At 35.1% G+C, this 72,089-nt stretch overlaps 6 protein-coding genes and 1 long non-coding RNA gene across 11 annotated transcripts in view; 5 read left to right on the forward strand and 2 right to left on the reverse strand.

The window, feature by feature from the left end:
* Nucleotides 1-4,608: 4,608 nt before the first annotated feature.
* ndr2 (nodal-related 2) lies at nucleotides 4,609-9,760 on the forward strand. Its single transcript, XM_059531581.1, has 3 exons — nucleotides 4,609-4,837; nucleotides 7,476-8,176; nucleotides 9,504-9,760. The coding sequence occupies exons 1-3, from the start codon at nucleotides 4,609-4,611 to the stop codon at nucleotides 9,654-9,656; spliced, it is 1,083 nt and encodes a 360-aa protein (XP_059387564.1). The 3' UTR covers nucleotides 9,657-9,760.
* Nucleotides 9,761-11,552: 1,792 nt separating this feature from the next.
* Nucleotides 11,553-21,048, forward strand: lrrc20 (leucine rich repeat containing 20). 5 transcript variants are annotated; one of them, XM_059532889.1, is made up of 5 exons: nucleotides 11,553-11,688; nucleotides 14,241-14,400; nucleotides 15,652-15,801; nucleotides 16,018-16,185; nucleotides 20,821-21,048. In XM_059532889.1, the coding sequence occupies exons 2-5, from the start codon at nucleotides 14,331-14,333 to the stop codon at nucleotides 20,934-20,936; spliced, it is 504 nt and encodes a 167-aa protein (XP_059388872.1). In that variant the 5' UTR covers nucleotides 11,553-11,688; nucleotides 14,241-14,330; the 3' UTR covers nucleotides 20,937-21,048. The 5 variants fall into 5 exon arrangements, with proteins under 5 accessions (XP_059388872.1, XP_059388871.1, XP_059388869.1 ...); XM_059532888.1 differs by lacking the exon at nucleotides 11,553-11,688 and adding an exon at nucleotides 12,859-12,998; XM_059532886.1 differs by lacking the exon at nucleotides 11,553-11,688 and adding an exon at nucleotides 12,859-12,998 and having other exon boundaries at nucleotides 14,310-14,400.
* Nucleotides 21,049-29,784: 8,736 nt separating this feature from the next.
* LOC132122525 (neuropeptide FF receptor 1-like) lies at nucleotides 29,785-39,907 on the forward strand. Its single transcript, XM_059532899.1, has 3 exons — nucleotides 29,785-30,243; nucleotides 37,177-37,276; nucleotides 39,105-39,907. Exons 1-3 carry the CDS (start codon nucleotides 29,940-29,942, stop codon nucleotides 39,844-39,846), a joined length of 1,146 nt encoding a protein of 381 aa, XP_059388882.1. The 5' UTR covers nucleotides 29,785-29,939; the 3' UTR covers nucleotides 39,847-39,907.
* On the reverse strand, nucleotides 30,011-41,964 carry LOC132122526 (uncharacterized). Its single transcript, XR_009426392.1, has 3 exons — nucleotides 41,888-41,964; nucleotides 41,167-41,277; nucleotides 30,011-30,125 (listed from the first exon to the last, which is right to left on the reverse strand). It is a non-coding gene; the product is annotated as an uncharacterized LOC132122526 (long non-coding RNA).
* A 3,539-nt stretch (nucleotides 41,965-45,503) lies between these two features.
* On the forward strand, nucleotides 45,504-58,054 carry ppa1a (inorganic pyrophosphatase 1a). The gene is made up of 11 exons (XM_059532892.1): nucleotides 45,504-45,630; nucleotides 46,378-46,442; nucleotides 47,058-47,111; nucleotides 48,029-48,148; nucleotides 48,332-48,418; nucleotides 52,243-52,369; nucleotides 52,441-52,568; nucleotides 54,015-54,100; nucleotides 55,521-55,590; nucleotides 56,718-56,757; nucleotides 57,313-58,054. Exons 1-11 carry the CDS (start codon nucleotides 45,570-45,572, stop codon nucleotides 57,342-57,344), a joined length of 870 nt encoding a protein of 289 aa, XP_059388875.1. The 5' UTR covers nucleotides 45,504-45,569; the 3' UTR covers nucleotides 57,345-58,054.
* A 1,898-nt stretch (nucleotides 58,055-59,952) lies between these two features.
* On the forward strand, nucleotides 59,953-63,556 carry sar1aa (secretion associated, Ras related GTPase 1Aa). Its single transcript, XM_059532893.1, has 7 exons — nucleotides 59,953-60,084; nucleotides 61,227-61,296; nucleotides 61,806-61,925; nucleotides 62,002-62,067; nucleotides 62,201-62,304; nucleotides 62,376-62,507; nucleotides 63,287-63,556. Exons 2-7 carry the CDS (start codon nucleotides 61,239-61,241, stop codon nucleotides 63,401-63,403), a joined length of 597 nt encoding a protein of 198 aa, XP_059388876.1. The 5' UTR covers nucleotides 59,953-60,084; nucleotides 61,227-61,238; the 3' UTR covers nucleotides 63,404-63,556.
* Nucleotides 63,557-67,889: 4,333 nt separating this feature from the next.
* Nucleotides 67,890-72,089, reverse strand: part of LOC132122517 (testican-2-like) — a 23,421-nt gene continuing 19,221 nt past the window's right edge. The window contains exons 7-10 of the mRNA XM_059532891.1: nucleotides 70,943-71,161; nucleotides 70,580-70,642; nucleotides 68,703-68,840; nucleotides 67,890-68,487 (exon numbers count right to left, since the gene is read on the reverse strand). Of these exons, the coding sequence (XP_059388874.1) occupies nucleotides 68,345-68,487; nucleotides 68,703-68,840; nucleotides 70,580-70,642; nucleotides 70,943-71,161 (563 nt within the window). The 3' untranslated portion in view covers nucleotides 67,890-68,344. The remainder of the gene's footprint in view (nucleotides 68,488-68,702; nucleotides 68,841-70,579; nucleotides 70,643-70,942; nucleotides 71,162-72,089) is intronic.

The raw sequence follows: 72,089 nt of genomic DNA on the forward strand, positions 1-72,089 counted from the left end.
CATTTTGCCCTTGTGGTACTTTACAGTTTAACATGCATGAAGAGAAATTAGTTTGAAGCTTCTGGATTTAATTAGAGAAACGAGGCAAAGCAGACGAGGAAGCAGCAGAAGATCGAGTGACGTGATGCTCTGAAGCAGTGAACAACATTTCAGCTTCCTGTGAAACTTCCTCCCAGGGCTGTGAGAAACCCAAACCGTTTCCTGCTGCCTCGCTCATCAATGCACTTTTGTGTTTTAAACATCCGTTTCCGAGCGGACTGACCACTTGACACCTGAGTGTGTCCATGGGAAAAACACTTTCCTGTCTGGATTTGCCCCCGATGATCAACCTCACTTATTTAGAAATTTTATTCACTGCAAAAGAAGAGTATGCAGAATAGAAAAAGATTCGTTCAAACGAATCGACTCACTGAATCAGATGCAGAGTTTAAACATTTTCATGCGTTTCTTGTACACTTATCTTCTACATATCACACACTTGTTATAGTGTGCTAGTATCAAATATATATATACACACACACACACACACACACACACACACACATTTCTGACTTTATTCTTGCAATTCTAAAAAAATCTGAATTTTGAGAAATTAAAACTCAGTATTGCAAGATATACAGTAGTTGCAATAGTTTATAAAGTTTAACTTCAGGTACAAAAATACCTAATTACTGAAACTGAAATAAGAATGAATAAAAACTGATCAAATAAATATTTTTAAAAAATTCTAAAAATGTAAAAAACTCAAAATATGAATAAAATCCATAATACTATCTCAATGCTAAATAACCCTGGATTATGATGCATGCTGGATGTCATCTCTGATGTGAATATTTAATGACTATAATGCTGATTTCTATTCTGGTAGACATGAAATCATGGTTTTAAACAGGACATTCAGCCAGACACACAGTGGGAACAACACATCATAGAATCATCTTCAATTAATGACGGCCTGGGCGTTTTTAGGATTCAGACACAGCCGTACGATTACTGGACTGACTTCAAACAGATAAAAGCTGGACAATGTGACATCTAGTGGCTGAAATCATCTGTGCACATCAGGCATTCAGTGAACAAACCACAAACACAAAATCAGCATAAAACAAAACACACCACAAACCCGAACACAGCACACTTCACTGCATTGAATCACAGCGGCTGTATCTGTGCTATTTCTGTGGATTCATCTCAAATGATCTGCTTTTAAAGAAAGATGCACAAATAAATGATTTAATTTTGTGTAATCGTTGTGAATTCATCTTCTTTGTGCAACTGCTTAATAACAACCCATCCAAAAATAATCCCTAAACTCATTTATTCATGAAGTGATTTTTGCTTTAAATAATCCATGAATTATAAAATAATGGTTTGACATGGCTCTGTTTTACAATCCATGTCCATACTGCCATAATCAGATGTAAATTCAAGGGGGAAATTTGGTTTTTGTGCATAATTCCCAGCTATTTACAATTAATATTTCTCCGGGTTTTTTTAAGTACATTTCTGTATAGACAAACTTAAAATCTCGGTTACAAAAACAGATTTAAAACACCACACTATGAACCCAGTAGCGGGGCATGTTGTCACATTACAGTATATGGGGTAAGTTGTCACAATAGGAACTTGCTGTTTATTGACATTGACTAAAGATTTTTAATCTTATGTTTTTAAACTGTTTAATGGCTTAGTCAGCTAAACTTAAAACAGCAAGACAATTATTATACATAAAATAAATCAAAAAGCGGCTAAAGTAGAAATGGCATCCCATTGTGGGATTTATAGTTTGTCGAATGAAAACGATGAACTCGGTTTGGAGGACAGGATTCACAACCCAAAAATATATATTTAAGACAGTTTTTACCTTGAAGTTTAAAACTAAACATCATATAGCTAGATCTTGTGACAACTTGCCCCAGCTTCTACTTTGAGCTCCAACTTCTTAAAAAATGAAAGACTTGTGAACTTCAAATGCAGATAAAATGCCATCTTTCACTTTAAATGTACTATATTGATAGCTATATCAAAGTTTCTTGCAAGACTCTTTCAGAGGCAAAATGACACGGCTTTTAATTGGCCTCATTTCTATAATGATCTCTACAAATGACCTCTTCTGTCGCCCTAAAAAGACCCCTTATCTGACTTTATCTCAATCCCTAACGCAAACTCCTCTAATCTAGCACTGACAGGGTCAAAAAGACGGATTATTCACAGTTCTGATGGAGAACCGAGACGAACTTCATCACCATTCATCTTCAGAAGCGACTCTCGAGCCGAACATTAGCATCTCAATCCATTAATATCAAATCGCTTTCATGTGGATTGATAAGATTTTGGCATGTGGGTTTCATCCATATTCAATAATGAGAAATAGCATAGATTACATCGTAGCCTATTTAATGAGGAGTTTCTGATCTGAGATGTTAGGATGAAGCTCACGAAGTTTGTCAAGAACTTCTCAAAACTTTTTTAAAAATGCAAAAATTCAATGCATCTCCTGACAATTAAGGAAACGTTTCCTGTTTTATTGTTGGAGTGAAATATGACGTTTGTCGTGAGATTTATCCTATTTAATTGATTAGTTGACATGCCTTCCTTCATGAGAGATACCGGTTTAAGATCCAGAAGCTCAGTTCAGGGTGTGAAAAACTTCAGAAGTTATTCAAATATCACAGTGATGGCCGTAAATGTCTACGTAATCGTTAGTTTAATCGAGTTCTCGTTTACTAAACTACAACAAAGTAACTCAAAGCGACACATACGCAAATGATTCTCTTTTGATTGTTGCGAGGTCTAATTCGAAAACGAATCGTTCTTTTGAATCGGTTCTTTTAAATGACTCGGTCGAGTTCAAATAGTGGTTTTTGAAACCCTGATCAGTTATAGGCCTACATTACTAGATCAGTTGTTTGGAAGTGTAAACTTACAGAACTGGAACCGTTTACAACATTTTGATTCGTAAAACACCAAAAGATTCATTCGAGCGAATCGACTCGCTGCTTCAGACCCATTTGAAACATTTCCCAAGCATTTCTTGTAACGTATCTCCTCTGCATGATACATGTGTGCGCTCTAAACTCATTTACACATCTCACACTCGATATAGTGTGTTCTAATCTGACCAGAGTGAATCATAGTCGTGCAATCTATCGCAGAATCAGTAACATACCGACACACTGACGTTCAGATTATATCCGCTCTGTTTCTAGTACACACTGCTCTTTTTATGCTTTTCTCTTTTCACAACTGCAGCAATGCAGCTTCACCCAACATGTAGTCTACATCCATGCATGCATGTGAGGAGAAGCTCGATCACATAAGCACTGTAGAAACTGAATCACTCACCATCTCCGTGAAACCCTCCGCCTTCACAACAGAGCAAACACACACTCCAGCAAATCTCAGAGCACGGAATCAAGAGAGAGAGAGAGAAAGAAGGAAGGCACTCGTGGTTTGGAAGACTGGCTCTTTGAGCATGCGTGTGCTCTCTCTCTGTGTGTGTGTGTGTGTGTGTGTGTGTGTGTGTGTTTGTGGTGCCAGGCGCTGAAAAGATCAGCAGTTCAACCAGACATATAGAAATTGTGTGGTGCAGAGTGTATTTTAGCTAGTCACTCTAATCATCAATTCCCATTAAAAAGTTTATTTTTTCAGTGAAGGATAATTGCTTATATTTTTTAATATAAAAAGTCCAACCCTGTTTTTTCATAGTTGCCTAATATACACTCTGCCTCACACACACACACACACACACACACACACATATAAAGTTGCAACATATATTTTATATATAACTTTATTTGTGTGTGTGTGTGTGTGTGTGTGTGTGTGTGTGTGTGTGTGTGTGTGTGTGTGTGCTTTCTACAGTATTCTACTTAAATTAAGTCTCAAGTAACATTGAATATCAAGACCCATATTCAAAATAGCAAATAATTAAAATGTATATCGTCTAAAAACATATAGCCTACATTATTTAACTCAATACAAAATAATATTGTATTATAAGCAGCCTTTATAGATCAATAAATACTTAAAACTATTACTTAAAATTCATTAAAATGTTTAACTCATCCTATACCCATTACAAATGTTATAAAAAGAACTACAAAACAATATTTCTTAAATCTCAAAATTAAGCATATGCAAACTTGCTAAATAAATAAACAAATCACACACACGCATCAGACAATAATACATTATGACTTAAAATTCATTAAAACATTTACTGTTCATTAACGTGAGCCAGCACTGAACCCAGACACATCCTTCACCTCGCAACGGGATGAGCAAATAATATTTGTCGATATATAAATGTTATGTTTAATGCATTTGATGCAGGTCAAGTAAAGACACGTATATCTGACGCTGCAGACGTGTTATCACAGTCTTCAAAGGACTAGAGCGACTCCGGTGACGTCACGGGGCGCAAGGTGCTTTAAATGTTCATTGTAAAATATGCGCCTCATTTCCACACGAATAGATGATGAGCTGTCAAGGCATGTCAATTTCCTTTAATGTCCCCTGCTACTTGTTAAATATGCAGAGGGACAGAGGGAGGGGGTATATAAGCTCTCCTGGATCCTCGACCTGTCATTCTGACCTCAGTGCATCATGAACGCGCACGGAGCTTTGCGTCTGCTCTGCTACCAGCTTCTGCTTCTTGGAGTTTTCGGAAAGTATGATAATCACGCCACGAGGAGTACGTCACCCAGAAGCCACCGGCATCATTTACCGACATACATGATGCAGCTCTACCGACACTTCAAGCTCAACCAAACGCGTCCCGTGGAGAAAACAGAGCACGAGCAAGCGGACACCATCAAGAGCATCCTCTCCAAGAGTAAGATTTGCTTTTCTTTCGTTTCTAGCTGCATGCTTTTTATTCGCATGAAAGTTTTCGCGCCGTGGTAAAATCTCCGAAGCTGTCTTTGGCTCCTGGCTGTCAGATCTCAGCGCCAGACTCCTTCAATCCACATTGTCCAGGACTAAAGCTGATGTGGATTAGAGTCTCGCCAGACATCCTCACACAAACCCAAATCAACATCAGCCCCTCGGCGGTTTTTCACACGTCCCTGATTAGATTAGGAGCGCGGGCACGCGGCGTTTAACGGGGGTCTGGAGGGTGTTAAACGATGGGTTTCGATCCGGTGCTCGTTCTGAAGGGATTAGGCTCGCGCTGCCTTGCCCCTCCGTTAAAATACATCTAATATCTGACCGATACTACACGACTTTTCATCAGACTGATGATCTCTAATTCAAGAAATGAGACTAGTTTAATTGATGTGGGCTACACCTTCGACTAATTGAGGGTGGTTCTTTTTATCTGATATAGGTTACTAAATTTAAACCCATTTGCATAAAGATTTATTGTACTGTCTTAACATCAAGAGATTGACCATAGATCAAATTATTAGCTTTATCCTAATTAATGTATGTAATATCGGGTTTGCCAGTGAATTATTATTATTTCTATTCGAATTTCAGTTTAACATACTTTGTTGAAAATAATAATAATAATAATGTCGTGGTTGCAGTTATTATTTGCGACAATTTAGATTATTAGACTGCTACAATAAAAATATTAGATTTTTTAAAATCATGATTATTATTTAAAATATGTATTATTTATATTATTACTATCGTTGCAGTCTAGGGATTATTTACAATAAATCTGAATAAATAAATAAATAATTAGACTGCAACAAAAAAGATATAAGGAATATTTTATATTTATTATTTATGATATTTTTTATTGTTGCAATGATTATGTAGAATGCAATAAAATATAATAAATATGTTGAATTATAATTACTTGCTATATTTTATTTTTAGTTTTATTTTTTGTTGCAGTCTAATGATTATTTACAACAAATTAAAATACAATAAAATTGTAAATATGTTCAGTAATTATTATTTTAATTATTATTGTTATTTTTAGCATACCAAGGCCATTTGTTAAAGTGCAGTGCTTCCCGAAATGTTTTAAATATTAAAGAAAGACTAATCTAATGATTATTTAGTCATGATTGAGTTGAACTACAGGCTGATGTTGAATGGCAGAGCTCTTAAGCACAGTCAGGGCAGCCCCTTATTAGATAAACCAAAGCAATTAGCAATTTGAATGTAAATGTACAGCCAATACACTCCAGTGGACCAGAGCCTCATCCACGAGGATCAAAGAGTGTGTGTTCAGGTGCACAAATCACCTCATTACTGTTGGGTTTGTGTACATGACAGTCAGTCCTTCATCCCTGGAGAAAGATAACTATCAAAAGAGCCAAGAGCCATAGTGATGGGTTACGACTTTAGATGAGTGCATCTCACGAAATCTGTCAAGAACAGGCCTGAAATCAAAGGGAAAAAAGCTTTTCTTTTCACTTAAATATTTAATAATTCATTTAGTCATATCTAATTTGTTATAATCACATCTTTTAATAATGATATCAAATGAGGCATATGAAATATTGCAAGACTAATTCATTATATATATTTCGATTAAAAAAAATGATCAGTGGCTGATGCATGATATAGTATGCAACATTTCCTTTAATTTATTTATTCTTTTACATTTACATTTAATCATTTAGCAGACGCTTTTATCCAAAGCGACTTACAAATAAAACAATAGAAGCAGTCAGGTCAACAAGAGAACAACAACAGAATACAAGCGCCATGGCAAGTCTCAGTTTAAAAATTTGTAAAATTTGTATTTTTAAATAAATTAAAAGTTTTGCCAGTCTAAACAGTATTTTTAGTAATAAATGTTATCAAATGAGGCATATGCAAAATTGCTAAATAAAAAAATATCAAGTATTTTAATTCTTGTTTTTCCATTTCTTTTCTTTTTTTTCTATGATTTCCATTTTGTCAGTGGTTGATGGATGATATAATTGACCATCAGTGTATAATATGCAACGTTTCAACCAAAATTGAAAACTTATTTAATTTTAAAAAATGTTATAAATTCAAAGTTTTCCCAAAGTCAGTTTTTTATTATTACTATTATTAATATTATTATTTTGTAATATATGGAGCCTTAAAAATAATGGTATGAAATAAGCAACATTGCAAATTAAGTCGAAAAAATTAATTAAATTTTCCAAAACCATGTTTTTTTTTAAGGTGTCAAATTGTGTTAGTTAGCTGTATTTTTAGTTATTTTTAACCTAATCAAAATAACCACACTGCAGTTTGATTGAGATTAACTGGAAAGCACAATGGTTTTTGAAAAAGTATCTGTTTTTGCAAATTAACTTTATTCATACTGTGTGTGTGTATATATATATATATATATATATATATATATATATATATATATATATATATATATATGAAGAGTTACTTTGCAAAGCGATTACCATTCAACATTTATTATTTAGCAAGTCAGTAAGGATATTGACAATAATAATATGACTGACCTATAATCATGTATGACATAAATGTGACATCAACTCATGTATTTCCTTTGCTTCTTCCAGGTTTGACCAATCAGGACACACACTACGTCACACACTTCGACCTTTCCTCGGTTCTGTCCGAGCGTCAGATCCATGCGGCGGAGCTGAGGATCCGTATTCCCAAAGACACCCAGCGAACGAACATCACGGTGGAGATCCGACACCAGCAGGACGAGTCCCTGGGTCAGCTGTCCGATTCCTCTCTGATGAGCGTCTCCCATCACTGGAGGGTCTACAACGCCACAGACCTGCTCCTAAACTGGATCGGGCCCAAACTCTCTGAGGGGAGAGCAGCGAGACACGCTCTTCACCCTCTTCACTCCGGGAGGAAAGCTGTGGACGGGATCCGTCACAGAGCCATGCTGCTGGTCTTCTCACACACCGTCTCTGGACAGAGCGAGCAGGACCGAGCCAGTCTCCTGCACACCGCCGAGACGTCTAAGTTTTTGTTTAACAGCGAAGGAAAGGAGGTGCGCAGAGACAAGCCACACAGGAGCAAGCGGGGCCGCAGGGGTCAGCCGATGAGGAACCCAGAGCCACTCCGGGCCCCGGCGGAGAAGAGCTCCATGTGCAGGAGGGTCGACATGCATGTGGACTTCAATCAGATCGGATGGAGCTCCTGGATCGTCTTCCCAAAGAAGTACAACGCGTACCGCTGCGAGGGGAGCTGCCCCAACCCTGTGAGCGAAGACCTTCATCCCACCAACCACGCTTACATGCAGGTGAGGCGCTCGTTATATTTATCTAGCTTTGCAATTGTTTTTAATATTAAATAATGCATGCAGAATTTTTTGCATTACATACTGCATTCTTGGGGTTGTTATCATTTACTAAAAATAGCTTAAAATTGATTGCAAATGCATTTAAAAAAACTAAATAAAAAAATGTAAAAACTAAAAATGCTATATTAAATTATTAATACAAATAAAATGTTAATATAGAAACTTAAAATTTATATAAAAACATTTACACCTTAAAAACGAAACTAAACATTTTTATTAATTGAAATAAAATGAATTTAAAACAAAGTTACATTTTTAAAAGTTATTTCAGATAACATTTCTCATTATCATTTAGTTTTGTTTGAAATATTAAAATAACTTAATCTGAAATAAAATTACATAAAATTCAGTTAAAACTGAAAAATGAAACTAAACTTAAAAATTGTTACTTGAAATGTTAACTGAAGTAAAATATTTAAAAAAACACAAACCTATTTTATTTCAGCTAAATTAACTTACACTTTGTTTAACTTGAAGTACTAAAATAACTCAGTCTTAAACTGAAATAAAGCTACATTAAAATAAGTTATTTAAAAAACGATATCAGGAATAAAAAAATTAAATAAAATCAAAATAATTTAACTCACTTTATTTCAGATAGCTGCCAAGGAAACATTTTCATTTAGAAGTACTAAAACAACTGAAATAAAACTACATAGAAATTCTGTTAAATAAAATTAAAATTAAATTAAAATATTTAAAAAATAAAAAAATATATATTTTCATTAAGTTGAACTTGAATTAACTAAAATAACTGAAAACTATAAATAAATAAAAATAAACAGACATATTAAAAAATTTTTACTTACATTTTGTTTAACTTGAAATACTAAAATAACTCTTAAACTGAAATAAAGCTACTGTACATAAAAATAAGTTACTTAAAAAAAAACAATAATAGAAAATTTTTTTTTTTATAAAATATATAAAATTGTACTCACTTTATTTCAGATAGTTGCCAAGGAAACATTTTCATTTAGATGCACTAAAACAACTGAAATAAAATTACATAGAAATTCACTTAAAATGTTAAAATTAAGTTAAAATTAAAATATTTAGATCATTAAATAGAATATTACATTGAACTTGAAGTAACTAAAATAACAAAACAAAAACATAAAAAAATAAAAATAAACTAAGACTTCTAAAACTTTCCTGGAATCTAAATGAAAACAAAGTAGTTCAAGTTCAAGTTTATGTATATAGCACATTTATAAGAGTGTGTGAATAACGGTGAGGTAATGCTGTGGTTGTGTTTGTGCTGCAGAGTTTGCTGAAGTACTATGATCCCAGCAGAGTTCCTGCGGCCTGCTGCGCTCCGACCAGGACGAGTCCCCTCAGCATGCTTTACTACGAGAACGGAGAGCTGCTCCTCAGACACCACGAGGACATGCAGGTGGAGGAGTGCGGCTGTCTGTGACCAGCTTCATATCAAACACCTCCACCCCAGCTCCAGATGCAGCACGAGTTTCCCATCGTCCCGGGAAGAGATGATGGAAATAAGAACAGAAGATGCTCTTCAATCGTCTTCTGGAAGATCAGGAATATTTCGATCAGTCCTAGAAACTGATTAAAAAGATCTCAAGCACTGTATTTACTATGTAACTATGTAAATATTTATTGTAAATAATACATAAATAAAGCCTTGATATTTATGGGAATATAATATATTAATCTTTGTATAAAGAATGGACATTAACAATATTATTTTTGCTAATAGAAATAAAAGTATTTGCCTGAAAGTTTTTAAACAGCTCTTCATTGAATCATTTATAAACATCTATCTATCTATCTATCTATCTATCTATCTATCTATCTATCTATCTATCTATCTATCTATCTATCTATCTATCTATCTATCTATCTATCTATCTATCAATTACTAAATTGCCACAGATTTAAGTAAATATATTTATTTGTTATTTTTGTAAATACTATTAAATTGTGGTTCCATCCTTTAAAAAAAATTACAGTAATTTATAAACAAATAGAGAGATAGATACATAAATAAATACAGGATCTACATACTGTATATCAGCTTTATTTATTTATTTATTTATGTAAGCACTGGCTAATAATACATTATCACCATTTGCAAAACAAATATGGAATGCATTTGTTCAAAGAAAGTATTTTACATTTTTGTAATTTTAATGTTTTTTAATGGACAGATCCCAAGGAAAAAGAAATGCATTCATATAAATAATGATATTAATGATAAATAATCTCTTTCTCTCTCTGTTATACATAAAAAAACACTTAATATTTGTGTAAATTCACAATGTTATTTTTTATAAAAAGAAAAAGTATTTTAGAATTTTTTTATTGATTCCTTTATGAAAAGTGTGTGATCGTATTATACTGATTCTTACATTTGCTAAAAATCCTATATTTCTGTCTCATTCAAAGCCCCAAATTTAGTCAAATACGATTATTACAGAGAAAATGGCACTGAGAGTATAAACCCGATTCCAAAAAAGTTGGGACACTACAAATTGTGAGTAAAAAAGGAAAGGAACAATTTACAAATCTCATAAACTTACATTTTATTCGCAATAGAATATAGATAACATACCAAATGTTGAAAGTGAGAGATTTTGAACTGTCATGCCAAATATTGGCTCATTTTGGATTTCATGAGAGCTACACACTGCAAAAAAGTTGGGACAGGTAGCAATAAGAGGCCGGAAAAATTAAATGTACATATAAGGAACAGCCGGAGGACCAATTTGCAACTTATTAGGTCAATTGGGAACATGATTGGGTATAAACTAGCCTCTCAGAGTCACTTCACAAGCATTTTACCTTTCATTGTCAGTTTCAAGGTATTCACGTCAAAATAAAAGTTCATTTTTACATAAAGGCATTGTGCTAGAAATATTACCATTATTTAGTAGAATGTATGTGATACTGCTACTACTGTTGAAAAAATTAATAAAACTTTATTTTTTAAATAAATAAATCACACAATATTGCTTCCATGTTTTAATTTTAATAGCAAATCCCCTTTATTTACCAAAAAATAAAATGTGTTTAAATTTCATTAATTAAAAGACAAATTAAATTTGGGTGAAACTTGTTTACTGTTTTTCATAAATAAATTTTTGTAAATAAGTATAAAGAATGGCATTGGTTTTATTTTTAGTGATAAAAAGTTGGATGGGAATAGGAACAGCATTTCTGAAGATAATGCCAGGAGTGAGAGCCAGTGAAACTCCACGGACTTGAACATCCAGAGAGAACCATTCCACAAACTCATCATGATTTCTAGAATTCCCGTCTGGTCTGTACAGTGTATGAGGTCAGCAGGGGTCAGCAGGGGTCATCAAACACAATCACCTCCCATTGTGTCCCAGTAAAGCTCTCTTCCAGTGGTGATCCAGCAGGAACGCTCCAGAATCCCAGCGTTAGAGAGGAAAACCACTGCGGCACACAGCAAACACAGGACACAGGTACGTACACCATCTGTTTAACCTTCTATAAAAAGACATCAAAGTCTATATATATCTACATACTAATATTTTTTAAAATCTATGCCATTTCTATTGCAACTGAAAATTATTATATTAATGTTAAAACTCTTAACTACTTTTCAACTGCTTTAAAAAGAGATTATTGGTGTATATACATCCCATATTAAATTACTATGCATTCACTTTAACTTACTTTATTATTTATTTATTCTGACAAGTTAAATTGGCAGGTACAACTACAATTAAATAGTGTGTGTCTGTGTGTGTGTATATATATACATAAATGCACAAGTGCTATATATATATATATATATATATATATATATATATATATATATATATATATATATATATATATATATATATATATATATATGTGTGTGTGTGTGTGTGTGTGTGTGTGTGTGTGTGTGTGTGTGTGTGTGTGTGTGTGTGTGTGTGTGTGTGTATGTGTGTGTGTGTAAAACTTTATTTATTTATTTTCATTTTGTAAGAGTATACCACAATAGCAAAAGGCTAAAAAGATCATTAAATATATATATATATATATATATATATATATATATATATAAACAGTAAAAATACAACATATATATCCAAATCTAAAATGATTAAGATTTTGTTAATGTAGAAATGGTTTTCCTTTAAAATACTGAAACTGTTGAGTTTTAAGTCGAGTTTATTTACAAAAATGTGTAAAAAAAAGATGAAAAAAAGAAGTTTAAAAAACATGCTTTATTAAATATTATTTAAAACAGTAAAAGTAGGTATTATACGCATTTCATTAAACGTTTTGAGTTTTCCCTAGCTTAAATAACGTTTTTACGAGATAAGATATGAGATGCAATGTTAAATATATAAATAAATATAATTTTCAGGGGTTTTTTTATACAAACTTTCCATTTTTTAAAGACGTTAAATATTATTAATGACGACGGCATTTGTGTCGTGGATGTAGCCTAAAACCATGCCTAAAACCCGACAAAAATAATTAAAACATTTATTTTTTTTCCCCTTCTTATTAAAAATTTTCTTACAACGCTACATCAATTACCAAAACAAAATTAATACAGAAAATAAAATCTATATCTGTGAATCTAACCTTAAGACTTTTGCAGTTTCTGCTGCCGTCAAACATTTCTACATGAGTGTGTTTACGACAGTCGAGCGCGGAATCCGGCAGCGGCGTGCTCGGTCTCGCCCATAGACTGTATGGTTTCGCCAGACAGAACATAAACACACACACATTAATAACACTCATAAAGTCATCAGTCCGGTGGATGGAGACGGTGAGGTCGCTTCGCATGTCTGAATGTGAGGGTTACAGCTCTTAACCAACGGCCTGCTTCATTGTACAGCTTCTAATGTGCTCGTGTTTATACTTTAACGCTTTCTGCTCGGCTGAATGAATGGCATGACGTCATCATTCATATCATAAACTGATCGATAATACTGCAGTCCTCTCCTCTGAGGGATATTCACCTAACTTTACGCAATATATCAATGTTCGTTCAGATGTAAAAATAATACTTGTGCTATTAATAACTGTATGGGTTTCTATATTTGTCTGTGCAGCTGTTTGAAGCTTCACTGTCTGTCAGATGAAGAATGCTTCGCTTATTCTCATAATTAAACAAAGAAATTTAAATATAATACTAAAGCAATATCACGATGAAATGAAGGTAGATTCGAAATGAAAGGTTAAACTGGGTTTTTGGGACTAAAGTATGTAAAAAAAAATTTTTAGCAGCTGTGATTTTGCGTAAAATATTCGAATTAAAATTACTGATATGTTCCTGTAATACCTTTTACATGTTTTGTTGTGTCATTAATAGTTTTAGGCCTCATTTTATTTATGAAATTCTCATTATTTACAACAAACAATAATTATTTAGTACTAACACCATAATAAATAATATTGTATTTGATATATCTAAACAATAACTATTTAGTAAATATTATTTATTATAACGTTAGTCGTAAATAATTATTTTGTAGTAGATTATATATTATATATTTATTTAAAATATAATAAAATAATAAATATTTAAATTACCAATTACCAAAACAAATATTATTATTAGTTGCAGTTATTTACTACAGCATAATAATTAATTATTTACTAATAACTAGTATTATATGTAATATTTCATTAGTAGTGTGATATACCTAAATAATACGTAATTATTTATTAAATATTATAATTTTAGAAATTAATTTCTTTATAAGTAATAATTTATAAAGAAACTAGTTTCTAAAATTATAATATTTAATAAATATATGTAAATAAATAAATAATAAAAGATAAATAAAAAATTAATTGTGTCTGTGTGTGTATATATATATATATATATACACACACACACACACAATTTATTTATTTATTTATTTATCTTTTATTATTTATTTATTTAATTTAAAAAAAGATATAGGTAGACATATTGTACATGCAGTTATAAACTGATAATCGTGTTGATGAGCAGATATCGATGAGGTTGATGATGTCACTGCATGTGTGTGTGCTCTGGCAGGAAGTGGCTGCAGCTGTGACTTCCTGTGCATGAGTAACAGACACCACTGAACCCATCATCACTCCTCAGATCGAACGTGAACCCAACAGGATGGCGCAGGCCGTGGCCAACGTGGCTCGGAGGATCAATGCCACCATGGAGGAGCAGAGAGACTCGCTGGGTGCGGAGATCTGCTTTTCATTACATTTTGGCTTTTTACATCCATCTCTAAGGTGAAGACGTCTTGCATTCTCTCTTAAGAAACAGAAAAGCATCACAAACATGAGATTCTTGTCTGAATCTGAGCCACACTTCAACGGTTTGGTCATTTCACAGCCCATTTTTACGTGCATGACATTTATTTTATACGTGATGCTAATGCAAGGTTAGATTTAAAGCCAGTGACAGGAAAAAAATGCAAATGTGCGGCAAACATCTGTGAGTGTTTTACTGCATCCAAACAGTGTGAGAATGCAGATTATGTGGGAAAAAAGCTTATACTTATCAAATTTCATTTATGCTAAGTTCTTAAATTACATGTGTATTTGAATACATTTTTCCACATTTTTGCATTCTGTAATTTTAATTATACACTGTTAATACTCAGTTTTGGCATAAAAAAATTAAACTTTGGACTGGGATTGTTATTTTAAAAAATATATATATATATATATATATATAAGAAAAACTTTCCATAATAAATAAATATTAAACAAAAATAATCAATAAACATTTTCCATGTAGAAAATAAGAATGAAGATTAAAAAAAATATATATATATAATATATAATATATAATATAGTATAATTAATATATATATATATATATATATATATGTATTAATTATATTATATATTTTATATATATATATAATTTTTTTTTTAATCTTCATTCTTATTTTCTACATGGAAAGTTTCCTGTAGAACTTTCTGTTTTTTTTTTTTACTCGGCATCACCAAATTGGATAATAATGGCTTTTTTTTCCAAGATGCAGGGCTGTGTAATTGCAAAAAAAAAAAAAGTTATTATTTATTAATGCTGGCCTGTTTAGTTCAGCCTGTGCTCAGTAGATGGTGCTGTTGTGCTGTGAAGCTCCTCGAAATCACATATTCACTTGATTTTGACCATTTCCCAGTTCATCAAGCATCATTTTCCTTAAATCATCATATTAGTCATATATTGCCAAGAGTAAACCTGTTTTGCAATCAGTGGCATTGTGAAGCCAACACTTTGATTATCAACACACACACATCAAGAGCCTCTGAATTACTATATTAATTCTGTCCATCAGTCTGATAGTGTTCGGCTGAGTGATTGCACAATGGGAGCTTGTGGATATACAGAGGCGACGGCTCTCTTAATTACAGCACTCATATTAACGAACTGATTTCACCTCTGAGTCGATCTGAATCTACTCTGTGTTCTGCCTCAGATCTGTCCGACTGTGGCCTTGTTAGTTTCCCCGACGGTGTCTTCAAAATGATCCGCAGCTGCACAGACAACATCCAGAAGATCTCTCTGGCCAACAACCAGATCAAAGCCTTGAGCAACAAGTTCTTCCTCACCTTTACTCAGTTAAGAGGTGAGAGACGAAGCCTTGGTGAATGTAAGAAACAAATCTGTTCTAAAACACCTGAAGGGTAGTGTACATACATGTCGAACTCTGCTGCAAAATATGAATCAAATCCAATATTGAAGTAGTTAGTTCATGCACAGTGCCTTCTGGGAGATTCTTGGATTGCACAGACACACAGATAGTAGAGTCCGATTGAAGTAGAGTGTTCTGGTCTCGCTGTAGAGCTGGTTCTGCAGGGGAACGTCCTCACAACGCTGCCGGAGGCGATCGGAAACATGCAGCACTTGATCAGCGTCGATCTCTCCAGAAACACGCTGAGGGTTTTCCCCGAGCGGCTGACGGATGTGAGCAGCCTCCAGCACATCAGCGTGGAGGAGAACCACATCACAGGTGACACACAGATGAATTAACTAGATGTGCATCGTGATGATTCCAGGATTGTGTTTGCAGTATCCCAAACCTGCATGACTCGCACTGACACGGGAGTTCAGCACAATATCTGCTGTAGGATTATTTTAGTATTATTCATTGTGGCTTTTTGTCATTTTTAGAGACATTCCTATATCATTTTAATTAATTATTTCATAGTTTTAGTATTTCATTTAATCTTAAATTAATTTTATTTCAGTCCGTTGTCACATTTCTAATTATTCTAGTATGTATTACTGTTTATAAATTAAAAATTTTAACTTTATTTATTTATTAAGTTGTAATTTTGTTAAGGGCTTTTTATATTTGTACTTAAAAGAAAAAGACAAAAGAAGAATATTTCTATTTCATTAATTAATTAATTCATAATTTTAGTATTTCATTACATCTTAGATTAATTTGAGTTGCTGATCTCTAGTTGTCACATTTCTTATTATTCTAGTATTTATTACTATTTTTAAATTACATTTTTTTTAATTAATATTTGTATTAGTATTTGTAGTTTTTTATAATAATATTTCTATTAAATATTATTTCATCTTAAATTAATTTTATTTCAGTTAGTTGTCACACTTTTAATTATTCTAGTATATATATTAATATTTTAAAATTAAACATTTAAAATATTTACTTATTAAGTTGTAATTTCGTTAAGGTCTTTTTGTATTTGTACTTTTTTTAGGAAGAATATTTATATTTATTTAATTATTTCATAATTTTAGTAATTCAGCTTAATTATATTTCAGTTAGTTGTCACATTTATAATTATTCTTTTTTACTATTTTTAAATTTTAAATTATTTATTTATTAAGTTGTAGTAATTATGTAAAGGGTTTTTTGTATTTGTGCTTCTTTTTTTAAAGAAGAATATTTCTATAATAGTTAATTAAATATTTTAGAATTTTAGTACCTCATTTTAAATGATTTTTAATAGTTTTATTTATTATTATTTCTGTTAGTTTCCAAGGCCACATTTGTAATTTCTATTTAAACATCTTCATATAATATTTAATTTTTTTTCTCTTTTTTTAACTTTATTGTAGCTTTATTTCAGTTACTAAAAACCTATTTGAGATCATTTACATTTTTAGTTTAAGTCCAAACATAATAATATAAGTTTAAGTTAGCAATAACATGATAATAATAGTTTTTTTAAATTATTTATAAAATCTCTCTCTCTCTCTCTCTCTCTCTTTCTCTCTCTCTCTCTCTATATATATATATATATTAATCTATTAGTAATTTTCACAATTATTTTCTTTGATAGACTTCAGGGTTATTAATCAACTAAAACTATTTAAAGCATGAAATAATTTTTGTTATTTGAAATCAAATAAACGTTATTGAAATATAAAAATATAGCTAGTTACCAAAAGCAACATTTCTCATTTTCATTTAGTTTGTCTTGACTAAAATAAAAATAAAATAAAAATTAATGAAAATTATATAGACATATTTAAAAACTAATAAAAATGACAAAAACATGCAAAATAGCATATCAGTGATACTAAAATAACCATGTAAGAGATACTATAATAAAAATCTTTTTTTTTTTTGTAAAATCAGCATAAATTAAAGGCTGTAAAACAACTGAATCATCATATATAATACAATTTAATTAATATATTATTATTTTTTGCATCACATTAATGAGCTTGTGCTAAACTCTCAATGCAAACACAAGCTACAAGAACCGAATGGCTTTCAAACCAACCAAACTCGTCAAACAGACTGAAAAGATTCTTCTCGAACTAAGTCTGTATTGTTTTTCAGAGGCTCGGTGTCAGAAAGTTCAAGGCAGAACCGAAACTCTCAGAGATGTGTAGAATCAGATGCAAAGTTCAGAAAGTGTGATAGCAAAGAAAGTCTGTCGCAGTGAATGATGATCGCTTAAGTGCATCTGCACATTTCATTACTCTCAAAACAATTCAAACCCACCTAGAGCTTCTGGAGCTATTCAAAAATGCATGTTTGCATTAATAATTCATTTAAGACGCTGCACAAACTCACTGTCAATCCACAAAACAACGATTGAATCTGCTTCTGGTCAGAGATCAGCAATATTCAAGCATCGCTGAACATCCAATAGAAGCAAGAGAGACAAATTATTGTGATAATTGGAAACGAAGTAATATGAATTTAATATTTTATCCAGTGTATTAAGACATATAGTACCGTTTAAAAGTTTGATGTTGGTAATGTTTTTTGAAAAAATCTCTTCTGCTCACAAAAGCTGCATTTAATTGATCCAAAATACTTTCAAAATTTTGAAATATTTGTATTATTTAATACAGCTGTTTTCTATGTGAATAAAAGTTCAAATTTCATTTATTTCTTTGATCAAAACTGTATTTTCAGCATCATTCCTCCAGTCTTCAGTGTCACATGATCTTCAGAAATCATTCTAATATGATGATTTACTGCTCAAGAAACATTTCTGATTATTCTCAGTTGAACACAGTCATATTTTTGTGGAAAATGTGATGCATTTTATTTTTCAGAATTTTTTGTTAAACAGAAAGTTCAAAAGAACGGCATATGTTCGAAATAAAAATATTTTCTAATATTATAAAGCCTTAAATTTTTACTTTTGACCTCCTCCCAGTGCTTTTAAAATGCAAATTGCTTATTTCGAGTAAGTCAACACGTCCATAATACTTCTAAAAGGGATTTCATACAAATAAAACCCAGATGCTAAACCATCGTTTGCATGACTATGTGTTTTCTTCTTGATTATCTGACGGATGCAGAAGATGAAAGTGTCTCATAGAGCCAAATACCAATCTCACACAAGTGCGGTCCATCTCGATACTTCATAATAAGATCAACAAGCAGCACAGAGAAAAACATCAGATGCTGAACACACAAAGAGAAGCGCGTCACCAGCTGATCACGCTCTCATTTCAGACTTCCTTTCAGATCTCAGTGCTTCCGCGACAAAGTGCTTCTCTAGTGCCGCTAAACACAATTAGAAAATAACGAGCGTTTTCCATCAGGCTTCCGGAACAGCCATTGGTCAGTCAAACAAACAGTCCCGCCCCCAAACTCACGTGATTGGTTGAGTCGGGCCACTCAAACAAACCGATCAGTGTTCTAAAAGAGTCACAAAGTATCAATGAAACTAATCGACGTCCGAAAAAATGGCACACTTCTGCTTTTTAAAACTGCAATTTTCAAGAGAAAAATGAAATGTACATAGCTTTTAGCTACTTTGAACTTTATGTTCTGGCTTTGCATTGTTGTGGGCGTGTCCATGAGCATTGATTAGGCTCCTCCCACTCCCTCTCTACACCAGTAGGAACAAACAAATGTGTTTGGTTGATGATTCATTTTAGAGATTTTTCTCCTTTCTGATGTAGGTTAGTTTCAACGTGAAAGATCACCTGAAGATTTCTTGAAAGGGTTTAAAAGATTCACCCTTCAGAAAAACAAACATTATTTATAATTCTATTGATGTTTCATGTTGTGCTAAACCTTATTTTGGATGCTACGTATATGCTTTTTTTAATCAATATGAATGGATTCTGATTAAAAAGTATGAAGTTTTTAGTGTCCACCTGGTAATGTGATCCTCATTCTGAATAAAAAATGTAAAAGCCAACACATTTTGATAAAGACTTGATGAATGTAGTTAACTACATTAGATAACATGAATTTAATAGTCTTAGTAAAAGTTGATTTTAAGATTTAGTAATGCATTACTAAAATCAAACCTTGTGTGTTCATATTATTTTATTTTCATTAACTATGTTTTATCAGCTCACATTAATTAAGAATAATAACTACTGTAACCGACGTATTGCTTGTTATTAGTTTGTTACTTAACGAATTAACTAATGAGACCATAAGTGCTCTAAACATTAATTACGTAATACAACTTATATAAAAGCATGGTTGCCAGTTTAAAACAATAATTATAACAATAATTTATTCATTTAAAAAACATTTAAAGAGTTTTCATAATAATTGTAATGTAAACACATTTCTGTGTTGATTTTCTTACAGAAAACTGAGTTTACATTACATAAAATATTGAGTTAATTGAACAATCAACGAATTATAAAATATTATAAAATTTGTTTTTTAGTGTTCAGTTCCCAGCATGCCTTGCATAGGACTAGATAAAGAGAATAAATGCTAAGCTAAGTATTGCTTCATGTGTTTTCAGTGAAGGGAAACACACAGTGTTATTCTAACCATCTAATCTGATCTGTACTGGTAATTTATACAGGTTTAAAGCATTTCAAAGAGAAAAAAATATGAAGTGCATGTTGTAGTTTATGAGAAATGAATCAAAGGATCTGTAATTGAATAGTTTATTTGCAAAAACAGATAACTCCAGATTAATTTATAATGTTATCATGTTGTGTCATATCATGTGTTAGTTAGCTGTTTTTTCACCAAGTCAAAATAACCCATCTGAGATTAATTGGAATGCACAATGACAAAAAACAGGATTTCTGAGAGTTATTGTTTTTTTTAAATGAACTCTTTGTATCTGATCTCTATGTTTTTGTAAAGTGTTTTTCTTAATGAAGACTCTCTTGATGTTGGAGGAGATTGTAAGAGGAGTATGTCTCTGAATCTGTTTCTCAGAGCTGCCGATGGAGAAGCTGTCTCTAATGCCTGCTCTGAAGAGTCTGGACGCTCGGAGTAACCCGCTGACGCCGGAGACCACGTCTTTCCCGCATCACTTCACGCTCCTGACATGAGTAAAGAACACGTCTGTCTCTCTCTGATGCTGCAGTTTCATTTCCGTGCACTGAACCGCATGTTGTGCCTCTGAAGTTTTCAATAAAGATATTTATTAAATCCTGCAAACAATGTTTAGAAGAGCGTCACTTCAACATCAACACTAAGGTGTGTGTGAGACTCCATCTGTGATGGTAAATAAAGCAAAGATCCCTGTGAAGCTGTGGTTTACAGTGAATTTAAAACAGCTAAGGGGCGTTGTTAGGTTTGCGTCATGACTAAACCCCTTTAGCTGTTATAAATTCACTGGGAACCACGGCTTTATGAGGCTTATTGCTTTTATAAAGCGGTTATTCCATACACGTAGTAAGGTTTCACAGAATAAAACAGAGCAAATAAAGTGTAAAGATATTACTAAAAACAGTATTCTTCCACCAAACAATGTAGCTCCTCACAAACAGTTGTGGTTGCAACAAAGTGGTTGCCGAGCAACACACAAACGTAAACAAAGGTGAATGTTACTTTGTAGAGTTATTTAGAACAGCTTTGAACGTGGCTCAGCCAATCAGAATCAAGCACCGGAACTCTCTGTTTTATAATTACACTTGAATTCTAATAGAAGTTCGGAGGCTCTAGAGCTCATGTAAATGTGTCCTTCATAACAGCATTAGGTTTTCGATTAATATTTAATGCTGTGTTTGACGGCGCGTCAGAATTACTGTAATTACGCCTCCTCACACTCAGAGATTGTTTGTTTCTCTGGCAATGTCCATGTTTGTCTTTGTTATTTATGAAAGTTTCATTAATATTAACTGGAACAATATGGAATATGCTCAAGACCACAGCAGGTGCATCAGGTTAATGAAATATAACCACTTAAATTCTGTCATTATTTATTCATCCTCATGTTGTTTTAGACCTAATTTATTTTCTTCACTGCAACATAAAAGAAGAGATGTTGCTATATTTTACACCTGGTTTTGTCTATAAAGTCAAAGTCCAAAATATTTTTATTAGTATTTCAGTATTACTATATTATGATAGTAATACTGATAGTAATACTAGTAATAGTCAACATTTGAAGTGGATCAAAACCTTTCATCACAATTGTCCTAAAATCTAAAACCAAAATGCATTCTTGTCTTAGAACAACTTTGATGAAGTTTTTTGATCTAAATGTCGACTGGAGTATATTTACAGAGCTCGGTAGATTAATTACTGATTCCAAATTGCTTGACAAAATTTGTAGTTAGTAACATAATCTATTACATTACACATTTTAGGTAAAGTAATCAGACTACTTTTTGATTACTTTTGGCCTAACACATGTATCACATTGATTTAATATTGTAACATACTGATATTAACATAAAATGAATGATGCATTACATTATATCAAGGTTTGCCAAACTGGGATTCATGAAGGAAATGCAGGGGTTTTGTGAGTTTAATAAAAAGCTAATAGGTTTTAGCTTTTCATTTAGCTAATAAGCTAAGTTTTTCATTTCACTGTTTCACCTGTGTCTCTCGTTCGCAGCCGACTCACGCTGAATAGAAATACATGAATGTCCCCTCATACACCGAGGATTAAGATTTCAAAGTTTCTGATTCTTAACAGTGCATTATGAGAGCTTTCGATATAAAGAGTGCATAAGGAGAAGCTGGAGTAGTAATAGGTGATAGCAGAATATTTCGACCTGCTCTCGAGGGATAATTCAGCCTCTTGAACCTACTTGAAAACTGCAGATCCTGAAGTAACCGTCTCAAGAACAAGAACTGAAGAGCTGGTTATCTGTGACTACTCCTCCTGAGAGACGAAGAGACCTGAGACTCAGATGATACTCTGCTTCATGTGCCATTAATTCTTTTACATCAGTCAGTCATGGTGTGTAATGCTGCCTCTGTTGATTATGGGAACTCTGGTTTGATTGCAGCTATTGTTCACTGAGAAGCACGTTTGATTTTTCTAATATGATGGGCTGTGAATATTGGCTGCGTGATTAGAAATACAATGCACATGTTTTCTCCCAAAAATCAAACAAGAACAGAGGTTGATAATCACTTCACAGTATGAAAATCTGTACAAATATGATTTATTTTTGATCCAAGTAAATATTCTGTTTACTCACATTATTCAAAAGTCTTGTTTGAATGAAAGAATTTTGAATAGAGGCCAAAAAAGTGTTTGGAAACTCATCTCACTGTCTGAATGTCCTTGGAATACTTTAAATTATTAAAATAATTTCAGGGCCTACTGTACATGATAATCACTTTGCTCTTTCTCAGAAACAGCAGATTCTTCACTCTGTGAACGTCTGATTGGTCCAAACTCTCTCATCACGAGAGCATTCCTGTCTCTCAGAGCGTTTATCATCTTGGCTTTCAGATCAGAATGAGCAGCATATTCCAGCTTCAGCTTAAAATCAGTTTGCATGCACAAACATAGATAATCCCACTGCACATGTGCATAGATATTTTTCTTCTGATTTGAATAGCCATATTCAAGTGTTTACCTGCTTTACTTTCTCCTGTTGATCGGATTATTTCAGGTCTACATCAGTCCTTTCAGTTCCATCAGCATTTCAGTGGGATTGAGCTCAGATCAAGCTCGGTGGAATCGACAGCGGGGTTTACCTGAGCCATCAGTTTGATTATAAACGGATCGTTTGGGTGCATACAAGCCATCCTAATCACTGGATATTCCAGATGTTTCCCTTATCTAATCCACTCGATTCAGCTCGTCATCAAATCATAAGAGCGCTTTATGAGCTATGAACATGTCGGATCAGAGATGTGACATGAGTCAGTACAAAGAGCCACAAACCAGAAAAAAATCCAATCATAAAGGCATTCTCGGAAAATAGCACCACATTGCGTTTATATCTGAACAACTTAATATAAATTAAACCTAATTTAACTAATAGTCATGTTTTATTTGATTTTAGAGTGCAATGCAAAAGTACAAAAACATTTGAATAAAATCATGTTTTATTTCTAGGAGAATATCAGCCAGTTTGCATGCACCTATTTATTCAAATCCATGATAAATAACTCAGTTGCATTATTCATAAAAGGAAATATATGTTGATAAATATATTTACAGCACATTTGACTTTAGTGCATGAAAAAAAAAAACAGCGTGAAGGTGTTATCACTCATACTCTGCTCCTGATAAATCTCCAACAAACAGACAAATAAATGTGTGCTGGAAACGCATGAAAATATGACTTCTTGAAAGATGAGCATCCTAAAATTCAAGAAGTCAAATGACAACAGATTACAACACTAGCATATGATATGAACACTACTGCTGGAGCCATTCTGCTTCAGTATTCATTGGTTTGTGTGTTCAGTGTTACAAACACACAGAAGACTGCTGGAGGTCAAAGTAACCAGTCATCCGAGACGCATGGGTTACACTGACTCGCTGGTTAATGACTCTTTTTCCTTGCTCTTTCTGGCGATGTCTGATTCTTTCATGGTAATTACTTTTAGTCACACCATCACTTGAAGATCTATTACATTCTCTCTCATACTCATGTGTCATTTTATTCTCACTCAGATGATATTATAGAAGTGATTCATATTCAGAATATTTTAATTGTATATTTCCCCTTTTTTCACTTCAAGCTATTTTGTTGTTTTAGTAATTTTGATAGTTTTATGTCTAAATAGTTTTTAGTTATTTATTAGTTTTAATTTTTAGGTTGTTTATGTTGTTTTCGGTAGATGTTTATTTAGTTTGAAGTAAAAAATATTTTTGGGGTTTTAGTGCTTTATGTGTTTTTGTGTAAATGTGTTTTTTTTTTTTTACTTTAGTTTTTGTGTTAATTTAAGCACAAAATGCAAATGAGGAATGTTGAATTGGCAACTAACTAATAAAAGTGTAGTTTTTTTTTTAGTTAATGTTTTTGAAAAAATGCAATTTAATATATATATATATATATTATTTATGCTAAAAAAAAAAAAGTATAGTCCCTATAAATATTAGACCTTCCAGGCTGGATCTTCAGACTCTGCTGTTTGTTCTGAGGGTCATCATTAGCAGAAATCACACTGATTTACACAAAGCTGCAGAAAGTTGGTACAGGAGAGTGAATGATGTGAGTTCAGAACAGATGAGTTTAAAAGAACCAGAGGAAACAGAATAGATTTGAGCAGCGTCCGGAGTGTTTGTGCAGATATGAGGCTCTCCAGAGACACACACACACGCACACACACACACACACACACACACAGACAGACATCATTGCTCCTGATTCATTGTGATGCACAGACAGACTGAAGCCTGGGAGAACAAGAAGACTGAACAGAAATAAACGAGAGGGAAACGATATCTGGGACCACAGGGAGAGCAGAGAGCAGAGACTATTAGACATGTAAATGACACTGATCAAGATTAACACTGGTCATTTATTTCTGATTCATATACTGTAAATATGTGTATTTATTTTATTCTATTATTTGTTTTATCTTAATAAAAATCAATTACATAAGACAACATTTTACGAGTTTAGTCGCTACATTTTCTAATTTCAACATTTATATCAATAATAACAATAACACATATATTTATTTTATTTTAGCTTTTATTTATTTACTTGATTTATTTATTTGAGTGCTAAAACATTCAGCAGCATTAAATTAATCAAAGTTTAAATTTAATTAAACAAAAGTTTAACAGCCACCCCACCCCCAAACCCTGCCCTCCAATCACACGTTAGCAAACCTGACGTCAGCAAACCGCAAATGATTGACAGGCAGACAGCGTTCTATTATACATCAGCGGTTCTTAAAAATAGAGAGAGAGAGTGAGAGAGAGAGAATTTCTATGAGCGCTATACCAAAATATGATATATATATATATATATATATATATATATATATATATATATATATATATATATATATATATATATATATATATATATATATATATATATATATATATGGGCCTATATTAAAGTATTTATATTTTAGCCGTGGGTTAAATGTAAATTTTGAATGGGGTATATTATATTATATTATATTATATTATATTATATTATATTATATTATATTATATTATATTATATTATATTATATAATATTATATTATATTATATTATATTATATTATATTATATTATATTATATTATATTAAAGTGCATTTGTATGCATGACGACAAATTTCGTCTCTGAGACGCGGCGCGGTTGCGAAAAGTGTTTTTTTTTTTTTTTTTTTGATAAGTTATACAGAGTTGCTGCACACACGCACACACACACACACACACACACACACACACACACCTAGACTCCGCTTCTCTCTCTCTGTCAGTGCTGTTCGAGCGTCTGAGCAGGAATGTGTCTGAATGTACCGACATCAGTTGAGTGTTATTTCAGCACTTTGCATTTATCCGTGGAACTAATGAACATGTGATCTAATTAATAAGCTTTAGGATGGAGCGCTGATGTGTCTGATATCAACAGCGACATACAGGGTTACCAGGTAACAACTTCATATGTCTTCATATCCAACTTCCATCAAATCTGTAGATTTTATTTTCATGATAACATCCGTACATGCAACTTTCATCCGACAGCATGCACAAATCACACGTGAGATACACCTGCAAACCTTCTGGTGTTACAAGGAGGAAAACAACAACAATGATGATGATAATTATTATAATTCAAATCTTTTTAATTACTATGTATGTAGCCTACTATTGATGTAAAATCAGTGTTCAATATAAATGCATATGTTAAATTATCAGGATTACTGTTATTAGATAAGTTTGGCCGTACCCTCTCAAAACGTAAAGACAAAGCATAAACATACCTTCAGATGTGATTAATCTCAGAACATACTAATATCCATCCTTAGAGCTCATCTTAGTGCGGTATCTTCTCCTAAGCTCTTATGACAGTGTGTGAAAGGGAATTGAAGTATTCCTGAAGTATTAATCGGCTCAGACACTCTCTGATGCTCTCAGATTAAACAGAACCTGTTGCAATGTGTTTGGATTCTCTGCCGTAAGCAGTGACTGGTGCCCAGCAGGATTCACAAGCTGACCAACAATGTCAAGGACTTTTGTAATTCAGCATCAATATTTAAAGTTAAAAATGCATGCATAATGTAGAAGAGAAAGTGTATAATTTAGGTGGTGCTGCATGACTAATAACCCTGTTGTTGCATATTTTGCAGGTTACTTATACAGTCTTGTAGTTTGCCAAATAAATGTATGACTTGCATCTCATATAATCTTGTCACAAATTTCTTGCAGTCTGAAAAAATCAGTTTCCTGTCAGAAAATCTCAAAATTAAGAGTAAATATGTAATGCAGAGTAAAAGCCAGACTAAATTAAGCCTGCTCTGACCCAGCTCAGTTTGTTAATTGCTGTGAAATGCATTTATGCCACCTCTTAGCAGCATTGAACAACAGTCTGTTTAAAGACACCTTAATGCAGCTTCAGAAGTGTTTCTGTGCCACCTCGGTGGTGTAAACTACACACTTCTTTACACAGCTGAGTTAAGGCTGCTTTGTGCCAGCTCAAATTCAGTGTAAAGTACACTATAAATACCTATAAACTAAATTATGCACTTCTGTGCCACTTTTTAGTGATTTTAAAGTGTGGCACCTTTACTGAAATAAGGTTGTGTTATGCATGGTCAAACTTTGGTGTAAAGATGCTAAAAGTAAAGATGCTTTTGTGTAAAGACTAAAACCCAGACTAAATTCTGCCTGCTCGGTCCCAGTAGTAAAGTATGCACTTTTGCATACTTGTTATATATTTATGTGTTAATGCATTTAAGCCTCCTCTCAGCAGCATTAAACGGTCCATTCCCCTAAATGCCACTTCAGAAGCGCTTCTGTTCCACCTTTGCAGTCTAAATCGTCCCCTTTTAGTTGACTAAGACAGAAGCGCTTCTGAAGTGGCATGTAGGTGTTGCATGTAAAGCTAAATTATTTTTGTCACATGCATCACTTGATATCATCTGTGGTGATCTGATGAACAGAGAATCATTCTGCAAACCTACCGAGCAGGATTATCATGACAGATGCAGAGGAGAGACACGCTGCGTCTCTGATTCACACTCAAGCAGCTCAGCTAAACAGGTTTCTGAGTGCCAGAAGCAATAGGTGAGACATTTCTCTGGTTCCTATGGCAATGAGTAATTAAAAGAGAACGAGAGTGCAATAACACTCATTGACACAGGCGCCTAATTAACCTGCACAGTGGCACCCATGACACCGATCTAATACTTCCAAACCATCATCTCTGATGATCATCTCTGGCATCATGAAAACGCTCAGTCCATCCAGAGATGCAGCTGTTTTAGAGCTCTCGCTGTCACTCAATTCCTGCCATTAAACATATTTAGGGAGCATCGACCGCCGTGTGCTCGCCGTGGGAAGTAGATTTCACTCAAGCTGTAACTTAGAGACTTAAAGAACAGGAAAGCATGCCCAGGAGACTCAGATATGAGGCAGGGTAAAGTGCAGAGCTGTTTATCTACAAACCCTGGGAGAAAACACTGAGCCTAAGCTCATCTCAAATATCATTACATGCCAATATAGGTTTAGCACACAGCATTTGAGCATAACAATATTTAGATTACATTGAGCAGAGGCTTTTTATCCAAAATGATAAACATTGCACTGAAGCTTCAGATTTATTTCAGTTAATGCATTCCCTTGAAATCAAAACTATATGGTCTTAGTGATGCCGTATTTCTTAAAATATATATAGATCTGACCAAATGTGAGTCTCTTTACTTCTCACTTGATAAAAGTGTAACCTTAACAGTTACAGAACCGCACCATGTGTTTGGAAGAGCATGCAAATTTGCTTATAACTAGAAATCCTTGGCCTACAGCTTTCTGTAGAGTCTTTCTGCCATTAAGAAGAATAAAATGCAATCCATCTTTTCAATGTCAGCCATGTTGCCTGGCTGTTATGTTGATGTAAAGTTAATCTTCGGACCTTACTGCTTATGCATCAGCGTATTAAAATGAAATGACACTGGACTCAGTGTTTGATAACAGCAGCCAAAGTTAGAAATTAAGGTCACATCTGCTCATAACCATTGAAACAGTTGGCATGAAATTAAACTACTGCTCTTTTAACTCTTTGGATCTCAGTTGAACTGATTTGGCTTCAGTTTCTGATCATGTAATTGCTGCTCTGAGCTACTCTTAGATATCGCAGCTAATTTAAAGACTTATAAGAATAAAGGACCTTCACAGTTTAAGTTAATGCATTTCACCATGTTTAAACTCAGCACAATCTTTACCGCAATTACAGCACAAATGTGACACAGTGGTGTTAGTTATCGCAAATTATTTGAACACTGGAATAAAAATAAATAAATTAAAATTTCTGAGAAAAATAATGATTATCATACATTTTTACTATGCTTTACAGAAAACACCCAGAAAATAATTCAAATAATGAGCTTTTAATCATCTAAAATATAAGCAAATTTAGTATGATCTCTTATTATTTTATATACTTTCATAAGTTCAGGTCAGAATAAGTATATATTTTAATTTTTACACAAATTATGCTGAATGACAATGATCACCCATATTTTGACATTTTATTTTCAAAAAAGTTATTTGAACCATTAAAGCAGACACTTTACTTGCATGTAATATGTTTTATAAGTGTATATAAAATCACTTTTGTAAACTGAATCAGATGCTTAAATTTTAAGTTTTGACCCCGAAACGCTCTTAAATGAACACACATTTACATCAGATGCAAAATGACATCAGATGTCCAGTTTTCTGATAAATCTATCAAAAATAATGCATTGAGACACCAAAAAATCTATTTAATTCAAAGGGAAAACTAGATGATTTTTCTGACCCCGCACTGGTTTTCAGGGAAAACACACTTCATCCTGATGCAGTTTGGATCTCTAGTAAATGGAAGACATTTGTGCCGCAAAACAAGACAAAAATCCATTCATTTTCTATAGTTTCTGAGCTAGGTTCTCTCTGTTCTCAGTCTTAGATTTGGAAACCCTCTCAGCGATGGATCTGAACTTCTACAGCGAGAACATCAGTATTAACCACAGCATGCTCTTCAACGACAGCAGAAACCTCACGTTCTTACCGTTCTACCAGCATTCCCTCGCCGTGGCCTCCGTCATTATCCTGGCCTATGTGCTCATCTTCTCGCTGTGCATGCTGGGAAACATCCTGGTGTGCTTCATCGTGCTGAAAAACAGGCAGATGAGAACCGTCACCAACATCTTCATACTCAACCTGGCCATCAGCGACCTGCTGGTGGGCATCTTATGTCTTCCCATCACGCTGGTGGACAATCTGATCACAGGTACATCTGTAACTTCAGGTTTAATGCAGCTGGAGAGAGTTTATCTGTTAGTATGTGCATGCATCTCCATGTGGACTCACACGGCCAATCAGCAGAGCCGTAGATGTCATGTGACTCATCTCTATTACAAAACATGAGTGTGCATGTTTTGTCTGCAAACATATACATGCATGTGTGTGTATTTATATATATGCACATATATGCACACATATCATGTAAACAAAAACATTATTTTGTTGCATCGGTGTTTTGCATCGGAAATGCATTTTCAGGATGAACTAGTTTCCTCTAGTTTTCGACTGGTTAGTGGGTCTTTGTTGTGGTTCTCAGTACATTTCAGTCATTTTTCGGCAAATGCGAGCGCTGAAGAAAAGCCTAGCATTAGAGGCAGCAGCATTCGTGTTGCGACGGTTGCATAACGAACACACTACCTTTGTGTTTCCGTGCATTCATTACTCTCAAAGTGAAGTAGAATCAGAAGGAAAGCACCAGAAGAAACATTATGTAGGGCTTTTAAAGCGCAGGAGTCAACAGAGTCTTTCTGCAAATGCAAACATGATTTACATCACCAAGTGTTTGTGTGCATGATGACAGCATTATACACTGTTAGATTCATCATTTGCATCAGAACATGTGTTGTGTAAAGCATCCATATGCCAGCTGATTTGTCGGCTTGTTGGATGTTAAATACAGCTGTAACACCCGATGGGTCACAGATCATTAAAACCTCGTTCATTTACATCAATCTGTTGAACGTGTAATGATATTTTGAATTGTTTTGACACATCAAAAAATGTGTGTCTTCAAATGTGTTTTTTCCCCAAACTGTACATGAATATATGTTTACATTAATGGGCACAAAAGAAAACAAATATATATATATATATTCATGTCAAATATTTAACATACAAATTGACAGATTTTGCATTCAAAGAGTGTAATCAGAATTATTATTATTTAATTTTTTTTGGTGTTGCAGGATCTTAAATGAGGACAATTCAGTGGAAATGTTGTTGTTTTTAAAACAGTCATTAATGTTGGATAAAATGTCCAGTAGTTCGGTATCAGATATTTATACGAAGCTTTAATTATAAGATAAAAAATAGGTAATAATTTCATTATTTTTCATAATTTTGACTTTTAATCTTATAATTAAAACATTTCACCATAATGACTTTTTAATTTAATAATTAATTTTTTCATATGTTTTTTGCTTTTTATTGAATAATTTCAGTATTTTGTGTTAATTGTTTTTGTTTTTTTGGGGGGGGGGGGTATTTTAATACAAGTTTTAATTTCTACTTTTTATCTTATAATCATGACTTATCATAATTTCAAGTTTGTTCTAATAATTATTATTTTTTTATCTTACAATTAAAAGTTTTGGCATCATTTTAACTTTAACCCATTTTTTATTATTATTTAATAATCGTCTATAAATAATTAAGATTTTATTTTGAGTTATAATTTCAACTTTTATCATATAATTATGACATTTTGACTTCTCCATCCCATCATTTTGACTTTTAAGAAATATTTAGAATTGCATTATTAACAAATAAATTTTATGTTGATTTTCTTGATAATTTTAATCTTTTTTAATCACATTTTGACTTTTAAATACAATTCTTTTGTCTTTTTATTTAAGAAATGCATTATTTAGGGATGATTTCTTATTCATTTTGACTTCTGTCATGAGTTTTTCCATGCCATTACTATAACTTATATGTCATAATTTAGATTTAGGGAAGCTGCACTGACTTTTTTTAAGGTAAGTGGTTGCAAGAATTTATTTTAAGTACTTTTTTTAATGATGAAAGTTAGTCAACTAAATTTGCTTATTTAAATGTATCTAAAATAAATTGCAACCACTTTCCTTAAAAAAAAAAACATTGTAAATTCAATGAATATTTTTTTTTCAGTGTTCTTGATAGGAATCTTACAGTTTTTTTCAATCGCTAACAAGCGCTTACCCATACTTCAGATCATTTTTCTAAACTCTTAACACAGACTTACACCTACAAAACACAATTGGCCAAATTGATCATTTTCTTCTCAAAAACACATTTTGTTAAATATATACTAACTCCATTTCAAAACAGAACACATGTTTCTCTGCGCACACACTAACTTTACCAAAACACTGGAAATCTGACTCAAAATGAAATTATTCTTTCAAAGAATAACACTTGTTTTCACTTCACAAAGCATATGCAGTCAATCACAGTACACCAGGTTTCAAAATACTGGTTATTGTTGTTAGAAAAACGGCATAGACTTTTATGTTTCAGGTAAAATGCAATCCACCTTTTACACTAAATTTCTTGGTTGGGACCTGCATGTCCACATGTACAGTAATGTTCACATTCAAACGCATTCTAGTAAAAAGCAAATCAGTTTTTTTTTTCTTTATTGTTTACTGAAGGAGGTACAGTAGAAACACAGTATAATAGAACAGACAAAATTTACAGTATTGCAATGCTTACAGTGAACAAAATGCTTACAAAAACAAAATTTTCTTCTGAAAAGAAAAGAAAAACAGCCAAAAGCCCAGATAAAAGGGGGGAACTAAAAATAGCACAAAATTAATTTATCTAATCCCTGCGATCTTCAGGGTTAGGCCACATGTTTTCGTCAACATCACATCTAATATTATCCAAGGCGATGCACCTGGGATAAAACCACTTTGTATGTCGGATCCACCCTTGGCAATCTTGAACTGTGATGTCCCTGCAGCCAGCATCCATGGCTTCAAGGAGGGACATCTGGTCATGTGGCTGATGGTCATAAACCTTCCACCTCCATGCAGAAAAGAACTCCTCTATGGGGTTGAGGAAAGGTGAATAGGGTGGAAGGAAGAGACTTACCAGTCTTGGGTGGACTTCAAACCATACTGTTATTGCTTGCGAATGATGGAAAGCAACATTGTCCCAGGTAACTACAAAGGTCCTCATGTTTTCACCCTCCTGATCCTGCTCTGGTACCAGGCGCTGGTGGAGATCATTGAGAAAGGCAAGGAGGCGCTCGGTATTATAGGGTCCAACCTGACATCTCTGAAGGAGTAATCCTGCATTTGCCATTGCTGCACACATGGTAATGTTTGCCCCTCTCTGTCCTGGCATATCAACTGTGGCCCTTTTCCCAATTACATTTCGTCCACGTCGACGCCTTTTGGACAGATTGAATCCTGCCTCATCTATGTAAATGAATTCATGAGGGGCCTGGTTGGCCTCCAATTCCATAATTCTCTGAAACAAGGTTTATGTATATCAAGTCATTACTGTATACCATACTGTACTGCAACCTATTACTGTGTAGGTTACCTACTTGCAATGTGCAAAGCTAATACAGTAATACTGGACATTGAATTGAATATACACTATACCTGGACATATTGTCGTCGTAGCTCCTTGACTCTCTCACTGTTCCTCTCAAAGGGAACAGTGTAGAGCTGCTTCATCCGTACTCTGTGTTTGGACAAAGTCCGTGTAATTGTTGTGAGGCTGATGCTTTCTATATTGCCAAATATCTCATGGTCCTCCATAATTCTAGTTTTAATTTCATGCAGTTTTATTGCATTATTTGCAACAACCATTTCCACAATTGAAAGCTCTTGATCATTATTGAGGAGCTTTCCTCTTCCCCAGAGGGTGGAAGACGTTGCAGTCTTTAGAGGAAAAAAAAAATTCAACATATGCATTACTGTATGACCTTATTGACATGTCAAGTGAGAATAGAAACAGTCCATGTAAAATGCACTACTTACCTGTTGGTTTGTTGAAAGATGCGAATAATGGAGGCAACGGTTGACCGCCTCAAATTGGGTTGCAATCTTTCACCAGCCTCTCTTAGTGAGAGACCATGGTTGATTACGTGGTCAATGATAGTGGCATGAATTTCATCACTGACTACTGTTCTTGCAGCCCTTGGAATGCCACCACCACGCATCCTTACACCTCTACCTTGCCCTCTCCTTGGGCCTGCTCCTCTTCCTGCACCTGCTCCTCCTTCTGCATCTCTCACTGCACCTGCACCTCTCATTGCTCCTCTCATTGCTCCTCTCGCTGCACCTCCTTCTGCACCTCCTTCTCCCCCTCTCTCTCTCTCTCTCTCTCTCTCTCTCTCTCTCCCTCTCTCTCTTTCTCAATTCAATTCAATTCAGAAAGCTTTATTGGCATGACAAAAAAAATACATTTTGTATTGCCAAAGCATCAAAAAACAACATAGAAATTGATTTTGAATATTAAGTATTATTTATATACATGTGTGTAGGTCTGATGGGGTGTTAGGCTGTGTGTGTGTGTGTGTGTGTGTGTGTGTGTGATTGTGTGTGTGTGTGATTGTGTGTGTGTGTGTGTGTGTGTGTGTGTGTGTGTGATTGGGTGTGTTAGGCTGTGAGTGTGTGTGTGATTGGGTGTTTTAGGCTGTGTGTGTGTGTGTGTGTGTGATTGGGTGTGTTAGGCTGTGTGTGTGTGTGATTGGGTGTGTTAGGCTGTGTGTGTGTGTGTGTGTGATTGGGTGTGTTAGGCTGTGTGTGTGTGTGTTCATTGGGTGTTTGCTGCTCTGCTCGTCCCCCAGGATGTGGAGAGATGCTACAAATCTTGCTGGTAAATTGGAGCATTTGGCTTCTTCACCAAGGATGAATCTAAGTTTTTGGGTTGGATTACAGGTGTTAAATTGGGGAAATATCTTATTCATTTTGGGGTAATATTGGTCTCTGATGTGTTGGTATTTGGGGCATTCTGTGAGGAAGTGCAGCTCGGTCTCCGGCACTCCCAGAATGCAGTGCGAGCAGAGTCTGTCCTCCCGGGAGAGCCAGGTCTGTCTGCGCCGGCCCGTCTCGATGGCCAGGCTGTGCTAGCCAAATTTGGATTGGGATGTCAATTTTGATTGATCGTTTTATGGCATAGAAAGCCCTCTGAGCTTTCTCTTTGAGTTCATTCACAGCCAAAGTAAAGTTACCAGTTGGAGTTATTTTCAGGCCGAGGTAGGTGTATGCTTTTGTGCTCTCAATGGTTCTGTGTGAGAGTGTGAATGTGTGTGTTGGTCCCTGAGATCTGGAGCGTTTCTGGAACATCATGACTCTAGTCTTCTGGAGGTTGACGGTCAGGGCCCAGGACTGACAGTAATCCTCCAGCAGATCCAGGCCGTCCTGAAGCCCTTGTTTAGTGGGCGACAGGAGGACCAGGTCGTCTGCGTAGAGTAGACACTTGATCTCTGTGTCATGGAGAGTGAGACCTTGAAAGGGAGCATGTTCTAACATATTGGCCAATTGGTTGATGTAAATGTTGAAGAGGGTGGGGCTTAAACTGCATCCCTGTCTCACTTTTTTTTTTGGGGAAAAATTCGGTTCTTTGGTTTCCAATTTTGACAGCGCATTGGCTGGCTGTGTACATCGATTTGATCAAATCATAGAATTTCCCCCCTACTCCACTGTCGATAAGCTTTAGGTATAATCCTTCGTGCCAGATTGAATCAAATGCTTTCTTGAAATCAACGAAACAAGCAAAAATTTGTTCTTTGTTTTGATGTACATATTTGTCAATAAGTGTTTGTAATGTAAAAATGTGATCGGATGTGCGACATTTTGGAAGAAAGCCAATTTGGGATTTACTCAAGGCATTGTGCTTCATAAGGAAGTGTAAAAGTCTGGCGTTTAAGATGCTGCAGAGAACCTTCCCCAGGTTACTGTTCACACAGATGCCTCGGTAGTTGTTGGGGTCTAGTTTGTCTCCGCTCTTGTGGATGGGGCTGATGAGGCCCTGGTTCCAGATCTCAGGGAAGAACCCTACACACAGAACATCATTGAACAGTTTGAGCATGGCCAGTCTGAAGCTTTGCTCTGTGTGTTTCAGCATCTCGTTCAGGATGCTGTCTACACCACAGGCTTTCTTGGACTCAAGGACTCCTAATTTTTCTTCCAATTCTTTCATTGTTATGGGGAAATCTAAAGGGTTTTGTTTTGTTTTAATTGATCTTTCCAAATTGTCTAGTTTATTAATTATTTCATTTTGATTAGAATTTTGAATTTCAGTTGGGGTGTATAATTCCTGGAAGTGGTTTTTCCACTTCTCCCCATCTTGGATTGCCAGAACTTCTTGATTTGGTTTGTATAGCAATTTCCATTTATCCCAAAATTTGTGTGAGTTTATAGATTTTTCAATTTCTTCAAACTGGCTTTGCAAAAACTGTGCTTTTTTCCGCCGGAGTGTGGCTTTATACTGTTTTAGTGCCTCACAGTAAAGAAGGCGGAGGTCCGGATTATCTGGTTGTCTGTGTTTTTGATTTGATAAGTTTCTGAGGTTTTTTCTCAGAGCCTTACAGTCCAAATCAAACCATTTGTCAGTATCTAAATATTTTTTCTTTGGTTTAACAATTGCCAAATTACTTTTTTGTGCTGTTTTGTAGAATATGTTGTTTAGGTCTTGTACTTCCTGATTGATGCCGAATTGGTTTTTGGGGTATTCCTGTATTTGGAACGAATGTATGAGGGATTGTATTTCTGAAGATTCGACGGCAGTGCTGTAATCACTGGCACTGGTTTCTGTCCATTTGAAAGACATTATTTTGCTCATTTGATATGGGGTCCTAATTGGTTGGGGTGATGTTTCAGATTGCTTTATATAGAGGATGATTTGGCTGTGGTCTGAGAAAGGTTTGAGGGGTTTGACTGTGAATGCTCTCAGAGAGGAAAGCTGGAGATCTGTGATGGTATAGTCTACAGTGCTGTTCCCCAGAGCTGAGCTGTAGGTGTATCGGCCGAGCGAGTCCCCTCGCAGTCTCCCGTTGACGATGTACAGAGCCAGTCCTCGGCAGAGCTGCAGCAGCTGCCGTCCGTGAGCGTTCACGGTTTCATCACAGTTTTGTCTGCTGGGGTGAGAAGGGAATAAGTGGTTATTGCCTGTGATGAATCTCTCTCTCTCTCTCTCTCAGGCTGGCCGTTTGATGTGGTCATCTGTAAAATGAGTGGACTCGTCCAGGGAGCTTCAGTCTCGGCGTCGGTCTTCACGCTGGTGGCCATTGCAGTGGAAAGGTTAATAACTCTCACCCTCCTGCACTTCACATGAATACAAACACACGCTGAGACACGCAAAACCAACCACTCTGTGACTTCAGTTAATAACTGAGCCCATAAATGATCATTCAGTCAACATTTACTCACCCTTATGTGCTTCCAAACCCTCATGTCCCTCTCAGAAACACTAATATGAACTAATAAAGCTTCTGGATGGTGACAGACAGTGTGTTCATAATGTGCTGGTGCCGTTTGGAAAAGAACAACAAAATAAACAAACAAATAAATAAATTTGACTTCTAATGACTTTATTTTGACATTTTTATCTTAAAATCGATCATTATGAATTGGCATGCCATTGTTGAGACTGATGACTTTTTGTCAAAATACTGACTTTTCAGTTTCAGTTTTTAAATATATCATTTTGACTTTAATAACCGTGATATTTTATGTTGATTGCTTTTTGATAATTTCAACTTTGTCATAATTTTCTCATATTATTATGACTTGTCATTAGATTTTTTTTATATCCTGTAATTTTTTATTTTTATTATTTTTTTTGGCATAATTTAGATTTTTCAATCCCAGAATTTTCACTTTTTCTTAATAATTCTACAGATGTTTTTAGACTTCTTATATCATAATTATGACATAGTATGTTGTAATTTTCACTTTTTCTCATAATTATGACTGTTTTTGACCTTTTAATTTCTTAATTTCCGTTTTTGCCATAATTTTGACTTTACAAATATTAAGTTTTGACTTTTTATTCAAAGATCATTTGTGATGTTATGTTGATTTTTAAAGATAATTTCAGCCTTTCATGTCATAACTATGACTTAGTATGCCATAACTTCCACATCTGTCTCATAATTGCAACTTTAAATATGACTTTTTAAACACAGTTTTAACTTTTTATTTAATAGTAAATCATTAACATATTCAAAATGTTCTATTTTTAATGTCATCATTTTGATTTTTAAATCTTAGATTTTTTATGATTCATCAAAAACATTGAGTTCTCATTGACTTCAGAAGAAAATGAACAAGCTTCAGTCTGGCCGTTGACAGACGTGATAACAATGTGCTTGTATTGTTTGGAAAAGAACAACAGATGAACATGAAAAATCCCTTTGTGTTCCACAAAAGAAAGTAAGTCAAAACAGATCTTAAAAGCACCATTAAGTAGAAGATGACAGTGAAAAAATGTCATGACACACACACACACACACATTTGACAGACACTTCACACGTTGTATTTAACAAAGCAGTAATTTACAGGCACACGTCGCCCACAGTCTGTACATTACACACAGAAGCAGAAGCTTGATTCTCAGGCTGCAATAATTCAGCGCTTTTGATGAAGAAGTCAAACCTCTGAGGAGCTTTAAAGGGGTCAAATTATGATTTTTCACTTTTTTGACTTCAGTTAGTGTGCATCGTTGCTGTTTATATATATTCATGTCGTTCTAAACCTTCGTTCATCTAAAGATATTTCTGATGAAATCCGAGAGCTCTCTGACCCTCCATAGATTGATCAGACACCCTAATGTCACATGGACTATTTTAACAATGTCCTTCCTGCCTTGATCATATCCTTGCTGTCTATGGAGGGTCAGAGAGCTCTCGGATTTCATCAGAAATATTGTGTTCTGAAGATGAAACATGGTCTGACGGGTTTGGAACAAAATAAGGGTGAGTAATTAATGACAGAATTTTCATTTCTGGATGGACTATCCCTTAAACTTCCTAATCTCGTAATCATGTAACTCCAGACCGAAGCATGGTTTAGTTTCTCCCGTACAGTCTGGTCCAGATGGATCAGATCTGATCTCCTGTGTTCCAGGTTTCGTTGCATCGTCTATCCGTTCCAGCAGAAGCTGACGCGGCGTCAGGCCATCATCACCATCGCCTTTATCTGGGCGCTGGCCGTGGCCATCATGTGTCCGTCCGCCGTCACGCTGACCGTCTCGCAGGACGTCTTGCACTTCACCGTGGACGGGGACAATGAGACGCACCCGCTCTACACCTGCTGGGAGGCCTGGCCAGACCAAAACATGAGGAAGATCTACACCACTGTGCTTTTCTCACACATCTACCTGGCTCCGGTCACGCTTATCTTCATCATGTACTCACGCATCGCGGTCAGGCTGGTCAAGCCGCCCGTCTTCCGCCGAAAGCTGCGCGTGGTGAACATGCTCCTGATGGTGGCGCTGCTCTTCGCCGTCTCCTGGCTTCCGCTCTGGATCCTCATGATGCTGACGGATTACGGAAATCTTTCGGCCGCTCAGCTGGACCTGGTGGCCGTCTATGTCTTCCCGTTCGCTCACTGGCTGGCCTTCTTCAACAGCAGCGTCAATCCTATCGTTTATGGCTACTTCAACGAGAACTTCCGGCGTGGATTCCAGGAGGCGTTTAAGCTGGGTTTGTGTGTGGTGGACGAGCCAACGCAGCCCAGACGCAATTCAGCGTGGAAACACAACCGTGTGTTTGCAGACCGAGACGAGACGAACGCAAAGAGCGACGGCCGGAGAGAGTTCTGCAGCGGAGAACAGAGAGATGAGCTGGTGCTGGAGGATCTGGACTGAGACACTGACACACTCATGCAAACACACACGCACACACACACACACACACACACACACACACACATACATAAACGCACACAAACACATACATGTACATAACTAAAATACCATAAAAAATAAAATAAAATAAGAAACCCGTTAACACGCACACATGCACAAACACACACTGACAGCACGGATGCATGGCTTGGGAGAAACATACAAAAACAAAAATGTTTTTATTATTATTATTATTAGAATATGAAAACAGCATATTAAAAATTACAATAGCATAAAAAGATCTAGTATTTAAAAAAATTAAATAAGATACAAATATATCTATTGTAATATTTCAGCTACCGTTGATTATTATAGTTGTTAATAAGTAAAAAAAAATATTAGCATTGGGATATTATATTATATTTTAATATTACCATTGCAACATTTTACTGTATTATAAAAAGATTTAGTATTTGTGTGCCTGGACCTTAAGGGTTAATTTCTTGAACTCTCTTGAGCTCATTTCCTGTCTGAATAAATGATCTCTCCAGTGATGTGTGTTTGTTCGGAGGACAGTATCTGTCTGAGATACAACTATTTGGTAAATCTGGAATCTGAGGGAGCAAAAAAATCTAAATCTTGAGAAAATCATCTTTAAAGTTGTTCAGATGAAGTTCTTAGCAATGCATATTACTAATCAAACATTACGTTGTGATATATTTACGGTAGGAGATGTACAAAATATCTATAATTTTGACACATGTAATGTATTACTGATATAAATATTTCTGTGCTACTTATGATTGTTTATGTGCTGATTTCTTTTTAATTAATTGAATTATTTTGAATCAATTTTTCAAACTCAAATAAAACAAAGTTAGAGTTGTATAATTGAGAGACCGGGGCAAGTTGTCACATTTTTGGCTTGAATAAAGCATTTCTGTAATGACCAAAACAAAACATCTGCAAAGTTTTTACATCACTGCGTGCAAATAATTTACAAAACATTAATGGGGCATGTTGTCACACTGTATGGGGTAAGTTGTCACAGTGCAAACCTGCCATTAAATAGCCTATTAAAGGCTTTGCAGTAGCATTTAGACAGTAAAACAGTGAGAATTGACAAATATTATTGTATATGTTTGAAACACATAAAACCACTGTTGATGGAGAAAAAGCATTGTGCAATTCAATTCAATTCAACCTTGTGAAAACTAGCCCCGGTCTGTTTTATGGTGACTCTCAGCTAAATCTTCTGCAGTGGTTTTGTGTAACTTTTATTTTTATGTCAGTATCTCTGGTCTACTTGAGTGAACTGAAGCATGAAATAACATCTCAAACCTCTAAGAACAGCAGCATCCATCCATTTGATTGACAGCTGGAGATCTGCAGAAGCTCCTCCCACTGGATTACAGCAGCACTGCAGGAGAAGGCCATCCAATCACAGTTACTCTGTATGTTTGACAAAAATCATTATGATTTATTTCATCAGAATAAATTAGTCCTGAATGGATAAAGATGCTGTTTAACAGCCGCTTGTTATGACACTAAACCATTAAAAACAGCTGAACCATTACACAATCCAACTGTTAAAGTCGTGAAATCCAAACTGTCCTAAAACATTTCTGATCTTATACTGTGAATGCAATATTGTTTGTGCTTGTTTGTTTTTTTTTTGAAAATATAAATGCTTCTGAAATGATTTTCTTGTCAATTGTTATTTCAAAGGTGAAGCAGTTTTACTAATATCTCTTTTTCAGTACTTTAATGTTTTTTATCATTAATATAATAAAGCTTTGATAAAGTACTGCTTGATCATACATGTTAGACAGACATTTTTAATTAATTAAAATAGGGGGAAAACATGCACATGTGAAGAGTTAAAATGGTCTCTTATTATTAATATATTCCATTAGATTTTGATTATTCATGTCCACTTGTAGTTTAAATCAAATGTTTATATTTTTAATAACATCTTTTTGGATTGGATTGGGCATTTTAGAGAGACATAAACCAAAAATCACAAAACATCACAGCATCACAAACCCATGATAATACTTACTGATGTTTGTACAGCTGATTTCCCTCCAAAATGACATCACTTCCTGTTGGATGATGTCATTGAGAAACTGGCTTTTGTTAGTTAAAGGGATTTTACTAAAGACTAACAGGGTGTAAAATTATAATAAGAACACACACAATTATAAAATTATATTAGTATATTAAATATTTTAATTGTAAACAATATTTGAAAAGAAAATATGTTTAGATTTTTTTAATGGTATTTCAGAAAAAATGTCCAGTAAAAAAAAACAAACAAACATTTTTTTCCTCTTGGTTCTGCAAATGTTAAGGGAATATTTCATTTTGCGAACATTTTGGAAATGTTACTTTTGAATGTTCTCTGAACATTCTAAACAGCATTCTTTAAAGAGATTTCAAATGTAGCCTTCCCATAATGTTCAGAGAACAATCCAAAATAAAGTTAAAACTAAGCTTTGTATCAGACTGGGCTTTTGCTGGATCATGTAGCAGAAATGGCTCTTTAGCTGAAATATTGTAAAAGCATGGTAAATAAGACGAGTTCTAATTGTCCCGTCACAGCAGATGCTGCCAGACACAAGTACAGTCAACTCTGACCTGTTTTAAATTGCACTCAGTGGGACTTCATTAAATCCCGTCGATGTAACTGTGCATTCTAGAAGAGTGAGAGAGAAGAGAGAGACTGTAAATAAATACACAGCACTGAACTATTGACACCTCTTTTCTTGCTTCTTCTTCTCCCACAAACCAAGACAACTCATTCAGACAGATTCAAGTCTGTTAATGAGGAGAAACTTCCCCAGCCTTATTTATAGTCTGTGTTACTATCTATAATGTGACCAGGTTAAAAATCAGCTTCCATAAGCATCTTATGAGAGTCTGCGGAGCAGGAGGGTAATCTGGGCTGTAATTGGCTTTGTGCTAAACTCCCGTCTCTCCCACCTGGTGCTGTGGGTGAGTGTGTGTTTGGATCACACACTGGCATTTACACACGCCGATGTGCTAACTATGTGTCCACCTGCCCTCAGGATACAGCACTGCAGCAGAGACACAGAAAACAAGCACAACATGTGAAGGTCAGAGAACTGAGCTCTGCTGTGTTTCACACAGAATGAATCAAACGCAGGGGAAACTGAGCTCTCTGCTCCCAGAGATCAGCAGCTGTGAGAGGAAGAACTGCTTGTGCTTTTAGGCCCCTACAGAAGACGAGAAGCTCTGCTGCTGTAGATGAAGTCAACTACAGCAGTGACCTTAATCACTACTGTGCTCACTTTAAAAATTTGCTTGGCAGCATGTGTCATTATTTACGGATGGACAGACTAAAAAAAGACAAACATATGTTTAAGCAGATAGATAGATAGATAGATAGATAGATAGATAGATAATAGATAGATAGATAGATAGATAGATAGATAGATAGATAGATAGATAGATAGATAGATAGATAGATAGATAGATAGATAGATAGATAGACAGACAGACGGACAGACAGACAGATAGATAGATGGATAGATAGATATGTGATAGTGATAGTGATAGTGATAGTGATTTTGTGATAGTGATAGTGATAGTGATAGTGATTTAGTGATAGTGATAGTGATAGTGATAGTGATATTGATAGTGATAGTGATAGTGATAGTGATAGTGATAGTGATTTTGTGATTTTGTGATTTTGTGATAGTGATAGTGATAGTGATTGTGATTTAGTGCTAGTGCTAGTGCTAGTGCTAGTGATAGTGATTGTGATTGTGATTTAGTGCTAGTGCTAGTGCTAGTGCTAGTGCTAGTGCTAGTGCTAGTGCTAGTGATAGTGATTGTGATTTAGTGCTAGTGCTAGTGATAGTGATAGTGATTGTGATTTAGTGCTAGTGATTGTGATTGTGATTTAGTGCTAGTGATAGTGATGGTGATAGTGATTGTGATGGTGATAGTGATTTTGTGATTTTGTGATTTTGTGATTTTGTGATTTTGTGATAGTGATAGTGATTGTGATTGTGATTGTGATTGTGATTGTGATTTAGTGCTAGTGCTAGTGCTAGTGCTAGTGCTAGTGCTAGTGCTAGTGATAGTGATAGTGATTGTGATTGTGATTTAGTGCTAGTGCTAGTGCTAGTGCTAGTGATAGTGATAGTGATAGTGATAGTGCTAGTGATAGTGATAGTGATCCAGTGCTAGTGCTAGTGATAGTGATAGTGATTGTGATTTAGTGCTAGTGATTGTGATTGTGATTTAGTGCTAGTGATAGTGATGGTGATAGTGATTGTGATAGTAATTTTGTGATGGTGATAGTGATTTTGTGATAGTGATAGTGATTGTGATTGTGATTTAGTGCTAGTGCTAGTGCTAGTGATTGTGATTTAGTGCTAGTGCTAGTGCTAGTGCTAGTGCTAGTGCTAGTGATTGTGATTTAGTGCTAGTGCTAGTGCTAGTGCTAGTGCTAGTGCTAGTGATTGTGATTTAGTGCTAGTGCTAGTGCTAGTGATGGTGATGGTGATGGTGATAGTGATTGTGATAGTGATGATAGTGATAGTAATTTTGTGATAGTGATGATAGTGATAGTGATAGTGATGGTGATGGTTATTGTGATAGTGATGATAGTGATAGTAATTTTGTGATGGTGATTGCGATTTTGATAGTGATAGTGATAATTATAGTGATAGTAATTTTGTGATAGTGATAGTGATGGTGATAATGATAGTAATTGTGTGATGGTGATGGTGATAGTGATTGTGATAGTGATGATAGTGATAGTAATTTTGTGATAATGATAGTGATAGTGATGGTGATGGTTATTGTGATATTGATGATAGTGATAGTAATTTTGTGATGGTGATTGCGATTGTGATAGTGATAGTGATAATTATAGTGATAGTAATTTTGTGATAGTGATAGTGATGGTGATAATGATAGTAATTGTGTGATGGTGATGGTGATGGTGATGGTGATAGTGATTGTGATAGTGATAGTAATTTTGTGATTGTGATTGTGATCGTGATAGTGATAATGATAGTGATAGTAATTTTGTGATAGTGATAGTGATAGTGATGGTGATGGTGATGGTTATGGTGGTGATAGTGATTGTGATATTGATTGTGATTGTGATAGTGAAATAAGTAATGTTTTAATTGCCAATTTTAAATTTTCAGTGGGATTCAGGATCCAGAATAAGATAATTATATTTTTAAGCGTGGAAAGCATTTTGTAAAGCACCTTTCCTTTGCTGTGCAATTTTTAATGCACATTCATTTTGGTAATAGATGTTTTTAATTAAATCATATATTTTTCCCCCTGCCACTTTTGAATTCTTTTATAAAACAACCCATTATGCCAAATGGAGTCAACAGCCTTCTTAAAATCTTTGAAGCATGCAAATATTTTTCCATCTCTCTTTGGGTGTTCTTGTTCATTTATTAACGTGTGCAGTGTGTGAATAAAGTCAGTGGTTTGATGTTTAAGAAGGAAGTCATTCTAAGAATTGCTGATTATATTGTGCAGCAATAGAAAGTAAAGAAAGTGAAGAAAGAGAGTACTGATTATAGAGCAAAATACGTTTCCCAAATCAGTGTTTCTCTTTCTCTCTCTCTCTCTCTCTCTCTCTCTCTCTCTCTCTCTCTCTCAGGATCAGCTCTGATTATTAGATTAGCAGTGTCTCACAGCCGTCAGTGTGTTCAGAGTTCAGCAGAGCAGGAAGAACAGGCAGCATGAGCTTCAGCGTGGAGGAGAGAGGCAGAGAAAACACGGCCAGCTATAGACTTTACTTCAGTAAGTGTCTCAGCATCCATTCATCACCAACACTGCACTGATTCCTGCAGCTCTTCACTTCAGTCCCGTCCGCTCATGCTCACAATCTCACAATGAAGCGAGCATTGGCTGATTTTAAATAATTTTTTCCACTTGAGTAGATGCAAACTTCTTGTAAACAATGTATTAATTAACTTTTAATTAATTTGTTGTGTTTATATATGTCCAGTATCACTTTCCACCTCGTTATTTGTTTAATTACCTTTAAGCTGACAGTGCTTGTGTAGTGTTACTCACTCACTGAGAAATTAACATTTACATGAAACTCAAGACATAATGAGTAAAGCTGAATGCATGCCTTATTAAATTACCCGTGCATATTCATTTTATAAATGTTGAAAGGATGCTGCATAACAAGAAGGACCTGTCTAGTGGCATCGTCTTAACTCTATAATTATGCATAGGTATATTTAATCATCTTCTCTTATTACACTGACACACACACACACAGAAACAAACTGTTGAGCATCTGCTGGTGGCAGTAAGCAACAGGTGGAAGTCACTACTGTAGCTATGCGACCAATCACCAAGAAAATCTGCTTTCTGTTGAAACCATAAGTGTTTGTTTCCGTTACGAATTCTGTCTTTGCTTCAAACCTCACAATAAATCCCCCTGCTCTCACTGTCAGACATCAGAGAGTGATGAAAATCTCTTTAATCTCAGAGTATTTTAGATCCTTTGTGAAGCTCTTTTATCTCGTCTCACAGGAAACGCAGAGGGGAAATACATATCTCCATTTCATGACATTCCCATCTACACAGACGAGGCCAAGGTACGGAATATATCTGAATCCTGATTCATGCATTCAGTCCTCAGATCTCTGAACCGGGTTTTAATGAGGAACAGAAGTCGTTCCCTTCACCTCTGTGGAACACAGATGGATTTCTCACATCTATGATCACGTGAAGTTCAGAAAAATTTAAGCAGAGCCCAAAATTTGGGTTTGAATTGGAAAATGAAGTCAATGATGAAATGAAAAGTGCATCTGTTAACTAAATGCATTAGTGTGTGTGTGTGTGTGTGTGTGTGTGTGTGTGTGTGTGTGTGTGTGTGTGTTTGTGTGTGTGTGTGTTTCTCTCCCTGAAGTATATGTGTGCATTAAATCTAATTAGATGCATTCTCTTATGACAATCATCCTGGAGTTCATAATGACATTAATATGTCAGATTAATTATGGGAATAGATTCCTCTATTCAAAATCACAGAGGGTTTAATCAATATAAACTCAACACAGAGCAGAATTATCATGAACTCAGAACAGAGGAAAGTGTGTGACCTACTTCATCCAACAAAACTGTAGAAACCTGATCATGAAGGACTTCTACAACAGCAGCTACAAAACATCAAACCATTAAGATCATCTGACCAAATCTGTTTTCTCCTTCAGAACATCTTCAATGCTGTCATCGAGGTTCCTAGGTGGACAAATGCAAAGATGGAGGTAAGAAATCTTCAACGTTCAGTGCAGGATGTGGATCTTCACACACATGCTGATTATCTCACCTTTAAAGAAAATCATTCCTAGAAGAGCAGGAACGTCTTTAACCATTAAATCGTGTTTAAACTCACGGATGGCATTCAAGGCTTTTCATGATTGTCCCTAACTAAAAATAGGAATTCAGGAATTATATTATTGACAGAGAAAAAAACAAATAATCTGTGAGGAATATTGAGGAAGTTAGTTCTGTAGACAGTCATTAAGTATGTATATATATATATATATACATTCCAAAAGTGAAACTTTATTTTCTGCTTAAAATTAGCCATGGGCAAAATTCATTAACATTTCAAAAGAAACTCTAAACTTCTTCAGGTCAAAAAAACGAATAGATGTGGGTTTTTTATTTATTTATTTATTTATTTTAGATAATGATCGGTTTTTATGAAATGTAGTGAAGTGAAAGGATGTAAATGTAAAAGTTTCCAAAAATTAAAATGCTCTGATAACTTACTGTATAAAATATATTTTTAAATTCTTTAAAAAAAAAGTATTTACATTTTTTAAATATATTTTCACAAATATTAAAAATGGCATAACAATATAACACAAATATATTGGTATACTTGGAAATGAATATATTTTGAAACATATTTAAGCAAATATATTTGTTATTATTTATTGCATATATATATATATATATATATATATATATATAAATTTTACATTTTTTTTATACAAGTTTTTGGGCTGTATGGGACAAGTTATTTTATGCTGCTTTTTGGAGCTTGATTTTAGAAATCTGCATTTAATTTCTGAGGTGTATTTTCATTCTATTTTACATTTTATGAAGACAGAAAGCCAAACATTCTGAAAAATTGAATGTTTCAATTCTAAAAAGACTGCCCTTGTTCCTCCAGATCGCGACTAAAGATCCTCTCAATCCACTGAAGCAGGACCTGAAGAAAGGGAACCTGCGTTTCGTCAACAATGTCTTTCCTCATAAGGGCTACATCTGGAACTATGGAGCCATTCCTCAGGTGTGTGTTCTAGAGGTTTAGAAGAGTTAAAGCGTGTGTGTGTTTGATGCATGAGCGAGCTCAGAGAGGAGATGTTACGCATGTTTAGATGCCAACCCAAGCAGCGCTGGAGACTGGTACATCCGAGCTCAACTCACTCACATCATGTGAAAGAACAGACGGGTGATTTGCTGTGTTTTGCAGACGTGGGAGGATCCGGGCCACAGGGATGAAGACACGGGATGCTGCGGTGATAACGATCCCATCGACATCTGTGACATCGGGAATCAGGTCCAGAGCAGCGCAGAAACACACTTCCTGTAACACAACACACTTCACTGCAGTGTGACGCGATACTTCTAATGCTTTACTGTCCGTCACACACGGTCTGTGTTATCCCCAAGTTTATTCACTCAAAACTGACATTATTTCAAGCACAGACTCTAGCTTTTTTTTTTTTTTTTTCTAAATATATAAATAGTCCAGAAACTTGTAGTTTATGTATATAATTTTTCTCTTCAAAACCATGCAAAAATAAATAAAATTATAATTAAATTTTATTAAATTATAATATTTTGACTCATAAAAAAGTCACGAATATTTCTGAAGTGAATTTCCATTTTCCATTTTTATTGTTCTTTTTATATTTTTTCTATAATTAATTATTATTATAGGTATCTTAACATACATAAAAACTATATATAAAGTGTATATGGTCAAAATTTTATCTTCAAACTCATGCATATATATGGATGAGTTTATATTATAATTACTTTCGTCTGAGTTACAGCAACTTCCTTTTTCATGGCGAAACATCGGAATTTGTCAGGCCGCCCCAGGCCAGCCGGGAGACATAGTCCCTCCAGCGTGTCCTAGGTCTTCCCCGGGGCGTCCTCCCGGTGGGACGTGCCTGGAACACCTCCCTGGGAAGGCGTCCACCTCAGCTGGCTCCTCTCGATGTAGAGGAGCAACGGCTCTACTCTGAGCTCCTCCCGAGTGACCGAGCTTCTCACCCTATCTCTAAGGGATAGCCCAGCCACCTTACGGAGAAAGCTCATTTCGGCCGCCTTTATCCGGGATCTTGTCCTTTCGGTCATGACCCACAGCTCATGAGCATAGGTGAGAGTAAGAACGTAGATTGACCGGTAAATCGAGAGCTTTGCCTTACAGCTCAGCTCCTTCTTCACCATGACAGACCGGTACAGCGACCGCATTACTGCAGAAGCAGCACCAATCCATCTGTCAATCTCCTGTTGCATCCTTCCCTCACTCGTGAACAAGACCCAAAGATACCTGAACTCCTCCACTTGAGGCAGGAACTCTCCACCAACCTGAAGATGGCAATCCACCCTTTTCCGACTGAGAACCATGGCCTCGGACTTGGAGGTGCTGATTCTCATCCCAGCCGCTTCACACTCGGCTGCAAACCGTCCCAGTGCATGCTGAAGGTCCTGGTCTGAGGAGGCGAACCAAGCTCTTGCTCCGGTCGTACAAGGACCGAATAGCCCTAAGCAGGGGTTCCCCGACCCTCCACAGGATGCCATGAGGAACACGGTCGAATGCCTTCTCTCAATCCACAAAACACATGTGGACTGGTTGGGCAAACTCCCATGAACCTTGCAGCACCCTGGAAAGGGTATAGAGCTGGTCCAGTGTTCCACCACCGGGACAAAAACCACACTGTTCCTCCTGAATCTGAGGTTCCACTATCGGCCGAATTCTTCTCTCAAGTACCCTGGCATAGACTTTCCCGGGGAGGCTGAGAAGTGTGATCCCCCTATAGTTGGAACACACTCTCCGGTCCCCCTTCTTGAAAAGAGGGACCACCACCCTGGTCTGCCAGTCCAGAGGTACTGTCCCCAACCGCCATGCGATGTTGCAAAGGCGTGTCAGCCAAGACAGCCCCACAACATCCAGAGACTTGAGGTACTCAGGGCGGATCTCATCCACCCCTGGTGCCTTGCCACCGAGGAGCTTTTTAACTACCTCAATGACTTCAGCCCGGGTGATGGACGAGTCCTCCTCTGAGTGCCCAGCCACTGCTTCCTCAACGGAAGACAAGTCGGTGGGATTGAGGAGATCCTCGAAGTTTTCCTTCCACCGCACAATGATATCCTCAGTCGAGGTCAACGTGTGCCCATCTCCACTGTAAACATTGTTGGTAGGGCACTGCTTCCCCCTCCTGAGGCGTCAAACGGTTTGCCAGAATCTCTTCGAGGCTGACCGATAGTCCTTCTCCATGGCCTCACCGAACTCCTCCCAGGCCCGAGTTTTTGCCTCCACGACTGCCCGGGCTGCAGTCTGCTTGGCCTGCCGGTACTTGTCAGCTGCCTCCGGAGTCCCACAAGCCATCCAGTCCCGATAGGACTCCTTCTTCAGCTTGACGGCATCCCTTACTTCCAGTGTCCACCGCCGGGTTTGGGGATTGCCGCCTCGACAGGCACCGGAGACCTTACGGCCACAGCTCCGAGCAGCTGCAGCGACAATGGAGGTGGAGAACATGGTCCACTCGGACTCAATATCTCCAGACTCCCTCGGGATCCGGTCGAAGCTCTGCCGGAGGTGGGAGTTGAAAATCTCTCTGACAGGGGGCTCGGCCAAACGTTCCCAGCAGACCCTCACAGTACGTTTGGGTCTGCCGAGTCTGTCCAGCTTCCTCCCCCGCCATCGGATCCAACTCACCACCAGGTGTTGATCAGTTGACAGCTCCGCCCCTCTCTTCACCCGAGTGTCCAAGACATATGGCCGAAGGTCTGATGACACGACCACAAAGTCGATTATTGACCTCCGGCCTATGGTGTCCTGGTGCCACGTGCACTGATGGACACCCTTATCCTTGAACATGGTGTTCGTTATGGACAAGCCGTGGTTAGCACATAAATCCAATAATAGAAACCACCACTCGGGTTCAGACCAGGAGGGCCGTTCCTCCCAATCACGGCCCTCCAGGTGTCACTGTCACTGCCCACGTGGGCGTTGAATTCCTCCAGTAGAACGACGGAGTCTCCAGTCGGAGCACTTTCCAGCACCCCTCCCAGAGACTCCAAGAGGGCCGGGTAGTCCGCACTGCCGTTCGGCCCATAGGCACAAAGGACAGTGAGAGACCTATCCCCGACTCGAAGGTGCAGGGAAGCGATCCTCTCGTTCACCGGGTGAACTCCAACACATGGCAGCTGAGCTGGGAGGCTATAAGCAAACCCACTCCAGCCCTCTGCCTCTCACCATGGGCAACTCCAGAGTGGTGAAGAGTCCAGCCTCTCTCAAGAAGTGTGGTTCCAGAGCCCAAGCTGTGCGTGCAGGTGAGCCCGACTATCTCTAGTCGGTACCTCTCGACCTCCCGCAGAAGCTCAGGCTCCTTCCCCGCCAACGAGGTGACATTCCACGTCCCTAAAGCCAGATTCCATGTCCAGAGATCGGGTCGTCGGGAGTCTCGCCTTCGACTGTCGCCCGATCCACTATGCACCGGCCCCTTACGCTCCCTCCTGCAGGTGGTGAGCCCACGGGAGGGCGGCCCCACGTCACTCCTTCGGGCTGAGCCCGGCTGGACCCCATGGGGGGAGGGGGCCCCAACCCCGGGCCTGGCTCCAGGGTGGGGCCCCGGCTGCGCCATGCCAGGCGACGTCTCGGTCCTTGCTCTTTTTGTCAACATAAAGGGGTTTGTGAACTGTTCTTAGTCTGGCCCATCACCAAGGACCTGTTTACCTTGGGAGACCCTTCCAGGAGCATATAGCCCCAGACAACATAGCTCCCAGGATCATTGGGGTACTCAAACCTCTCCACCACGATAAGGTGACAGTGTGTGTGTATTAATGTGTTTTATAATTTAGCAATACACACATACATACAAATAAATATATTCTATTATTGATTTCACTAGCTATAATTAATTTTTAATTTTTTTTTTTTTTTAAGTTGCTCTCAATGAATTGTGAGCAAATCATTTTGAATCGGTTGTTTTTAATGATTCGGTCAAACCGCTTCACACTTTGATCTGAACGATTCATTTGAATCACTCTGAATCAGACTGATTTGAAACATCTTTCTGTGGTAATCATTTTGAGAGCTCCAGGGGTTTCAGTGTTCTGCAAGCGTGTTCTTCACATGTTCTTCACCAGGTCTGCTCTCGAGGCGAAGTCATCCGTGTGAAGGTGTTGGGGACTCTGGCTCTGATCGACGAAGGAGAAACCGACTGGAAAGTGATGGTCATAAACGTGGAGGACCCCGAGGCTGAAGACTTCAACGGTCTGAGAGCTTTAGCTTCTGTGTTTGTGATGAGCTCGAGGGTAAATCTCAGCGTCTTCTGTCTCTCGCAGATATCGAGGACGTCCGCAGACTGAAGCCTGGGTTCCTGGAGGCCACACTCGACTGGTTCCGGATGTACAAAGTCCCAGACGGGAAGCCAGAAAACCAGTTTGCCTTCAGTGGCGAATTTAAGAATAGGGTAAATAGAGCCGCCGCTTTAATGAAAGACAGCAGACGACATTTGATTAATAACTACTTCCTGACAGCCAGACATGAAGATGTTTTTCCCATCATGCCACGAAGGCAAGAGAATCCAAGCATGTGATTTTCAAAATTGCTTTTTCAAGAGGTGATGGTGTCAGTGATTAAATGACTAGACCTTCTGACAGATCTGAGATCAGTGCGTCTCGCTTCTCCAAACTTTTCAACACTACGAGCTGCTAAACATTCAGAAGAAAAACATGCTTTACCTGTGTTTGAGTCAAGCTCCACTCGTAACACCTGGTTCATATTGAACACAACATTCTCTTAAAAAAAAAATAATAATAACAAGTTGAATTTTATTGTTTTAAAATGTTACTGTAAATGTATATTTCTTACTTCGAAAAGTTTAAGAACACAATACATTTACATTTTAGTAGATGTACATAAAGGTGCTTCACAGTGATGCCACAGAAGAACCTTTAACATCTGAAAAACCTTTCTGTTTCACCAAGAAGGGTCTTCAGATTATAAAAAGATTAGAAAGAGATGCTTCTTTGACTGAATGCTTCTTTGTGGAACCAAAAATGGTTCTTTTATGGCATCACTATTTTTAAGTGTATGTCTTTTTAAGGTATATATTTATTAGCAAAACATACTAGGCCTGTCTTTTTTAAATGTATATATTTTTTTAAATATTCTAAATATTTCTTTCTTTTTAAATGTTTAGCAAAAAGTGTATATGCACTTTTTGCTATTAAATAATATGCTATTAAATGTTTTAAAATTATTACTTTTAGTAATATATTTTAAACTATTTTTAAATGAATAAAACATTGCATACTATATCTTTCTTATTCATATAATTATTTTTAGAATACATATATATATAAACATTTTTTATTTTTAAATGCTTAAATTAGTACGTATACTGTTTTAAAATGTTTTATTAAATTTTTATTAAATGTACAAAATACATTTTATTTTAAAATGCTTTTAAAAACTGTAATCATAACATATATTCATTTTCTTAAATATAGCCTATTAAATAATTATGTTTAGTTAATATATTAAATGTTTGTTTTAAAGGTGTTTAAGCTTTATTTTAGTAAATATGCTTAATAATTATTATTTTAAATTTTTTAAAATATTAAACATTTACTTCAACTTTTCTTAAGAGTTTGAAAAAAAATGTTTTTAGTAAATATACTAAACCCCTTTTTTATTTATTTAAATGATTTAAAATGCTGAAAAAATATATATCCTTTTAAAATGTTTTCTAATGATTATTTTTGGTAAATATACTAAATTATTTTTTTAAATGCATTCGATTTGTGCAAATATACCATCTCTCTCTTTCTCTTTCTCTCTCTCTCTCTCTCTCTTGTTTTTGTTATTGTTGATGTAATGTTTTAAATTGTCTTTTCTGGTTCATGGCCTGCAGGATTTCGCCATTAAAACCATTAAGGACACTCATAGTTTCTGGAAAGCTCTGATCTCCAAGAAAACAGACACCGGAGAACTGAACTGGTAAGACATCGGTCTCTCGGTCCATAATTTTGTTCTTAGTTCAAACTCCATTATATATACATATATATTTATACACTACATAACTTTTAAGTGCTCTAAAGCTAGTTAAATCCACTGTATATTTTCTTAAATGTTTTAAAATGTTTATTTTTAATATATATACTACATCATATTTTAATGCTTTTAAAATAGGTAAATATATAAAATATTTTCTTGAATGTTTAACATTGATTAATTTTAGTAAAACCCAATTTCAATCATATATATAAATATAATTTAATTCTATTTATTAATAATAATTAACAAAAAATATTTGTAATTAGCAAATGCACTATAACTTGTTTTAAAGTGTTTATTTTGAGTAAATATGTTGAATGTTTTTAATTAAAATCATAAATATACTATGCACTTTCTTAAATGTTTTAAAATCTTTATTTCTAGTAAATTATACTTAATCATTAAAATTTAAAAATGCTTTAGAATAAGTATATATATTTTTTTCTTAAGTGCTTTAAAAATGTTTAATTCTAGTAAATTATACTAAATCATTTTAAATGTTTCAGTGCTTTAAAAATAAATAAGTGCTTAAACGTACTACATATTTTCTGAAATGTTTTAAAATGTAAATTTTTAGTACATATACTACATCATTTATATTTTTTAAGTGCTTTATAAGTAAATATATTTAATAAGTAAATATATTTTGTTAAATAATTATTTTTAAGAGAACCCAGATTAAATTTTAAAAGTTTTCATAAAAGAGCTCAAAGACATCGCTGACCGTTCCTCTTTGCTTTATCACGGCTGGAATATCAAATACCTCAATACACGCATTTCTGTCAAATATAATTCATGCAATATGTCAAACCTTTAACCCACGGGGAAAAATAAATCAACCCACGGCAAGAGTTTAAAAGCAGCCTAATTAAATTCAAACTTGGCAACCCTGCTGAAATTGAAACGATTTAATTGAAATGAAACTCCTGACAGCAGCATGAATTCAAAACCTAGTGTGCTGTCTACACAGGGAGCACTTCAGCACCAAACGTGAGGTTTTTTTCAATAAGGAAGGCATTACTGTTCCTTTTTAAAGCATGTGCACACCTACTGAATGTATTTATTGCTCTATAAACTATATTCCAGCTTCAGCAGCAGGTAATCAGAATGAAATGCAGGCACACAAACATCTGATCTCTATGCATGCCTACATAGACATCAGTCAGCAAGATGCCCTTTATGGTCACGCTCAGATTGAAAATCATGTTTCTGATGGCAGATTTAAGAACAGATTTAAGATATCAACAGCTGATGGTCAGGGTTTGTTTAGTTTGCTTCACCTCCAGTGACTCTAGACTGAAGGAAGTGAGGTTTTGGCTTGATTTCTAATGTTGTGCTTGTGTCTGTAATGTATTTCCATCAGTATGAACACCTGCGTGTCTGACAGTCCCTTCTGCCTCTCCGCCGGTGAAGCCCAAGCCGTGGTGGATTCAGTGAGTGTTTTCTGTCTCACACACAGAATTATAATTCAATCTCCAGAAGCAACCCTTCGAGAACTTTTGAGCATAATGAGCCTCTGATTGCATTCTTTTCCAACAAAACCAGGGGTCTGTTTGGATTTAATCCTCATTTATGCAACTTCAAATTGTTTAAAGATGACTTTGATTGTATGTTGAGATTTTGATCGTCTGATTAAACTTCAATTAAAAAGCCTTAAAGTTTCATCCAAAAATTCACCCGCGTGTCGCTCCAGACAGGAGAAGCCAGAGCTGTCAGCGTCAAAAAGCATAATTAGGGGCTCATTAAAGTCTCGTTTAACTCAAATTAAAGTCTCATTTAAGTAGTCCACAGAACTCATGCAAAACATTCCTGAAGTCATCCATGATAGTTTTGTGTGAAATTCAACCCATTAAAGAAATAGTGTAAATGTGCAGTGTAGTGTAATAAGTAGTGAAATAGTGTAATTCAAGATCAGGATGCTCTGCAGTGAATGGGTGCCGTCAGATTGAGAGCTGATAAAAACATCACAATAATCCACAGCACTCCAGTCCATCAGTGAACATCTGGAGAAGACAAAAGATGAAACAAATCCAGCATTAAGATGTTTTTAACTCAAACACATAGAGTCTATAATCCATAATAACACTTCCTCCAGTGAAAAAGTGTTCTGGTCTGAATCAGGAGAGAAGTCTGCACAGATCAAGCAGCGTTTAAACAGCTCTAAACAAATATGTGTGGCTGGATTCTGATGTGACATTAACTGATGGACTGGAGTGCTGTGGATTATTGTGATGTTTTTATCAGACTCTCATTCTGACGGCACCCATTCACTGCAGAGCATCCATTGATGAGACACTGATGCAATGCTACATTTCTACAAACCTGATGAAGAAACAAACTCATCGACATCTCAGATGATCTGAGGATGAACTCATTTACAGCAAATTAACAATTTTGGTTGAACTGTTCCTTTAAGCTTCTTGACTGAAAGCAGCAGAACTTGTCTAAAGCATCTCAGAAACGGCTGTCTTTTTATGATGCATTAAAGAAAGTAAGTAAATGATGGCAGAATTAGCATTTTTGTTGATCTAATCCTGTAAGATCTACTTTCTCTTCCCAGGCTCCTCCATACAGTGCTGCGGAGCCGACTCCGAGCTCAGGTGAGAGATCCTTCAGTCCTTCAGACACCTTTATTAGAGAAGTACCACATAATGTACACTAAAATCAGTAACTATATCTAATAAGCTTTCCAACATATATTTATTAATGTAGAAATATCATGATCATTTCATAGAATAATAATAAAAAGTTAATATAGTTTTCAGAATACAATATTATTTTATTTTATATATATATATATATATACATATTATTTTACATTATATATATATATAGATATATATATACACATATATATATATATATATATATATATATATATATATATATATATATATATATATATATATATAATGTAAAATAATCTGTAAAAATTATATGTATATAATTTTGTAGATTATTTTATATAATAATATAATATAATTTTAATACTATTTAATTGTGACTTTGATTATATAAAATAAAAATGATATGATCATTAAGACATGGCAAAGTGTTTTTACATTACTTTAATTCACTTAATTTAAACTTCATATTTTAGGTAATACAGATTGAATTTTTACAGTGTAAAAATAATATGTTTCCTTTCTTTCTAGCTGATAAATGGTTCTTTTACAAGCAGACATAGACAACGATCATCAGCGCTGATGGGAAGAATAAATGGCCGGAAAACAGTTTTATTACACGAATCCATCATCAAGAACAGCAGACTCACGGATGTCATAATTCTGTCATATATTGTTTTAGTTACTGATAAACATTGTGTAGTTTGATTCATAAAGGCCTAAACAAAGTTTGGATGATAGGTAGTCGATGCAAAATACTGTATGAACATATAAAGCCTTTCAATGCAAACTCAATCAGAATAAAGCAATGTGACTTTATAAATCATATCTGTGGTTGTCAAGAGCTCTTTTACTGGAATACAGTGCATATTTATATTATGCATAATTGCTGAAATGTCTATTTCAGCCTCTGTATGATAAAGGAACATCTAATTGTAGCACATTTAATTAATTTGCCCGGCTTTAATCACTATAATTGCTCAGAAACATTTGATTGTGGTTCTACAGGTAAGAGCTAATAATGTCATGATGTTATTTCTTGACTTTATGCCCCGTCGCCATGGAGACCAGCATCACTGCAGCATCATCTGTTTCTCTGCGTTTGATTGACAAGCAGATGTGAACTGATGTTTACTGGGAAATAATTACACAGACTTATGAGGATCATAAGAATGATGCATGGGAATAATCTTCCGGTAACTGGAGAAATTTCCTGAACCTGTACACAAAAAAATGTAATAAAAATCATTAAAGTTTCACATTGGCAGCCAAATGTTTGGAATAATTAAGTTTTTTAATGTTAATGAAAGATGTTTCCTGCACACCAAGGCTTTTGTTGAGCACTGAGATAATGATGCTGAAAATACAGTATAATTACATAGAAAACAGTGGTTTTAGATTGAAATAATATAAATAATATTTCAAAATTTTTACTGTATGTTTGATTAAATAAATGCAACCTCGTTGAGCAGAAGAGACTTCAGTAAAAAAAAAACACAAAAAAAACGCCAGTGTAAAGAATGATTTATAATGGCTTTAAACTTTTTATTGCATCGCTTAAATCACTTTTCCCTAAGCAAGTATTTAAGTTTTTTTTATTGTAATCTTGTTAATACTATCACACACAATATTAAAGTCCACTTAAAGGCTGATTATGGCAAATATCTGATGTGATCATTTGATATGCAGACTGAAAACATTTATGATTTTAAATCGTAAAAATCCTAACTAGTCCCATACTGGTAAAAAAAAATTAAAATAAAATTTGTATAGCCTGAAATAATTACTTTGGATAAAAGTCGCTTTGGATAAAAGTGTCCACTTAAATACATAAATGTAAATCTCATATTTTTAAACGCATATATACTAGAATAAAACATTCTGTGTTTCTGATCGCTAATATGAATGTTTTCCCCCATTAGTGAGAGTTTGTACATCACTGATTTCTATATGCATGATGTTCTGTATGCATCCCAAGATCAGCTTATGAAATATAACGCTGAAGTTAGTCACGTGGTGTTGGAGTAGATGTGTAAACAGCGGCATCTAGCGGTCAGTGGTTGGATGCGCAACACACCTGCATGCACAGGTGCGCGTTCTACAGCCATACAGGTGTGATTAAAGTTTTTTTTTTTTATGTATCCACATTTTTTTCAAGTTTTAATTGAGAACATCAAATAAACTGGCAGCTACAATACAGTAGAAGTTTTTAAAAAAAATAATTAATTACATGTAAAAAGGACAGGGGTATGTTACTAGTGAAAATAAATCATATTAAAAGGAAAAGATTTAAGGACTTATATATTCAAGTCGTTTTTAATAACTACCTTATTACAAGGTTAATTGGAAATAGTCCCAAAATACTGCTGTTAATCAGCAAACAGATCACACAAAAGTGGGTTCTGTCTTGAAAATGTGCATTTATGCACATAATATTATGTTAGTCATGTAGTCAAAATTAAATATATTTCGTTTACTTTTTACATTTAATAACCCCATAAAAAAAATCTTAAAGTAAAAAAAAAAAATTCGGACAATGTTCTCAATAAAAAAATATTAGGAAAATCCTTTTAGAGTGATGGCAGAGCAAAAATAAATAAATAGATCGATAGATAGACAGACAGACAGATAGACAGACAGACAGACAGACAGACAGACAGATAGACAGACAGACAGACAGATAGATAGATAGATAGATAGATAGATAGATAGATAGATAGATAGATAGATAGATAGATAGATAGATAGATAGATAGATAGATAGATAGATAGATAGATAGATAGATAGATAGATAGATAGATAGATAGATAGATAGATGGATAGATGGATAGATAGATAGCGCATTAAATTCTCCGCCCGCTGCTTACAGAAATACACTGTATCAAAATCAGTTTCTCAAATGTTATTGACATTAACGCATAAATAAATATACTAAATATTTATGAAGATTAAATTACGTTCACATGTCTTTAGACATCATGATTTTGACGTGAAACATTTTATATCATTAATTTGTTTATTTGTTCTTTTTTTAGCATTGTTATATTATTGTAATGACTGACACACATAAAAGCGGTTTTAATTATGTTATTTAACTGTAAAAGTAGCGACGCTCTCTGACCAATGAGATCGCCCACCGACGGTGACGTACTTCAAGGCGGAAGTAAGGTCAGGCTGTCGTGCGCGCTCATCCTGCGAAGTACTAGGGACGCTCCACGGCTCGCGCGCTTTCAGAGAATTACGGAAATAAACGGAGAATTTAACGACGACACACTGAGGCCGCGACACGCGTCTGAGAAACGGTGAGCGATGATAAAAACACATACATACAGAGAGAGAACCGGAAGAGGCTTTAATCAGGCCTGGGATTAACGGTGTGTGTGTGTGTTATCTTGCACCTGAGGACTGATGTCACTCATCTGATATGACAATAAGTGCATTTATAATAATATTATTAATAACAATGATGATAATAATACAATGAATTATAGGCTTATAGCCTAAATAAAACTGTAAACACTTCAGTCATCAATTTTATTTTAAGCGCCCACTTTCAAAAACTACGTTACGTTACATGTTCAACACGAAATACGTTTCTTCTCGTTGTTTTCATATGTTCGGGCCACACGAGAAAAATTAAGGAAATAAATGTAAACAGTTAACTTCTTTATCGCATATTAATGAGTAATAAATCCGTCGTCGTCGTCTCTGAGGGAATATTCGCAGACCGTTAATGCGCGCGTCCGTCAGATTAAACTAACGTTACTGTTTCAAGTAGTTCAGTTTTGTATGTGAGCTAATGTAAAATTGATTATATTTAGAAAAACATTTGGAGAAGTTTAAATTATCAATTTAATCCATTTTGGAATAAGGCTGTAACATAACTAAATGTGCAAAAAGTGATATGCAATGGTACTGAATTTATACCATAATATCTAGCCCACATGAACATCGATAAGTGTGGAAAAACATTGTAATATTACGATATAGGGCCCTAATTTATGTTTTCAGCATTGTGTGACATTATTTTCATGACTCAGACTCACTCAAACAAAAACGAGTCTAATTGTAACGTACTAATATTGTGATATATTGCCCTAAATACAGTATATATTTACTAAATAATTATACAGTAATACAGTAGATGTTTACATGCACATTGATAGGTGTGGAAAACATGCTAATGTTATAATATACATTGCAATAAATGTCAAAAACAGTACATAAAGTATTACCATGTGATAATTTCTTTATGGTATTACCTAGTTAACGTTACATGTTTAAAAACATGTTTGTTCTGCATATATTTACAGTAGATGAATATTAGTAAACTGGTGGGGTTTTTTTTTCTTTTGAGAAGTTTCAAACCTGCAGCCTAGTTAATTTATATTTAATTTTTTTCTTCTGTTTAAAATATTAGTAATCTTTTCTGTGTTTTTATTAGGAAACATCTGCAATGTCATTTATTTTTGACTGGATCTACAGAGGCTTCAGTGGAGTGCTGCAGTTTTTAGGTCTGATTCATGAGATTTAATCACTCCAATATTATTCTAACGTGGAAAATAGTTAGAAACAAAGTAGATAAGATGACCGTCAAAAAGTTTTTGCCCCCTTCTTTTTTTTTTTGCATGTTTGACACACTTTAAAATGTAATTTTATATTACACAAAGATAATGCAGGTAAATGTCCAAACCTGCCTGGCACTCCGTGAAAAAGTAATTGCCCCTAAATCTAATAACTAGTAGTGCAACGCTTTACAGCAACAAAACCTGAATTTAGTTTTTCTTGAGGCATTCAGAGGTGGATTGCTGTTGTGTTTGGGATCATTGTCCTGCTTCATAACCCAAAGAAATCATCATTAATAAACTGCATTTTGTATTTACTTGCATTATCTTTATCTATTATTAATTAGATCTGAATCGTTTAAGTGAGACAAATATGCAAAAGATTAAAAAAAAAAAAAAACACAAGAAGGGGCATGACACTGTATATATACATACATTTTGTGTTTGTGTTCTTGCAGGTTTGTATAAGAAGTCTGGAAAGCTGGTTTTTCTTGGTCTGGATAACGCTGGGAAGACGACTCTTCTTCACATGCTCAAAGACGACAGATTAGGACAACATGTGCCCACATTACACCCCAGTAAGACTCAGTTACTACGATTAAAACACAACACCGCTGTGAGATGAATGATTCCCTCTGACTGTGTTTCTCTCAGCGTCAGAGGAGCTGACCATCGCAGGAATGACCTTCACTACGTTTGATCTGGGAGGTCATGTACAAGGTCAGAACTATCCCTTCAGCATCAGTCCTGGAGTTTCAGTCATTGTTAATCATCTAGTCGCCTGCCTACAGTTCTGTGGAAAACAAAGAAGAAGTTATATGAATCTTGTAAGTGTGTTGTCTTTCTTCTGCAGCCCGGAGAGTGTGGAAGAACTACCTTCCTGCGGTCAACGGCGTGGTGTTCCTGGTGGATTGTGCGGATCACGAGCGTCTCAAAGAGGCGAAGCTGGAGCTGGACGTGAGTCTGCGCAGTTTCAGCCGATCGCAGGCAGACGCTTCTCTCTCTGAGCTCAGTCTCTGTGTTTACAGGCTCTTCTGTCAGATGAGAGCATCTCCGGCGTTCCCGTGCTGGTTTTGGGGAATAAGATCGACCGTCCGGAGGCTGTGAGTGAGATCAGACTGCGAGAGGAGTTTGGTCTGGATGGACAGACCACTGGGAAGGTAAACACTACCAGGCAAACGCTTTTCTGCTCACCAAGCCTGCATTTATTAGATCCAAAGTGCAGCAAAAGTATTTGTTTTTGAATCTGTGTTAAAGTGTAATGTATTTCTGTGATGCTCCGCTGTATTTTCAGCATCATTCCTCCAGTCTTCAGTGTCACATGATCTTCAGAAATCAGAATAATATGATGAGTTACTGCTTTAATGATTATTATTATTATTATTATCAATATTTAAAACAGGTGAGTAATTTTCTTCATGATTTGGGTTAATACTTTTAATCAGCAATGATGCTTTAAATTGATCGAAAGTGATGAAAACACCATTTATAATGTTAAAAAGATTTCTATTACAGATAAATACTGTTCTTCTGACCTTTCTATTTAATCAGAGAAAGCTAAAAAAAATTACTATTCTGATTTCAGCATAAAAAACTAATAATAAATGTTTTTGAGCAGCAAATCATCATATTTTCATGATTTCTGAAGATCATGTGACACTGAAGACTGGAGGAATGATGCTGAAAATACAGCGGAGCATCACAGAAATACATTATATTTTAAAATGCATTCAAACTGAAAACAGTTATTTTAAATAATACAAATATTTGATAGTTTTTTATGCTGTACTTCGGATCAAATAAATGCAGGCTTGGTGAAACTGTAACTGTAAATCTGTTCAGAACTCCTGGGTGGTAGTGTGTATTAAACACTGATGCTGATGATGAGATGTTTGTATGAAGCCGAAGTGGTTTGGAGTGACGTGTGTTGTGTCTGCAGGGCAGCGTGTCGCTGAAGGAGCTGAACGTGCGTCCGCTCGAGGTCTTCATGTGCAGCGTGTTGAAGAAGCAGGGTTATGGAGAAGGCTTCCGCTGGCTCTCGCAGTACATCGACTGATTTCATCCCTTCTGGCCTGATCGGATTTATTATCAGCAATAAGTATCGAAACCCGCTCCTTACACGGATTTAAAAAAGGTAATTGTGACTTTTCAATCTTACAATTCAGACGTAAAATAAAGAACAATTCCAAATTGTGAGATATAAAGTCAGAACTGCGATTCTGTGTTTCTAATTGTGTCATTTTTCTCTTAATTCTGAGTTTTTGTTTTCTTAAAATTGTGAGGAAAGTATACATTGTGAGGTCTCACATTTCTGTTCTTCGTTTCTTCGATTTCCGGTCCATTTCTAGTTTATATCTCAGAATTCTGACTTTTTTCCTCACAAAGAAGACATAAAAATCTCACAATTTTGAACCTTTTTGCTCAGAATAACTACATCTTGCAATACTGTTTTATCCCCCCACAATGAAACAAACACTAAAAAAGACAATTGCAACTTTTTATCTCACGTTACAAACTTTTTCTCTCATGATGGATCTCTTTTCTCATAATTCTGAGGAAGAGCCAAAACTGCAGGAAAATTTCTAAAAATCTAGAAAGTCTGAATTCTGAGATAAAGAGTCACAGTTCCTTAAAACAAAGTGTCTTGTGGCTTAAACAAGCTTCTATAAATAAGAGCTGTTGATTTGATCATTTGGTGTGTTTTAGTGGATATTTTATTGATCGTATTGTCATCTGTTCTGCATGTGTGCAGCGGACGCACTGCAGCTTTAAATGCAGAAGATCCTGTAGCCATGGCTTTTGAAATAATGAGCAAAGTGCAAGCACATGTGATTTTTCAGTGAATAATATTTAGACCACGTTTGATCGGGGGGTTTTGTCTTGAGTGTATTATTCAGAATCTTTCTGCATTCTAAAGATCTGATGTGTTTGAGATGTACAGTATGCTGTAATATATATTCTACTGTACAGTGTCAGATGCCGTCAGTGTTTGTTGATCATCAGAAGAAGCTTTGGCTCGTCTGATATGAGAGCATTTACGGCACAGATGTCATCTTTTTTTGCAAGTGTGTAAATATTGTATAATGAAGTATAAGTGTTTTATTGTTCATAGCTTTGACTTGAGTGTACAGGAATCCATCATAACAGACCGTAAACATCTATAAACTAAACTATTTTAAAGAATGTTTCTACTGTTGTTATTTAATATAATGATTTTTAAACCGATAATCCACTCTTTATATTTTGTCCTTGTTACAGTGTAATTATACATTTAAGGACTGAGGAATATTAATTAACTACATGTTCTTACTGTATGGTTTGGATTAGAGTCTGTTACTTGTATGTAATTATGCATAATGTATTGTTATTATAATAGGAAGTGCATGTAACCAGTCTAACAAGGATGCCTTAAAATAAAGTAACAAAAAAATTAACACTTAGTATTATTACATCATGCAACAAACCCTAAATCTATAGTAAGTACATGCGTATTAATATTACCCAGTAGTCAGTTGTATAATTAAACTGTAACAAAGGCACCTTATAATCAAGTGTAACCCAGAACTCTATTGAATGGACAAAATATTGCTTTTAATTGTTAGTTACACCGCTGTTAAACAGCAGGAGGCAGCAGTGACTTCAGAGAGATTCATCATGAGAAGAAACACACTGCAATCCTGACAAATATGGAAGCATGTTATACATATCTAATCATTTCTGTCATTTCATTTTCATTTTGCACCAAATGTTGCACAAATGTATTGGAAAATGTAAATGTAAATACAGAAATGCATTGCCATTTTACATATAGCATTCCAAATTGAATATTGCTACCCATATGCTTCCATAGACAAACACTAGTTTAACTTGAGTGTCTTCAGATAAAGAGTGCATGCATGTGGCTATAAATGTGTGTTTGAGCCTCAGGGGGTTAATAAAACACTGTTTGGATTTGTCTGAATAAGTCTGAAACACTGAAAGCATTCTGGTTTCTTCTGCCTGATTTTCCCTTTCCACCTTCAGGATTTAACAGATAAAACTAACTACCATACAGTAGCTCAAACAGCAACACCAAGGTCATGGGGTCGATTCCTAGGGAATGCATGAGTGAAAGTGTAAGGTATTTGATGCATGAATTGAAATCTATGTACACCTTCACACTAATGTGAGTGGCTTTGGATAAAAGCATTTGCCAAATGCATATATTGTGTGTTCCTGCAGTATATATCATCTTTACTGCACAGCAGTGTTATTCTAGTATCACTGATATACTAGTTTTTATTAATCTTTGTATTTTTTGTTGTTGTTTTAATTTAAAGTTGTAGTAACTTAGTAACTCTTTTTTTTCTGGTAATAGTCATTTAGTAACAATTATAGTTTTTATTAATATTTAGATATAGTTTCTGTTAATACTTTGTTCTCAATTAATTTAATTTGTAGTAATTTACCTATTCTTATTTTTATTAATTTAGTAACCAACTTAGTTTTTTACTAGTAATTTAGTAACTATTCGTTTTTATTCATATTCAAAAATACTTTTTAAAAAAGTTTTAATTTTTAGTTAAAGTTGTTGTAATTTGTACATTTTGTAGCAACTCTTAGCATTTTTATTAATTTAGCTGCTATTATATATTTTTTAGTAATAGTAATTTAATAACTGTTATCGTTTTAATCATATTTTGAATTAGTTTTTATTTTTATACTTTGTTTTTATTTTAATTTTATGATAAAATGTCTTTACAGTTTTAGCTTTAATTAGTATTTAACTATAAATATATATTTTTAACTCTAAATTGAGAAAAGTCATCTTAGCAAGTAAATTACGTTTTTATTTTTATATATATATATACATATATATAAAGTTTTGGTTTATTGCATTTCGAGTAAATACAAGTTTTTATAGTTTTAGTATTAGTTGTAATAATAATCCTATTATAATCCTGTTGCATATGCAAATTACTGTATGCATAGATCTTTACTACATTTGGCAAACTGCAGCATACAGCTGGAATACAGTATCCCACAATGCATTGCACTCAACACCTTCCATTTCCAGAGTGATGAATGAAACAGAAGTGCTATAACATTCAAACTCATTCTGAATAATATTTTTGATGCATGAATGATCTGATTCTCGTGCTGTTTAATATCACAGCAGTGTTTTCAGCGACTCTGAGGCTGTATATTAATTCAGCGCTGCCAGATATTGATTCTCAGACGCTGCACACAACTCACAGCTGATTATGTATCAGAGAGACGCTTCGGTTATTTACAACATTTTATTCACAGATTTCGAGGAGCCGAGCTTCTCAACATCAGACATCACGCATTGACTGTTATTTTACAGAGAAAGAGCCAATACAAGAGCTTTCTGCTGTGAACGATCATGCAACATGAAAAATAAAGCCCAGAACATTTACAAGTTAACGGTTCATGTTCTGTTTCAGCAAAAATGACCTTTGACATCCCACACAGGCTTCATTTAAAACACAACCTGATGTGAATCAAAGACAGATTCAAGAAACGGGAGTCACTCCTGATTCAGAGACGAGTGTGAAATCAAAGTGTTTCAGCTGTCAGTCATAATTAAGTTAATTGCATATCAGTAATTTGACTTTGATGTTTCGCTCCATGTCTTTGTTTGCTACATTGATTCTTTTTCAAATGTTTTTATCGCCAAAGCAAATCTAGTTAAAATAGTCTCAAAATGAATGCATTTACCAAATATGATTCACAGAAGCATAGCACAAAAAAAGCTATTTCATTATTCATAATCAATCTTAGTTTGTGGATGTTAATTTGATTGTATGTGAGCAAATCATATTTTTTGGTGAACGTAAGAAAAGACACAAATATACTTGTGTTTATAAATTAGGTTTTTAATTTAAAAATCATATTTTGTGCATATGAAAAATCATGAGTTTGTCTTTTTCTGTTTGCCATTATATACTTTTAATAAAAGTTACTAAAATTATAATAAATACATACTTATAAATTAGAAGTATATGCAAATGTAAATTAAAAATAAACACGTATAAATAATTTGCATATAAATTATAAAAATATATAAACATTATAATAAACTTAACTGCAAGCAAATTCACAAAGAAGTCGATTGGTTTCAGGAAGGCGTGAACATACTATTGTATTTATGAATTAGGTTTGCATTTAGTGAATTTGAATTGTGCAATGCATATTTTCCGAATATAATTTCAGAAGTTTATGCTTGCAAATATATATATAATACAGTATCTTTGCACATTTCTGCAAGCAAATTCACATTTTTGTGTGTGTGGATGTCAGTTTGTGTATTTGCCAATCATTTATGTTTGCAAATATATACTAACTAAATATTAAATACATGACTCATATATTGTAATAAACTAATACTAAAGCTAATTCACACTCACAAAAAATTGATATATTTACAACTGATCGTTTCGTAACTTTATTCATAATCACAAAATGATTCCGTGATTTGCAATTTTTGAATTTTTTTTTATTTGTGAATGAATTTTTGAAGATTTTGAGATTAATTTTTTAGCTGCTCCAGAAAGCAAGCATCATAAATGTTTATATGAGCGTATCGGAAATATCAGTAACTCTCTGATCGTGTCGGAGCATTAATGTAGGGAACATGCATTATGTCTGTAATTTTTAGTGCATAAGAACATGATTTTTAGAGAGCCAGAAGCTGAAACTCATGATTATAGTCACGTTCACACAGATAAAGGTCTGTAAAGTGAGTGTAAACCTGATCTCCAGAGGTTCAGAAACCAAGTTCTGTTGCATAAATCCCCTCAAATAAACCCTAATACCCTGTTAATGATGACGCATCAATCTCCAGGCTTCGCAGAGTTTGAGTCTTTCGTGCATCTGAATCTGTTAAAGCGATGACAGAAATGAAAAACAGTGAAATGCAGACTCGGGCGCTGGTGGGATGCTTCAGGAAGCAGAAGTAGATCAGGTGCAGCGGTCAGCAGATGCTGGAGATGTTTCACCAGATGTATCCGCCGTCGTCAGACTCCTCTTCATCTTCCTCTTCTTCTTCTTCTTCCTCTGCGTTCTCATCCACATCTTTCTCCTCCTCGTCCTCCCAGCCGACGCCGCTGCTGAAATCTCCAGAGCTGAGCAGCTCGTCTACGGCACACAGAATTATCAGACTTCATTTATAGTTTAAAGTAACTTTTTCAGGGCAGTTCATTTCAGATTTTGTTACTATATGTAATTTAATTGCAGTTTTTGAGATTTCAGGATTCCCCCATTCATTTAGACAGCACTTTGTCTTGTTTGAGCTGCCCAGAGACTTTGCAGATATAATGAGTGAAGGGACTTTACTTGAAAGGGTCACTCACCGCAGTCTGGGTGTCCGTGGATTCGGGACCCCGGGGCCTCGGCTCCATGAGGGTCGACACACCAACACTCATCACGGCTGCGGTCACACTGCAGCTTCTGGTAATAACCGTCCTCATCACAGCTGGGGATGTACATGCCTGCACACACACACACACACACACACGGCAGTACGCACACAAGCTCGCACACACACATGCACGCGCATGCACACACGTGCAAACACACACACACACGTACACACACATGCACGTGCATGCACACACACATACACACACACACGGCCGTGCGCACACAAACACACGCACTCACACATGTACGCGCATGCACACACATGCAAACACACACACACATGCACACACACATACACACACACGGCCATACGCACACAAACACATGCACACACACATGCACGTGCATGCACACACACATACACACACACGGCCGTACGCACACAAACACATGCACACACACATGCACGTGCATGCACACACACATACACACACACGGCCGTACGCACACAAACACACGCACTCACACATGTACGCGCATGCACACACATGCAAACACACACACACATGCACGTGCATGCACACACACATACACACACACGGCCGTACGCACACAAACACATGCACACACACGTACACACACATGCACGCGCATGCACACACACGTGGAAACACATACACACACATGCACGTGCATGCACACACACACATACACACACACGGCCGTACGCACACAAACACATGCACGCGCATGCACACAGACACACACATACACACACAAGCATGCACATGTACAAACACACACACACATGCACAAGTATTAGTGTTCCCGTGAAATGACTTTTTAATTCATGTTCTTGGTATTTTATTTTTACTTATTGTTTTTAGTCATTATTGTTTATGTATTAGTATTAATTTACCTTTATTAATTTAATAAATATTTAATTAAATATTATTCAACTTAAATTATCTTTAATTATTATTTATTTATATTTCATTATACTTTATTTTTAGCTAATTAAACCTGATTCAAAGTGATATAGTTTCTTTGTCATTTTTTTATTTGTTTAAATAAAATTTATTGAATTTTAACTGTATTTGTTTATAATTAATTATTTAATGAATACAGCGATCAAGACTGGCATTATTTTCTATAATAATACAAGAACATTAATATGGTTACAAAATGTTTTACCATTTTAAAACTATAATTATTTTTTAGATATATAATTATTTTTATATTTAATTATTTTATTTATTTATTTTTAGGTAATTAAAGAAAAGACTGGCATTATTTCTATAACAAAAGAATAGTAATATGGTAACAAAATGTATACCAATTTAAAACTATTAACTATTAATTTAAACTACTTAAATTTCCTAATTCATGTTTCTAATCTTTTTAATTTTATTTATTGATTTTTCTGCTTACTCTTAGGTGGTTAAACAAGGAAAATAAATACAGTGACCAAGACTGGCATTATTTTATTATTTTAAAAATATTTACTCTATTAATTCATGTTCCTGGTCTTTTTAAATTGTATGTTTTTTTATTTTTTTGCATGCATGTACTAATTAATTTAGCTACTTAAACCATATTGATGTCATTAATCAACTATATACAATAGAATCCATAGAATTCTCTGTTACTCACAAAGAAAATACATGGCATCCATTTTCCATTCAAAAAACACTTTTTCTAATTTAATAGAAGTCTGAATATATGGGTATGATGTATTCAAAAAAAGTCTTCTATCTTCTATCCATTGCACATATATATCCTTCCTTTCTTAACCACAAGTGGCTTGATTTTGAATCATTTTCCTGTAATTGCATTTCTGCTGGTTTGTCTGTCTGTGTGCATTTACCCGGTTTCCTCTTAGACGGCTCTTGTATCTGAATCCTCTCGATTTCAGCCAAACATGGAGGTTCTGCAAAAAAATACATGAAAAAAAAAATATTTAAAAAAATAAATGACACATCAGTCCATCTCTCAAATCACACATGAGGTCAGATAAAATAGATAATAAAATATTGTTAACATTTAACTTATAAAATTTACAGTTCAGAAGAACCATCAGCGAAATTATTATTTTTTAAATGCTTTTTTCTCTCTCTCTCGCTTACTATTTTTTTCTCAGTGGTCCACTTGCAATGTTATTGTTATTGTTTTTGTTTTGTTTTTTGCACTGAAACATAATTTTCCCCAGAAAAGCCCATGCCACACTCACTCTCTCTCCAGAAGCACAGACACCATTCTGCCGTGGACACCTTCCCGTCGCGATACGAGTCGCACGAGTTGAAGAAGGGCCTGATGCACACTTCATACTTCTCCAGGTTTATAGCGGCCAGCTCGGACTGATCCAGGAACAGGTCATTACTGGTGTCCAGCTTGGAGAACATCCAGCCGATGGAGTCCTTACAGCCGGCCACGAGCCCCCGGTCAAACACTGCAGAGGAACAAGCTGAGATTCAGAATGATGATCCAACAACTGAACTCTGTTCAATTGTGTTCTCACTGTTATCCGCTAGGGGGCGCTATTACACATCTCCTGATTGAGTCTAGATAGAAGATGCAGAAAGGTGCCATGATCTCATATACAAGCATATGCATATGAAAAATTATGCAATCATCAACACTTACACTAACTTTTTCCAAAAACGCTGTCGGGAAAAAATACTAAGTGTAACAGTATTCATTAAGAAAGCTCAAGAGATAATTAATATACATGATAATATACCTTCATAAGAAGAAAGAGGGGACACTGATTTTTCTCCTTTTTAAGGAAATTAATACTTTTATTCATCAAGGATGAATTAAATTGATCAGAAGTGACTTTTAAGATATTTCTAATTTTACAAAGGATTTATATTTGAAATAAATTCTATTCTTTTGGACTTTCTATTCATCTGTCAATCCTGAAAAATAAAATGCATCACCGTTTCCACAAAAACATGAAACTATAGAAACTACAGAAGCTCAGTTCCACCACAGGAGGAAAAAAAAAGTTGTTTTAATTTTTTTGTCGCAATTCTGTCTTTTTTCTGAATTCTCTTGTAATGAGAAAAAAAATTAAAAATTAGATGTACACTCAGAAATACAAGAAAACAAGTCTGAATAGAGATAAATGTATTTTAGAATGAATATTAAAAAATGGACTGAAAACAATAATACTAATCATAAAATCATAAAATATCCTTTCCGTTTACCTGCATGTCAATTGATAATAACTTCTGTTAACTATTGAAAGACATCAGAGAACCACAAACAAGTAAATCTGTCGTTAAATTAACAATTCTGAGGAAAAAAAGTCAAATTGTGTGTAATGGATTAAAACTTCCTAATCATCGGGAAGAAGGAGGCGGGAACCGGCGGAC

The sequence above is a fragment of the Carassius carassius genome, chromosome 40, assembly GCF_963082965.1.
Source record: "Carassius carassius chromosome 40, fCarCar2.1, whole genome shotgun sequence".
Taxonomy (NCBI): Eukaryota; Metazoa; Chordata; class Actinopteri; order Cypriniformes; family Cyprinidae; genus Carassius; species Carassius carassius.

Coding starts and splice junctions, on each gene's coding strand:
- ndr2 (XM_059531581.1), top strand. CDS start 4,609: ATGAACGCGCACGGAGCTTTGCGTCTGCTCTGCTACCAGCTTCTGCTT. Junction 4,838..7,475: donor CAAGAGCATCCTCTCCAAGA/GTAAGATTTGCT, acceptor TGCTTCTTCCAG/GTTTGACCAATCAGGACACA. Junction 8,177..9,503: donor CCAACCACGCTTACATGCAG/GTGAGGCGCTCG, acceptor TTTGTGCTGCAG/AGTTTGCTGAAGTACTATGA.
- lrrc20 (XM_059532886.1), top strand. Junction 14,401..15,651: donor GGAGCAGAGAGACTCGCTGG/GTGCGGAGATCT, acceptor GTTCTGCCTCAG/ATCTGTCCGACTGTGGCCTT. Junction 15,802..16,017: donor CACCTTTACTCAGTTAAGAG/GTGAGAGACGAA, acceptor GTCTCGCTGTAG/AGCTGGTTCTGCAGGGGAAC.
- LOC132122525 (XM_059532899.1), top strand. CDS start 29,940: ATGGATCTGAACTTCTACAGCGAGAACATCAGTATTAACCACAGCATG. Junction 30,244..37,176: donor GGTGGACAATCTGATCACAG/GTACATCTGTAA, acceptor TCTCTCTCTCAG/GCTGGCCGTTTGATGTGGTC. Junction 37,277..39,104: donor GTGGCCATTGCAGTGGAAAG/GTTAATAACTCT, acceptor CCTGTGTTCCAG/GTTTCGTTGCATCGTCTATC.
- ppa1a (XM_059532892.1), top strand. CDS start 45,570: ATGAGCTTCAGCGTGGAGGAGAGAGGCAGAGAAAACACGGCCAGCTAT. Junction 48,149..48,331: donor ACTATGGAGCCATTCCTCAG/GTGTGTGTTCTA, acceptor TGTGTTTTGCAG/ACGTGGGAGGATCCGGGCCA. Junction 54,101..55,520: donor GACACCGGAGAACTGAACTG/GTAAGACATCGG, acceptor TATTTCCATCAG/TATGAACACCTGCGTGTCTG.
- sar1aa (XM_059532893.1), top strand. CDS start 61,239: ATGTCATTTATTTTTGACTGGATCTACAGAGGCTTCAGTGGAGTGCTG. Junction 61,297..61,805: donor TGGAGTGCTGCAGTTTTTAG/GTCTGATTCATG, acceptor GTGTTCTTGCAG/GTTTGTATAAGAAGTCTGGA. Junction 62,305..62,375: donor AGGCGAAGCTGGAGCTGGAC/GTGAGTCTGCGC, acceptor CTGTGTTTACAG/GCTCTTCTGTCAGATGAGAG.